General features: G+C 39.6%; 2 pseudogenes; both read left to right on the top strand.

Moving 5' to 3' along the window:
* Positions 1–15,161: 15,161 nt before the first annotated feature.
* On the top strand, positions 15,162–57,447 carry LOC149235366 (thiamine thiazole synthase, chloroplastic pseudogene; annotated as a pseudogene).
* A 105-nt stretch (positions 57,448–57,552) lies between these two features.
* On the top strand, positions 57,553–58,204 carry LOC149235365 (glucose-6-phosphate isomerase 1, chloroplastic pseudogene; annotated as a pseudogene).
* The last annotated feature ends 13,885 nt before the right edge of the window (positions 58,205–72,089 follow it).

Below are 72,089 nucleotides of genomic sequence, written 5' to 3'. Positions count from 1 at the left end.
CCCCTGGATAACTCAATCAAGAAAGATTGATTTAATGATTTTTTTTTCCATTAATTCCAGTTATAACCAAAAGTTGCTTTGTATCCCACGCTTGAGGTTCTTCAAGATATTAAAACATTTAAATCTAATCCTTGGACCATAATAATCCTTATTAAATAATTTGTAGAACGTCACAACTTATGACTACTTAACGTTGTTCTGTATTATATGAACTTTGCAACCTAGATTACCAATTCTTCGGTGGAGATGGTTGTACGAACTGCATATGCACACTTGAACTGTAATCAACGTATAGAAAATGGAAAAAGGTGCATACTATATATTTTAATTCGTTGTACTGACATGCGTTTACTATACGAACAACTCATATTTTTTTATGAATTCATACCAACGATGAAAAACTGTAGTGAATTTTTAAAGGTTCAGTGAAAAACTCGATAGTGCAACCTCGAACGATCGATTTGTAATGGAATTGCACATAAATTAGTGACGGAAACTTGTACGGACATCTTTGCAGAGCAGTGGCAACACTACGATGACGCTTGCAATGCATGTGTCGGTTGTGTCGGGTAATCTGTGGTAGTGTTGGGGTGCATAGACTGATCGGTAGCGGCAGCGACTTCATCTCGTTTGTGCGTTTAGGCGGCTGTGCCGACCCGGTATTTTTTTGTTTTTTTGAATTTGATTTTTAATTTTAATTTAATTGTAATTGTAATTTTTTTCTTTCTTGTATTTATGAATATATATTTTTTTCCTGATATATATACCCTTGCACTCGATAGAATTCACTCCCGAAGCACCTGTACCCAATGGGCTCATATACCATTGCTCTCTTTTGGAAAATGAGGGAATCAAGTGGTAGATCTAGGAGTTGGTACAAAAAGGACACATCCAACCAAGTTCCTAATCTTATGAGAGCCAAATTGTACTCATATAAAAGAAGGATGGGACGTGGAGACTCTGCATTGATTATCTAGCACTGAATAAGATCACTGTCAGGAACAAATATATGATCCTCTAGATTGATGACCTCCTGGACCAACTCAATGGGCCCAAGCACTTCAACAAGATTGTTCTGAAGTTTGGCCATCACTAAGTTCCAACAGAACCCAGAGATGTATGGAATATTTCCTTCAAATCTAAGGAGGGCCTCCTTGAGTGGTTGGTTATGCCTTGTATATTGACAAATGAACCTACAAATTTTATGAGGTTGATGTATGACTGTTAGGATATTCCGACACATAGGATATAGTTAAGTTCAACTTGGTCTAGTGTAGAGTTAGGTATAGAGTTAGGTAAAGTGTGTTTCTTTACCGTTGTACATTTTGTAACTTACAATCCGACGGTCACGATATGTAGTGATCCGACGGTTCATTCTCTCCTCGGTATTATCGACACTTGATCTGTGGCTTGACACCCGATTGGTCCATGAGTTCTATTTAAAGCGCATGGAGGGTCATTGTTCGGGTAATCCGTGCATGAGAGAAGCTTATGTAAATTTTCATTCTTTGATTAATAAATTGCCTGTAGTAGCCACGTTGGCGCAGGCCGTGGACTGTTTCCCTCTTTGAGGGTTTTAACCACGTCAAAAATACTGGTGTATTGATCTGTGATCTGGTTGTGAGCGGTGTCCTTTTGGTGTTCTTTCTGAGGAACTACCCTGTAAATTCCTACATGGTATCAGAGCTATTTGAGGGCCGCGTCCGTTGGTGATCCAAATCTGAAGCCGGTAGAACTGCATGCGGCTGTCGTTTCCTAGATCTGCTGTTTCTGACTGCTTTCGGGTCGAGAGGACTGCTTTGTTGCGTTCGGAGCCTCTGTTCCAGTGAGGAACCCCTTTCGTTTCACGCGAAAAGGTTTCCGGTAGCCCTAGCTGCGTCATTTTTCAGATCGGGAGGTATACAGTGTTTTTGCAGTTTACTGTTATTTTCTCTCTGCTTATTTCGGTTTCGGTTTATTTAGCGCTTTTTTTTTTAACTGGATTTATAACTTTCATCTCTGCGTATGCTCTTTGCCCTGCGACTCTGTGCGATCTGGGCAAATCAGAAACAGAAAGGAAGGATTTTTCTCATGCGTATGCTCTTTTCCCTGCACCTTAGTGTGATCTCGGAAAATTAGAAACATTGAGAAAAATATTTAGTTTTTCGGCTAAAGCTAAATTTGAGATTTTTTTTAAAAATATCTAGTTTTTTGGCTAAAGCTAACTTCGAGCCGCAAGGTTCGTTTTTCTTTGCATATTCGTGTTGGGTTTTGTGTTTTGTGTTTTGTAGGGAAAAAGAGCTTTCTCAAGGCAAGCACGCAAACCAAGGCCCCCCCCCTCTCTCTCTCAATTTTTTTATATAGATCAATTGGTTCAAAGCTATTTTAAGAGAGTAGAGGTTTTGGGTTCAAGTCTCCATTTTGTGGGGGCGGATTTTTTCATTCCCGCACATTCGCGCACTTCGCCGACAACTTCAACAATTTTTTTTTCAAAAAGCCATAACTTCTTCATCCGGAAGCCTTTTTCAGAGCCGTTTTTTTTTAAACAGCCTAATTTTTTGAGATCTATCCATTGGAACACTTGCTTTCAGCATCTTCAGCTTCAGTTTTTAAAAAAAATGGAAAGTCCATGCCAAGTCATTCTTGACAGCACTAACTACTTTCAATGGATAGCCTACATGGAAGATTTACTTAGAAGTAAAGGTCTCTACAGAATAGCCACAGACCAAGAGAAGAAACCAAAAGATGAAGACAAGGCTGCAAAATGGGAAAATAGACAAGATCAAGCACGTGGTTTGATAGGGATGTCTATTTCTCCTGATCTTAGATTCCATATTGCAGAACTTGAGACTCCTCATGAAGCATTGGAAAAACTCACTAAAGTTTTTGGGATTAAAAATGAAATTAGAGCCCATCAACTTGAAAATGAGTTGCTTACATTGGATCCTAATAATTTTTCTTGCATTGAAGATTTCTTGTCCAAATTCAAGACCCTTAGATATCTTTTGGAAGGTGTTAAGGTTAAGAAAGAAGATAGTAACCTTATTTATTCCATCCTTACTAAGTTGGGACCAGCCTACTCTGTATTTGTTTCCACCTTCCATTCTACAAGGGAAGCTTTCATTTGTCAAGGAAAAGACTACAAAGCCCCTTCCTTTGACTCTTTTTGTGATTCTTTAATAAGAGAACAAGAAAAACTCTTACACCTTGGTCTTCTTAATCTTGGAAACTCTCCCACGAAAGCGTTAGCCGCCCAGCAGCAACCAAATTCAAAGAATCCTAAGAAGTCATATCCTCAAAAGAATGGTCCTAAACCAACTCAGCCTCAAAATGAAAGATCATTTCAGCAAAATGATAGGACCAATAAAAACAAATGGAAGAAGACTGATAGACATTGTAACTTTTGTAATCGAGATGGCCACTTAGAATCTAAATGCTTTAAGAAGATGGAAGCCTTGGAAGCCGCAATGAAGAAACATAACATCCATGTGGAGCATTCTTCAACTTCAACTTCATCTTCAAGAATGACACTTTCTGCATGTCGTTGTCAATCATCTCAGTCTGGTTATGCATTAAATGTATCTTCTTCTTCTCATTCTCATGAGTGGCTCATTGATTCTGGAGCCTCTTATCACATGGCAAAAAACCAAGCCATGTTTTCTTCTTTAAATGATTGTAACACCAAAAATATATATGTTGGTGATGATAGATCTCTTAATGTTGTAGGGACTGGAACTGTTCATCTAGACAATGGTCAGTTTAATGATGTACTATGTGTTCCAACCTTATCCTGCAACCTTCTATCTGTATATCAGATAACTCATTCAGGTGAAGGTAAAATTGTTGAATTTTCACCTCATGATGTTGTAATCAAGGATCTAAAAGATCCTAAACAGATTCTAGCTACTGGTCTTGCTGATGATTCCACAAGGTTGTATAAGTTTCACAACTTTGGGTCATCAAATCTTCCCTCAGTATTTGTTGCTCATAATGATGAAGTGAGCAAACTTTGGCATGAGCGATTTGGTCACTTAAACTATCGCTCCCTTCAGCATCTATGTAAAGAAAATATGGTGACAGGTCTTCCTATGGTATCTTGCAGAGATGGTGTTTGTTCCGGATGTGTACTCGGAAAACATCATCGGGACAGTTTTGACAAACGTGCCTCTTGGCACACCTCAGCCCCTTTACAGCTTGTGCACAGTGATTTATGTGGTCCACTTCCTGTTGCTTCATTCTCTGGCTGCAAGTATTTCTTAACTTTCATTGATGATTTCTCCAGACGCACTTGGGTATACTTCTTAAAACTCAAGAGCGAAGTATTTAACACATTTTTGGCCTTCAAAGCCTTTGTTGAAAAACAATCTGGACATCAAATTCTTAAGCTAAGAACTGATAATGGTGGAGAATATGTTAAAAACACATTCATCAACTTTTGCACCGAAAATGGAATTCAAATGCAACATACTGTTCCATACACTCCACAACAAAATGGTGTAGCTGAAAGGAAAAATCGCACCTTAAAGGAAATGGCTAATTGTATGCTGCAATCTAAAGGACTCAGTCTTAGTTTTTGGGCCGAAGAAATTAATTGTGCAAATTATATAATCAATCGCACTCCTACTAAGGTTCTAGAGAATATCACTCCAGAAGAAGCTTGGAGTTCCATTAAACCAGATGTAAGTCACTTTCGTGTTTTTGGAAGTGAAGCATGGGCCCATATTCCAGATGAAAAACATAAAGCTTTAGAACCTAAGAGTGAGAAATGTACTTTTGTTGGATATTCTGAAGATGTAAAAGGTTATAGACTTATTCCATTTAAGTCCAAAAATGTTATCATTAGAAGAGATGTAAAATTTGATGAAAATAAATCGGCCTGCGAGCCTAGTCCGGCGGATGTGCCACCTCTTCCTATCTCTTCTACTTTTGAAAACATTTCTTCTTCAGATGATGAAAGTGAGGATGATAATCCTCCCCCACCTTCTCAGGATCCTCAACTTCCAAGATGGGTCCGTGCTACTCGGGATGCAGCAGGTGATCTTGCCGGTGATCCTACAGATCAGCGACGTACACGTTCTCAGTTTGAAAGAGCCTCTTCTTTACTGGCTCAAGCTCCAGTAAATCATGATCCTGACACTTTTGCAGAAGCTTCAGGCCATCCACATTGGGAAGCAGCTATGAATGAAGAATATCATTCATTGTTGGCAAATGATACATGGGATCTTGTTCCTCTACCAAAGGGACGCAAACTTGTTAGATGTAAATGGGTTTACAGAACCAAGTATGGACCAGATGGGAAAGTTGATAAACATAAAGCTCGTCTTGTTGCTAAGGGCTTTTCATAGGTTGAAGGCATTGACTACACTGAAACCTTCTCCCCTGTTGCCAAAATGAACTCTATCCGCCTTGTTCTTTCCCTTGCTGCCTCTTTAAAATGGGAAGTCCATCAGATGGATGTTAAATCTGCCTTCTTGCATGGGGACTTGCAGGAAGAAATCTATATGGAACAACCCATTGGCTTCATACAAACAGACTCCAGCCTTGTTTGTCGACTTAAGAAATCCCTTTATGGTCTCAAGCAAGCTCCTCGGGCTTGGTATGCCAAAATGGATAGCTTTCTTTTAGAATCTGGCTTTTCTAGGTGTTATTCTGACAATACTGTCTACACCAAGAAAGTGGGCAACTCTCTTATCATCCTTTTTCTTTATGTTGATGATCTTATTCTTACTGGTAGTGATCCCAACCTTATAAACCATGTGAAGTCCAGCCTTAAAAGGAAATTTGAAATGACAGACTTAGGACACTTACACTATTTTCTCGGTCTTCAAGTCTTGCAATCCAAGGAGGGTATTTTCCTTTCCCAGTCCAAGTATGCTTGTGATATTCTTCGTCATTTTCACATGGAAGACTGTAAGCCAGCCCCTTCTCCCTTTCAGTCTGGAGTCAAACTTTCAGTCTCTTGTACTTCTCCTGAAGTTGATGCTACCTTATACCGTCAACTTGTAGGAAAACTCTTGTATTTAACCCATACTCGTCCTGACCTTTCCTTTGCTGTTGGCCTTGTTGCTCGTTTTATGCAAAACCCCCGTGAAAGTCATTGGAAAGCAGCTAAAAGAATACTTCGTTATGTTCGAGGTACAGTACAGTTTGGGATTCATTACAGTGCCAAAGCAGCTCCTCTATTAGTTGGTTTCACTGATTCTGATTGGGCTGGTGACCCTGATGATCGGAAGTCTACTGCCGGTTATGTCTTCACTCTTGGTTCAGGACCTATTACATGGGCTTGTAAGAAACATGCTGCCATTTCTCTTTTGTCAGCAGAAGCAGAGTATCGTGGTGTCGTGGAAGCTAGTAAGGAAGCCTTGTGGCTTCGTCAGATCCTATCAGAGTTTGGCTTTGAGCAGCAGCATCCAACCACACTTTGGTGTGATAATCAAAGTGCCATTCAGCTATGCAAAGATCCAGTCCAGCATCAGTGCAACAAACACATTGAACTACACATGCACTTCATCAGAAAGCTCATTCATGACCATGTTCTTGAAGTGCAATATTGTCCAACAGATGATTAGGTTGCAGACATCTTCACAAAGGCTCTCACAGAGGCGAAGTTCACTAAACTTCGATATATGCTTGGAGTTCAGGAAGTTGTCACTAAGGGGGGATAGGCTCTAGTGCCTCCTTCCTTCTCCTATTCTGTCATATTTGTAAATCCTTCAATCCTATCCCAAGTTGTTCTTAAGGGGGGATGTTAGGATATTCCGACACATAGGATATAGTTAAGTTCAACTTGGTCTAGTGTAGAGTTAGGTATAGAGTTAGGTAAAGTGTGTTTCTTTACCATTGTACATTTTGTAACTTACAATCCGACGGTCATGATATGTAGTGATCCGACGGTTCATTCTCTCCTCGGTATTAACGACACTTGATCCGTGGCTTGACACCCGATTGGTCCATGAGTTCTATTTAAAGCGCATGGAGGGTCATTGTTCGGGTAATCCGTGCATGAGAGAAGCTTATGTAAATTTTCATTCTTTGATTAATAAATTGCCTGTAGTAGCCACGTTGGCGCAGGCCGTGGAATGTTTCCCTCTTTGAGGGTTTTAACCACGTCAAAAATACTGGTGTTTTGATCTGTGATCTGGTTGTGAGCGGTGTCCTTTTGGTGTTCTTTCTGAGGAACTTACCCTGTAAATTCCTACAATGACATCTTGCAACATATTTTGTAGGTCATGCAAACCTTGCAACAATGCAAAATATATGCCAAATTTGAGAAATGCTCCTTCGACATGAACTAGGTACAATATCTGGGCTATTTAATTAATGAGCAGGGCATGCATGTGGATCCCACTAATATCCAAGTCATTCTATATTGGTCAACACCAACAACTCTCATAGAGCTTCAAAACTTTTTGGGCCTTGCCAATTTTTATCAAAGGTTCATGTTGGGATTCTCTCATATCACTTGGCCTCTGAGTCAATTTACCAAGGGTGGAGCAAAAGAAAAGTTTTTTTATCCGAGCCACAACAGAAGGCATTTGTGGAATTGAAACATCGCCTTTTTTTTGCGCCAATACTCCCATTGTCAGAACTGCAAAAACCATTTGTAATTGAGATAGATGACTCTAACTATGCTATTGGTGCATTCACACCCAACAAGGGCATCTGGTGGCCTATCATAGTGAGATACTCTCTGATACTATTCATAAATACCCTACCTAAAATAAGATGTACTCCATCATGTAGACTTATTGGCAGTGGAAACATTACATTCTGGGGAAGGAGACCATCATCCACACATATCATTGAACTTTTTAGTTTATGCAGACACAAGGGAATTTGTAGAATGATCACCATCAGAGATGGTCCACATATCTGTAAAAATTCCATTTGAACATTAAATACAAGAAGGGAATCACCAATAACAATGTGGATTGCCCCAGTTGGCCTCCGGTTGTGGCATTGGCTTACTGTGCTCAATTCTTGTGGTCAAATGAATTTTGAATGGACACAACTATACACAAATAATCCAGAATTTTCCACCACATACCATATGTTTATGGATGGAAAGAAAGTACAAGACTTCCACTTCCAACATGCATTATTATGCTACCTAGGGCACCTTTGTGTTCCTTCAAGTGAGTGTGCCAAGATAATTTGGGAAGCACACTACAGTCAAGTCGCAGGACACTTTGGTTTGGAGAAAACCATGGTAGTACTACAGAAGTGTATCTATTGGTTAAAAATCTGACAGGATGTTGGAAAATATATCAAATCCCACACTACCTATGTCATTGCCAAGACAACCATTAAGAAGAAAGGAATGTACACTCCTATGCCTATTTATAGCCAACTTTGGGAATCCATCTTCATGAACTATATGTTTGGCCTTCCTTCTACCAAGCATGGTAACGACTCTATATTTGCAGTCATCGATAAATTTCCTAAGATGGCTATATTGACTACTTTCAAGAAGGGTATCACAGCAAAAGAGACTTCCAAACTCTTCTTCGAATGAGTGTGGGTAGATTTTGGGATTCCATAGACCATTATATCAGATCGGGATAATAGGTTCCTGAGCACATTATGGTCGAGCCTTTAGTCATTTTTGGACACTAAACTCACCAAGTCGACTACATTCCATCCGTAGAAAGTTGGCTAGATGGAGGTTGTCAACAAGATGATAATGCACATACTACACACGTATAACTCCAAGCATCCATGAATATGGGATGATATTTTTCCCTATGTGAAACACAATTATAACATAGCTCTTCGTATCTTGGTTGGCCACAACCCCTTCCAAGTGGGCCTGGGATTTCAACCATTGTGTCACATTGATGTTGTAATTCCTCTTGCCTCTACATAGGAAGAATTTTCACATGTTCAGTCTAAAGCTAACAAAGCCACCATGTTTATTGAATGCATCCATCACATCCTCCAGTAGGTTCCTAATATCCTGGAAAAAGCCAATTCCAAGTACAAAAAATGTCATGATCAACATCAGGTGCCACATAAGTTTCAAGTGAGCGGTAAAGTTTGGTTGCATTTGTAGATGGAACACCTTACTAGAGCCCATCGAAAGCTTCGACCACTTTGATATAGGCCTTACACCATCACCAAGGTTGTGGGTGACAATTCTCTCAAGCTAAATATTCCCCCATTCCTTGGCTTGCACCTAGTATTCAATGTGGACTACCTTTGGCCGTAGTTTAAACTATTGTTGGACACATCAGACATTGTTGAGCAACTGAAACAACCAGAGCTCAACCTAGATTGCATTGAATGGTCCACAAATGATCAGATCATGGATACAAAAATTAAGTATTCCCCAATTCCTTATCCTACACCCAATATTCAATGTGGATTGCCTTTGGCCATACTTCTACTATTGTTTTACACATCAAACATTGCTGAGCAGCTGACACAACTAGAGCTCAACCCAGATTACATTGAATGGTCCACAAATTATTGGATCATGGACATACAAATTAAGAACACTTGCCAATAGAGGATCAAACTATATTGGGTTGTCAAAGTCAGAAATCTCTTGCACCAATGCAAGTGGCTCACCAGGGACCAATTTCAATAGAAGTTTCCCCATCTCATGGAGGAAATCAACACAATCGAGACTATTGCTTCCTAGGGGTGAGGACTGATCCAAGTGGATATTAGTGGCCACTCACCTATTCCACTTGGACCCAAATACTGTTTCCTTTCATTTACCTATTTTCCAACATACTTTCTATTTTTAGAATTTTTTTGGGTCCTAAACTTTAAGAGTAGTTTTGAGGTCGTAAACAGGGTTTTTTTGGGAAACTACAAAATGGGGGCAAACAAATATTGTTTGTAGTAAATTGTTGTTGTCCTTGGATTAATATTTCTAACGAGGTATCGTGCGCGCCAAACAAATATTGTATCCCAAAGTTACGACCCTGCGAAGTTGACATTCCAACTAACCCCATTGGGACCCACAAACTTTTGGTGCTTCATCTCCTAGGGTTAGGTTTTTGGATGTTTAGGGTTTATCATTTTTTCTTCATGATAAAAGGCTTCAGAGCCTCATTGTAACTCAGTTCATAAAGCATGTAGTTATCACATTTGTTCTTAGAGATAAGCTACCATCACTCAAGCTAGTTTGTTTCTTTTTTGCACGTAAACAATTTTCAGTAGTTGTTATTTATTAATTGAAGTTATGTTTCTATGTATCTTTGTGTTTTTATTTAAACTATATTTCAATTTTTTCCTTGATAAATATGGATCAGTGGTATCAGAGTAGTCTGCTCTTTCTCTTTTTTCTTGTTCATGTCCCCAACGAGGTCGAGGTATAAAGAGCTGGGACTTGAACTAGTTGAACCCTTGCAAGACATGCCTCACTGACCTCAATGGCCTCCCATGGTGGAAGAAAATAAATATGAGGGAGAAATATATCCTTTCAAAATGTTTATCAAAGAGGCCTTGAATGACACGAGAACGAGAAGATGGATTTTTTTTCTAGATTCTTCAACAAGTATCAACGAGCAAAGCATCTTCATCTAATAGTCACTTCAGAGGCCCTGCCCCCTTTAAGGTACAAGTTAAATTTGAAATTCCTATATTTGAAGGATAGATAGATGCAAATGCCCTATATATATGGTTAAATATGCTAAAATGATATTTTTCGGTCCATAATTTTTTCGATAGGGAAAAGATTACTTTTTCACTCCTCAAAGTTGTCACCCATGTCAAGGACTAGTGGGAAAATTACTATGAGAAGAGGGACGAGGATGAACCCTCACTATTTTCAAATGCACTCCCTTGGAATTCTTTTAGAGATGTTGTCAAGGAAAAATATTACCCTATCAAGAGCTAAGAATAAGTACATAATGTGGACCAAAATACAACAGGAAAGGGACCAAGATATACCAGAGTTCATGAACATTCTCCATACCCTATTCACGAAGTTTGGTATCAAGGATTTTGAGCGGCATATGATACTCAAGTACCGTGGTCATCTGCACAAATACATCCAGGCATAAATGGAGTTCTAGGACATATCCTCACTTGGCATAGTATACCAATATGAAATTAGGATCGAGCAGAAATTTAAACAAAAGAAGCGAGACTTTGGATCTATGAATCTAAAGTAGGGAAAAGGAACCTCCAAACCCCAAAAACAAAGGATAGAGCCAAGGTGGAGCGACCCAAGACAACCCATCGACGCCACAAGAAAAGAATAACACCATGAGAAGAAGAAGGGCACCATGAAGATGAAGAATAACACTAGAAGACAAGTCAGATCCATGTTCTGAATCTGAGATTAAAAAAAAAAAAAAAAAAAAAAAAAAAAAACAAGGGCAAGAAAATTATTTATCTGGAACATAGTGCCACCATTGTCACCACCAGGATCCAAAAGATTGAGCCCAAATATCTAGAGGAGGGGGATAATCTCTTCCACTCACAAATGTGGGTGAAGGGTTCTCCACTACAGTTCATTGACAAAAGTGGGAACCAAAAGAACCTCATATCATCGGAGGTCTTTAAGCGGTTAAGGTTCCACACTCGTAGTCATACATCGTCAGGTGGATCCACCAAGGATGAGATCTTTGTTTCAGTCATTGGTTCTTCCTTCCCTACATCATTGAGCCCTTCATAGACAAGGTACTATGTAATGTTTCTCCTGTTGAATTTTGTGATGTTTTATTAGGCCAACTTTACCTGTGGAAGCGTCATGTTGTGTATAAGTCCAGACCTGGCATTGTTATTATTACTTTGGGAATAAAACTATATAGGATACAAGAGGTAGCCCCGCCTATAGCCCTTTCTTTGGTCTTTGTTAATCAATGTGGTATGATCATCTCCCAGACTAGGATTTTTTTTTCTTTTTGATTCGCTCAAAACATAAGGGGAAAATCATGGACACATCGATGCCACCTGTAAAGGATCCTACACATAGAAGTAAGATAAGGATATTAAGGAGTACATAGGAATCTTATCCTCACCCACATGGGTACCCTTGCACTGTTAGGTCAAGACTTCGATTGACCTAAATCCCAAAGCACCTCTACCCAATGGGCTAGTATACCACCACTCTCTTATGGAAAACAAGGAAATCAAGTAGCAGATCCAGGAGTTGCTATAAAAAGCGAACATCTAGCCAAGTTCAAGAGTGGGAGTCTTTGTCTATTGTTGGACCAAGTCAACAACAAAAGTGACGAGCAAACTTTAGGTACACATTGTAATTTTAATTTGTATTTATTCATTATTATGAAATTACATGTGTTTTGTAGGCAAAGGTAAGTTGAATGGTATTTTGTTTTGTTTTGTGATTGGTTTGGCAGGGAAAATTTTGCATGGAGGTAGAAAAAGATTCAAGTACAACTTCAAGCAAGAATTCAAGAGCAGAAGTATCAAATCAAAGGAAGCATTGCAATAGGACATCTTTTGAAGGCATGACAACCATCTGTATATTTTGAAGAAGTGTCAAGGCCAAGAGTCAACATTGTAAAGTTGTAAAAGTGTCATCATTGGAAGAGTCATTATTGTAAAAGAGTCAATCTCCCTAGAGTCGAAAATGCATTATTGGGAGGTATAGGAGTCTCTGTTGGGGTGATGTCATGGTTGGGTTGCAGGTCATAGTGTGATTGGGTGTTAGGTCAAAATCATTGTTAAGTCATATTGTATCGTGGATCATTGTCCCTAGTATGGGAATCCACACTCTTGTCTCATTCAGTCATTATAGGGTGGCAAGGAGGTGTTAGGCTGGTGCATGAAGTCGTCTACAAGTTGGAGCCTATGAACACTTCAGGGTGGTAGGTTGGTCTATGATGTTGGGGCATCTATTCAATTGACTATTGAAGAAATTAGGGCATTGGGGCATCCTTCTAGTGGGAGCTGGAGAATAATTATTTTCTAGAATTCTGGGAAGTTTTTGCTTTCATTTCAGTTGGAGCTGAAGATTAAAGAATTTATTAGAAAAGAATTCGGTGGTTTTTGACTTGGAGGGGCTTTTCCACCTAAAATTCTCATGTCTACTATTTTATTTTATTTATTGTTATTACTGCATAAACATTAATAATAATTGAAGATTAACTAATGATTCGAAAATATTTAAAAGTGCTAATTGCTAAGGAATATTGATTCACCCACCCTCTCAGTATTTCCAACAATTGGTATCAGATCTTGGTTCCTTCAGTAACAACTTAACCGTTGAAAGTCAGTTTTCAGAGCATAGAGATGGGAAAGTCAAAGAAGCAGGTTACAAGGATTTCAAAGGGAGGTACAGGTACAACAAAATCTAAATAAAGTGAGTATCGTGTACCAACCCCTTATTTTGATGTAGATAATTACTGGATATGGGAATCCAGGATGGAAGTACATTTGCAGGCACATGGAGTATAGGAATAAATCATTTCTCGAGATACATCTATCGACGAAGCTAAAAGGTACAATTCAAAGGCCATGAATGTAATGCCAAATTCCGTGAAAACAAAAGTTAGTCAATGTTCAATAGCTAAAGCTCTTTGGGAAAAGCTTCATAATATCTATTCAACAAAGCAATCAGGTCAAGATGTTATTGAAAATTCAGATTTATGATGAAGAAATAGGAGGAATGAGTAAAACAAAGTTTCAAAATCAAGTGATCAAGGTGATAAAGGAACTCAAAAGTCAAAAGGAAAAGACAAGACTTTTGGAAGCATAATTGAAGACAACAAAAGAACTCATCAAAGAAAATGAAGAGTCTGAGAAGATGATTAGTAGGCTTATAAATCAATTGGAAGAAATCAAGAATACAGCGACACGAGACCTCAAGGGAGAAGTCGAATAGAAGCAACAAGAACTCGACATAGTGTTTACAGAGATTAGCAAGATCACACAACAGATGCAGGAAGCAGAAATTGAAAGGAAGGAATCTGATTAAAGATACATATCCATTGTTGACCAAAAGCAAAAGGAATTAGAAACATCTTCAGTATAAATAAGTAGGCTCAAGGTTGAAAATGAGAAGCAGAAAGAACAAATATAGGTTCCCAATAGAGAAGTAGAGAAGACCACTCTTCTCAAGCTACAAGTTGAGGAGGCAGAAAAAAGAAGGAAGATCTTGAAAAGACGGTTTCAAGAAGATATTGCTCAAAAGTAAGAAGAACTTGATGCAACCCGTGATGAGATCAACAAACTCAAGGGATTGCAAAAAGAACACTTACAAGATAAGATAGATGAAGAAGCAAAAATAAAGGCAATTAAAGATGGTAAAGCCCCAGTTGATGAAGGTACAAGCTCCACATCTTCATAGGATGATTATAAGGAGGAAGTAGATCAAAGTGAAAAGCCAAAGAAGAATTTTTCAACTCCAAATAACAATACCAAAGCAATCAAGAACAAAGGACCACAACAAAATATAACACCGCCTCAAAAGAAGAATGAAAAATATTCCAAGTATGTTCGTCTATTTAATGGTTATTGCTTTTTATGTGCTAACTATGGACATATGGCTAGGAATTGTGAAGTTTTTCCCAGGAACAATCATTATTTGAAAAACCCTGGAAGCAAGTTTGTAGGATCATGAGATAGGTACCACTATGATTTTGTCAGAAGATAATACATGATAGATGGGCCAAACATTGAATGTTTCAAATTCCATAACTATGGTCATAGAACTCGCGGTTGCAGATATCAGATGGAACCACCTTGAATGCTTCAAGTGTCATAATTATGGGCACATGGCTCGATATTGTAGGAATAAGAAGGTCTGGAAAAGGAAACAGGTACAAGAAGACAAAGCAGATAACAAGGTTTCAACAATTATGCTTTCAGGATTTGTAAAAGCAAAAGGTCATGAGGAATTAACAATTTCTTCAGATAATGACTCAAGTCAAGATGGCCCATTAGGTGACTCACTATTTTTAACAATCTGGCTTTTCGACTCCTTAATGTTTGTAGAGGAGGAGCCTATGCAACAGTAAATGGCACAAGTCTACGATTGACAGGAAGGTAGTTTGAACAAGATGGAAATTTCATTACAGGTTAAGGGGAGCAAAACATTTGAAGGATTACAGGTTACCAAGAACAAGGCAATATTACTCTACAAAGGATATGCATAGGTTGAAGGAATCGATTTTGATGAAAAATTTCCTCCCGTTGCTAGAATGAAATCTATCAGGATGTTTCTCGCTTATGCTTTCTTGATAAAAATCAAGGTCTACCAAATGGATGTCAAGTTAGCTTTTCTAGATGGTGAATTGGAGGAAGAAGTTTACATTGAAAAACCTGAAGGTTTTCTTATCTCTAACAAAGAAGACTACATATGTAGATTAAAGAAGCCTCTATATGGTCTCAAGTAAGCTCCTAGGGCTTGGTATGCTTGTATTAGTGGATATCTACATCAATAAGGATTCAAGAAAGGAAGTGTTGAAAATAGTTTTTATGTGAAAGTGGATCGAGATAACTTAACAATTATCAAAGAATATGTGGATGATATAATATTTGGATGCAATGATGATAGATTAAGTAAAGAATTTGTCACAAGAATGAAAAGTGAGTTTGAAATTTCTATGATTAGCGAACTGACATACTTTTAGGGATTTAGATTTCTCAGTAGGATAAAGGAATATTCATATATCAAACCAAGTACATCACAGAAATTCTCAAAAAATTCCAGATGGAAGATTGCAAGCGAGTCCTTACTCCCGTGGTAACATGTTGCAAGTTAAGCTTAGAGAATTCATCAAACTATGTGGACCAAAGGTTGTATAGATCCATGATTGGTAGTCTCTTATATGTGACAGCCTGTCCTCTTGATGTGATGTAGGCAGTTGGACAAGTAGCAATATTCCAAGCGGCACCAAAAGAATCTCATATTATTCCCGTCAAAAAGAATTCTTCGGTATCTTAAGGGCACAATGAAATATGGTCTATGGTATCCCAAAGGAAATGATCTAATCATCCAAGCTTATGCATATGCAGATTGGGTAGGAAGTGTTGATGATCATAAGAGTACCAGTAGAGCATCATTCTATCTAGGTGGTTGTCTTGTTTCATGGTTAAGTAAAAAGTAGTCTTAAATATCGTTATCCACAGCAGAAGTAGAATATGTCGTGGCAGCAACTTGTTGTACTCAAGTTCTTTGGATGAAGCAAATTTTGCAAGATCTTCAAGTCAAGTTCGATGAACCTATTCCCATGTTTTGTGATAACACCAGTGCCATAAGTATCTCCAAGAATCCTGTGATGCATTCCAAATCGAAGCACATTCCGATTAAATATCATTTTGTTAGAGAGAAGGTTGCTAAAAAGAATATCAAGCTTGAATATGTTGGCACAAAGGGACAAATTTCTGACATCTTTACCAAACCATTACCTCGTGAAGCATTTGATTATCTTCGCCAAAAGCTTGGGATTCTCCCAAGTTTTCATTAGACTCTTTCTCTTATCTACTCGAGTAGAAAGGGGGAGTATAGGTGTGTACAAGTTTGTAGGATGGTTGTTTCTCAAGGGGAGTTACCCTTTGCCATTAAGGACAGAAGGGAAGAGAAGGAAGTAGGAAGTGGTGTCATGATCACAGGGGGAGTACTTGTGTTGCCATCAATTCCAAAGGGGGGGATTGTTGATCAGTGGTTGTCATTGATGTGAACCCAAGCAGCACTAGGGGCTACCCCAATCTTGCGTGGGAATTTTGACTTGAAAACTTACTCTATTCTGAGTCAATGGTCTTTTATATGGATTCTTCTCGTCAATATGTTTCCTTTGATATATGGCACACCAAGTAATTATTCACGGTTTGAAAGATATTCATGTTTGAAGTCAGTAACCCCAATTAGTAACAACTTATGGGGTTCTGGCATGGCACTCATAATTGGTTGTGGTCATTGAATAGTCAATAATTAATAAAAAAAATGCTCCTAAAATCCCTCCAATGTTCACTTGTTGAGGACCCTCTCAACTCAAGACATGCATATAAATAATGACCCTCGTATTCTCCTCTAGCAGGGATTTTGTGGCTTCAAACAGAACATCTTGGAATTTTCGCTATAATTTTTTTTTCGGTGAAGTTTCAGAAGATGACATGAAAACCCATTTGAGAGAAAATATTGATGAACCTAGTGACCTAATTTCAGTTCTTGTTTCACTAGATTTTCGATGATATGATATGAGGAAGTTAGGGTTTTTGAAGGCTCCCGAATTCCATGTCAAACAGGTAACGTTGGGAAAATTGTCATAACATTCTCTCTAAGCATCGGATTCAAATTTCATAAATATTCACAGAAAGAGGATAGACTATCATTTTTTGAGTAGTGTTTTTAGGGCTAAAGGTCACAACAGTGACACGTGGCACTTCATATAAGTTCCCTATATTGAACCAGTCTATAATCAGGTCATCGTGGGAGATTGGGCATAACTCTATCTTGACGAATCAAATCTTGATCAGACCTGTGGGGTTGGAAATAGGACTCCGAGTGCTACCACAAGACGAAATTTCAAACCTTGGAGATCTGGAATTACATATATACAACAGATTCAATATTGAGCTCCTAGAAGACAAGAAAAAGCATGAATTCAAGGATCACTGCAGTAAGGACCACACATCAACAATCAAGGGTAAGTCTCCTATAGAAAGGTATGTACGACTAGTGTTTACATTTGAAGTATGAATATCATCTCTGACATATGTTTTTGTAGGACAATGTAAGTAAATATAGGGTCTCGGTTATATCTCTATGTCTCTATATGTCACAGTTAGTTTTGATACCACATTTCAGATGTCTTATTCTTGATACTAAATATTCTTGATGCGACACCAAGTATATCAAATCTATATGATGTTGTAAGTTCATGTTACTTGTCTTGTCATAGTTGATAGAATGGTCTCTGTTGTTGTACTTAGATTTTGGTCCATGATAAGTCTAGGGTATGTCATTAGTTTTTATTGTATATATCTTTAGGTCAGTTTTGGATATAGTCTTGCACAGAGTCTAGGCCTATATCAAGAGTGGGAGTCTTTGTCTACTGCTGCAACAAGTCAATAACAAAAGTGACAAGCACACTTCAGGTACGCATTGTAATTTTAATTTGTATTTATTCATTATTATGCACTTACATGTGTTTTGCAGGAAGAGGTAAGTTGAAGGGTATTTTTTTTGTTTTGGGATTGGTTTTTCCAGGCAAAATTTGCATGCAAGTAGAAGAAGTTTCAAGTATAAATTCAAGCAAGAATTCAAGAGCAGAAGTATCAAATAAAAGGAATCATTGTAGTGGAACATCCTTTGAAGACATGACAAACATTTGTATATTGTGAAGAAGTGTCAAGGCCAAGATTCTTCATTATAAAGGTGTAAAAGAGTAATTTGTAAAAGTGTCATCATTGGAAGAGTCATTATTGTAAAAGAGCCAATCTGCCTAGAGTCGAAAAGGCATTATTGGGATGTATAGGAGTCTTTGTTGGGATGATGTCATGGTAGGGTTGCAGTTCATAGTGTGATTGGGTGTTCGGTCAAAATCATTGTAAATCATATTGTATCGTGGATCGTTGTCCCTGGTACGAGAATCCACACTCTTGTCTCATTTCAATCATTATAGGGTGGCATGGAGGTGTTAGTGTTGCACTAAAAATTGTCACCTTGACATTCTGCTATCTGTGTGAGTATATTACCACTCATACTTTCCTCCTTTGCAAGTCTAAAGCATCAGTTCCTCATATCAAGTCTGGAAAATAAGAGAAAAGCCTTCAAAAGTCTTTAAAACTCTGGTTCCGCACTTTATCTTTGTCTTACCGTGCACCTGACCGCATTGTCTCTGTGTTAAAGGTGCAGACCCCTGTAAAAGTTAAAAAGGCACGAGTACATTCTGAAAAACTCACTTTCAGTCATTTTTAAAGCTTTTGGAAGGAATATTGAGGTGGCAAGTTCGCTCTTTTAAGGTTCATGTATCCCATACCTTAAGGGGCTAACACCTTGATGTGAGGAGCTTATCCCTTTGAAGGAGGATTCTATCCCTTCATAGGTGGACCTGTAACCTCATCCTCTACACTATAAGAAGAAGCATTGGGATAGTTACTTGGTAGAGAAAAAGATGAATATTTTTGAGGTGAAATGCTGCTAGAACTTAGTCTTCTTTAGTTGAGTTTTTATGAGGAAATATTACATACCTCTAAGATCTCATTTGGAAGAGTGCAAGACTTGTCGAAGTAAAGGAAATTCCTGTTTTGGACCCCAGGAAGAGCTTTGTTCAACATCAAGGCTGAAAAGGTTGTAAGGTTCTTCTACTTCAAAGTTAATACAAATAAATTTGTTTTTCTCAATAAGCTGTTGATTCATGGTTTATTTTATGGATTCCTTGATCACCATAATATACATGATTTATAATATTTGCTATGCGGGTACTATTTAATGTTTTCTTGTTTGTGATTGTAGGTCTTCAAAGGTAACTCTTTCGAACGACTAGAGGATGACTACTACGAACAAGCATTGGATCTAAGGTAGGATCTTAACACCTTTGTAGTATTTATTTATAAATCACATATGTCTAGAGAAAGATAGGTTTGTTTGTCTGTTTGTTGCTAGACTATCTTCTGATACTAGGGAGATCGACCTTGTTTGCAAGACCGATTTATCCGGCCAACAAATAGGAATCATTGCTGTGGAACATCCTTTGAAGACATGATAGACATCTGTATATTGTGAATAAGTGTCAAGGCCAAGAGTCATCATTGAAAAGTTGTAAAAGAGTCATTTGTAAAAGTGTCATCATTGGGAGAGTCATTATTATAAAAGAGCCAATCTGCCTATAGTCGAAAAGACATTATTGGGAGGTATAGGAGTCTCTGTTGGCATGATGTCATGGTAGGGTTACAGTTCATAGTGTGATTGGGTGTTTGGTCAAAATCATTGTAAATCATATTGTATCGTGGATCGTTGTCCTTGGTATGAGAATCCACACTCTTTTCTCATTTCAATCATTATAGGGTGGCATGGAGATGTTAGGCTAGTGCATGAAGTCGCCTAGAGGGTAGAGCATGTGAACACTTCAGTGTGGTAGGTTGCTCTAGGATGTTGGGGCATCCATTTAGTTGACTACTGAAGAAACCAGGGCGTTGGGGCATCCTTCTAGTGGGAGCTGGAGAAGAATTCTTTTCTCTAATTATAGGAAGTTGTTGCTTTCATTTCAGTTGGGGCTGAAGATTAAAGAATTTATTAGAAAAGTGTTTAGTGGTTTTTGACTCGGAGGGGGTTTTCCACCTAAAATTCTTGTGTCCACTGTGTTCTTTTAACTAATGCTCTAAAAATATTTAAAAGCGCTAATTTATAAGGAATAATGATTCAGGTTAAGACCTCAATCGACCAAAATCTCAAAGCAACTCTACTCAATGGGCTAGTATATCGCCACTCTCTTTTGGAAAATGAGGAAATTAAGCAGCAGATCCAGGTGTTGCTACAAAATGCGAACATCTGACCAAGTTCATCACCTTGTGGGAACCCAATTGTACTCATACAAAAGAAGGGTGGGACGTGGAGACTTTGCATTGATTATTGAGCACCGAATAAGATCATTGTCAGGAACATATACCCAATCACATGGATTGATGATCTCCTAGACTAGCTTAAGGGGCCAAATACTTCAGCAAGAATGAACTTAAGTCTCGCTATCAACAAGTTCCAATAGAATCGACAGATGTATGGATGACCTCCTTCAAATCCTATGACGACCTCTCTGAGTGGTTGGTCATGTCCTTTGGGTTGAAAAATGGCCCTGAAACGTTTATGAGGCTGATGGATGGCATCTTGTGGCCTTTCACCAACTCGTTCACGATTGTATATATGAAATACATCCTCACCTTTAGCAAGAGTTGGGCATAACACTTATAACATATTCGACATGTCCCTCAAACCCTATGACAACACAAGCTATGTGCCAACTCAAATAAATTCTCCTTTGGCATAAGCCATGTCCAATATCTAGGCTACATAATTGATGAGAAATGTGTACATGTGGATCCAGCTAAGATCCAAGTCATTCAAGATTGGTGAGCCTAAAAAACTCCTACAGAGCTTTGTAGCGTTCTGGGCCTTGCCAATTTCTATCAAATATTCGTGTTGGTATTCTCTCATATAACTTGGCATTTGAGTCAAGTTACCAAGGGCAGAGTGAAAGCAAAGAGTTTTTTTTTCATGGCACAACAGAAGGTATTTGTGGAACTAAAACCTTGCCTTTTCTCCATGTCGGTACTCACATTTCCAAACCTGTGACGACCATCTGAAATTGACACATATCCCTCCGACTATGCTATTGGTGTAGTTCTCACCCAACAAGGGAATCTGGTGGCCTATCATAGTAAGACACTCTTTGATACTATTCATAAATATCCCATCTATGATAAGGATATGTACTTCATCGTATAGGATTTCTGCTAGTGGAAACATTACATTATGGGTAAGGAGACTATCATCCACACAGATCACCAACCTCTTCAGTTTATGCAAACATAAGGGAAGTTGCAGAATGACCGCCACTAGAAATGGTCCACATATTTTCAACAATTAAATTTTAACATTAAATGCAAGAAGGGAAACACCAATAACAATATGTATTTCCTCAATCGTCCTAGAGTTGTGGCACTGACTACTGTTCTCAACTCTTGTGGGCACGAGACTTATGGATGGCCGCACCTATACATAAATGGTCCAAAATTTTCCACCATATATCTGATGTTGATGGATGGCAAGCAAGTACCAGACTTCCACCTCCAGGATGCATTTTTATGGTACCTAGGGAACCTTTTTATTCCTTCAAGAAAGTGTGCCAAGCTGATTTGGGAAGCACACTATAGTCCTGTTGCATGACACTTTGGTTTAGAGAAAAATGTGGTAATACTACAAAATTATTTCTATTGGCAAAAAATCTGAAAGGATGTTGGAAAATATTCAAATCCTTCACTTCCGGTGCCATTGCTAAGACAACCATTAAGAAGCAAGGCATACACACTCCTCTATATACTCCTAGCTAGCCTTGGGAATCCATCTCCATGGAATATATGTTTGGCCTTCCTTCGATCAAGAATGGTAACAAATATGTATTTGCGTTCATTGATATATTTTCTAAGATTACTATATTGACTACTTGCCAGAAGGGTATCACAACAAAAGGCACTGCCAAACTCTTCTTCAAATGAGTGTGGGTAGATTTTGGGATTCCACGTACCATTTTATCATATCGAGATAGCAGGTTCCTGAATGCATTCTGTTCGAGCCTCTAGTCGTTATTGGACACTAAACTCTCCATGTCTATTGCATTCCATCCTCAGATGGATGGCTAGATAAAGGTTGTCAATAGGATGATAATGGACACACTACACGTGTACAACTCCAAGAATCCATGAAGATGGGATGAGAGTCTTCCCATTTCCAACAAAACTATAACAAAGATATCCATAGATCAAACGGCCATAATCCCTTTTAAATGGGCCTGGGACTTCAAATAATGTGTCACATTGATGTTGCAATTCCTCTTGTGCCTACATAGGCAAAATTTGCACATGTTTAGTCTGAAGCTAATAAAGCCGCCACGTTTATTGAACTCATCCATCACATCTAATAGCAAGTTCATGATATCTTGGATAATTCCAATTCCAAGTACAAACAACATCATGACCAGCATCAGGTGCCACACAATTTTCATGTGAGTGATAAAGTTTGGTTGCATTTACAGAAGGAATGCCTTACCAGATCCCATCAAAATCTTTGACCACTCTAATATGGGTATCACACCATCACCAAGGTTGTGGATGAAAATGATTTCGAGCTAAGTATTCCCCTATTAACTGGCCTGCACCCAGTATTTAATTTGTACCACCTTTGGCCATACTTTCCACCATTGTTGGACACATCATACATTGCTGAGCAGTTGACACCAATAGACCTCAACCTAGATTGCATTGAGCATGCCACGTCTGCTTGAATCATGGATAAAAAAAATTAAGGTCACTTGCCAACAAAGGATCCAACTATATTGGCTTGTCAAAGCCAGTTAACTCTTGCACCAAGGTAAGTCACTCACTAGGGACCAAGTTCAACAAAAGTTTCCCCATCTCATTGAGGAACTAAATGTAATGGGGACCATTGCTTCCTAAGATGGGAAGATTGATCCACGTGGATATTGGTGGCCACCCACCTATTCCCCTTGGACCCCCAACACTTTTTCATTTTGGTTTCCTATTTTCCAACATACTTTCTATTTTTAGCAGTTTTTTGGGTCCTAAACTTCTGGAGCTATTTTGAGGCCCTAAACAAAATTTTCTGGGGAAAGAGGAAACTATAAAAGATTAGGGTTTATTGATTTCATATACTTGACAATTTCATGCAAGTATAAAGAGGGACTTAATGAACCACCATGGTTTTTAGAGATGGTGATTCATTTTGGGAAAAAAACTATATCATCACAATCTACACAGATTGCACTAGAACATGGAATATTTTGGAGGAATTTTTGTAGGTTTTAACTGCGTACAGAAATTACCTACATACGAATTCTAAAACACAAAAAATGAACAATGCGAGAGCATAACACATAAAACACTTTTACAAAAATATTTTCGCCTGGATCCCAAAACTAGGACTACTAGCTTGATTTTTCATTATATTCCTTTCAATGTTACAATACATATTTATACATGCCAAAGCATCAAATACCATGGACCGAAAACCATCACGTCCAAAACCATGGACCTAAAACCATCACGTCCAAAGCCATGTACGAAAAACATGCACAAAACCATAGGTAGGTATGCCCAACCTAATATACGGTCCAATTTTTTCTTTCCCGGGGTGCTACCCCGGACGCTGTAGACTGGGGCGACCCGCCCCTCTCAAACCCCCTGGACAAGGGGGCTTTCTGCCCCCCCCGCTGCACAATCGACGCAATGAAGGGGGGGCTTCGCCCCCCTCTAACCCCCCGTTCACTACGTGGGCTAGTCATGGAAAGAATATAACACAACCCAACATTCTCCCACTTATTGTTTTTTTACCATAGGGGGCCACAAGAGAGCTTAGTCATTTATCGAACCCTACAATGCCCATTGTTTCTCTACACCAATAGAATTTCTCAGAGCTCACATATTTTGTCAATGCATCTGCAGTATTCTTCAAAGTGTTCAACTTTACCAACAACACCTTTTTGTCTTCTATCATATCCCTCACAAAGTGATACTGAACATCAATGTGTTTTGTCTTTGAATGATAAGCGGGGTTCTTGCCAAGAAAATTGCACTTTGGCTGTCACAGTCTATCCTTATAGCTCCATGTACTAACCCCATACTTGAACATAATCTCTGCAACTAAACTGCTTCCTTGCTTGCATGAGTGGCTTCCATGTATTCTGCCTCTGTAGTTGATAATGCCACTACAGATTGTTTTTTACTCATCCAGCTAACTACACCTCCAAATAGGTTAAACACATAACCACTTGTAGATCTTCTCTGACTGAGATCTCCAGCCCAGTCTGCATCAACAAAGCCACAAATATCCAAAACTCTGTCCAATCCTGTTCTTCCTTGGTATCACAAACCATAATCACTAGTGCCACGCAAATACCTGAAAACCTGCTTCACTGTTGTCTAATGCTCATTCCCTGGTTTTGACGTAAACCTGCTTAATACTCCCACCACATGTGCAACGTCTAGTCTAGTACAAACCATCACATACATCAGACTACCGATTGCACTTACATAAGGAACACGAGACATGTCCTCTTCCTATTCTTCTATCTTGGGACACTGCTCAACAGATAAATTCACATCTACAAGAATAGGAACCTTCACCGGTTTACTATCCTGCATATTAAACCTTTGTAGTATTGTCTCGACATACTTCCTCTGGTTTAACCAAAGCTTCCTTTTTACCCGATCTCTTTTAATTTCCATGCTCAAAATATAGTTTGCAGCACCAAGATCTTTCATGTCGAATTTGGAGGACAATTGGGTCTTCAAATCTTGGATTATCTCATTGTCATTTCCAACCAGCAACATATCATCCACATACAAGACTAGATAAATAGCACGGTCACCAATTAATTTAAAATACACACAGTGATCTGCTTTGCTTCTGGTGAAGCCAAGTCCTCGTATAAATGTATCAAATTTCTGATACCACATCCTTGGTGACTGTTTTAACCCATACATAGACTTCTTTAACTTGCATACCAATTCTTTCTTACCCTTCACCGCAAAACCTTTAGGTTGCTTCATGTAGATCTCTTCCTCCAAATCCCCATGGAGAAATGTTGTCTTCACATCCATCTGTTCTACCTCAAAATCAAAAGCAATAGCAACAGATAAAAGTAATCTAATAGAAGCTACCTTGGAAACAGGAGAAAAAATATCACCAAAATCAATTCCCTGTACTTGGGAATAACCTTTTGCTACCAACTGAGCTTTGTATTTCTGCACCTTTCCTTCTGCATTTGTCTTCTTCTTGAACACCCATTTGCTGCCAATGGGTTTCCTTCCAGCCAGCAACTCCACTAGATCTCAAGCCTCATTTTTTTGCAAAGATGCCATTTCATCAACCATGGCCTCTTTCCAAAGTTTTCCATCCTCTGAATCTACTTCTTCCTTCACAGTTCTGGGATCATCATCAGTAATAGATAAAGAAAAATTTGAACAGAAAGCAGATGGACTATACCTTTTCGGCTACCTTCTTTCTCGAACTAACCTTATCACACCCAAAGTATGTGGCTCTTCACCTTCTGATTCCTCCTTTGCTGTAGAGTCTGATTCTTCCTCCTTAAGCTCAAACTCTATCTTCTCAGGTTCCTTTGGTTGGACTTCATGTTTAATAACATCTTTCACCTCTCCGAACACCACATCTCGGTTATACACAACCTTCCTTGTTACTGGGTTCCAAAGCTTATAACCCTTTAAACCATCCTTACACACAATAAAGATGCACTTTTCATATTTACTATCCAACTTGGTTCTTTTCTCCTTTGGAACATGTACATATGCATCACATCCAAATACCCTCATATGTGAAAGAGAGGGTTTCTTACTAGTCCATACCTCTTATGGAGTCTTATCCTCCAATGCTAATGAAGGTGATATATTGACCAGGTAACATGTTGTCTCCACTGCCTCTGCCTAGAATTCCTGTCCTAACCCGACACCACTGAGCATGCTTCTTGCCCTTTACATCAGCATCTTGTTCATTCTTTTTGCAACTCCATTTTTCTCAAGTGTGTATGGAGTAGTCTTCTGCCGTGCTATACCACACTTCTTACAAAATTCTTCAAAATACTTACTGCAAAAATCTCCACCATTATCTGTCCTCAACACCTTTATCTTCTTCTCTGTTTGGTTTTTCACCAGGGCCTTAAATTCTTTAAACTAGTCAAAGACTTCAAATTTCTTCTTAAGGAAATATATCCATGTATTCCTTGAGAATTCATCTATAAATGATACATAGTACACAGACTTACCCATTGATGGAACCTTCACAGGTCCAAACACATCAATGTGTACAAGCTCTAATATATGTTTCACCCTCTTACCACCAGAGGGGAAACTCACCCAATTCTGCTTCCCATATACACAATTTTCACAGAAATCAAAATCCAGAGAGTTATTACTCATACCTTCTACCATACCTTTGCCATGAAGTATTCGAAGGCCCTTCTCTCTAATATGTCCAAGCCTTTGATGCCACAACAATGTCTTCTCTCCATAGACCACTAGATTTCTGCTCCACTTTTAGGAACCACAAAACTGTTGCACCCATCAACAACAATGCTACCTTATAGCTTGTATAGAGTTCCAATCCGAACTCCTTGCATCAATACCAGTGCTCCCCAAACCATCTTGTAGGTATCCTTCTCGAACATTGTTTTTATACCTGCATCATCCAACTTGTTTACAGAAATCAGATTTCTGGCCAATGCAGGAATATGCAGAACACCCGGAAGTGTTCTAACCCTTCCACCTTGCAAATTCAACTTTACTTTTCCGCGAACAATGATTCCAGCATTCCTATCATCCCATAAGAGGACATCACCACCATCGTATTTCTCATACTCATAGAACCACTCTCTATGGGGAGTGAAGTGAAAGGATGCACCTGAGTTAATCATCCATGCCTCATGACCTACATGTGTAGTTAAAGAAGCCAAGTACACATGCCCACCTTCATCTGAGGTGGTTTTTGCCTCTGTAGAAGGAGAATCATCAAATACCTTTCCTTTATCAAGAGATTTAGATTTACAGTCCCTTTTGTAGTGCCCTTCCTTTCCACATTTCCAGCACACCACCTTTACAGGTTTTCCTGTAGATTTAGATCTCCCTCTAGATTTAGATCTCCCACTCGATGACTTATTTTTGTTTCTTTTCTAGGACCTTCCTCGTACATACAAGGCATCACCATAATGGTTCTCCATATTTTTCCGTCTCATCTCCTCCGTCAGCAAGGATGAGACTATTTCATCAAACTGCAAGGCAGTTGCGTTGCTACCTATTGCAATAACTAGACTATCCCACGAATCTGGTAGAGAACACAACAAACTGATGCAATTATCTTCATCTCAAATTTTAATATCAATAGATAATAACTTACTTAGCACAGTATTAAATGCATTCAGATGCTTTGTCACCGAGTCTTCATCTTTCATCGTCAGGTTATACAACTTTTTCTGCAGGAACATTTTATTTACTAGAAACTTAGATTGGTACAAAGTCTCTAACTTGTCCCACAAAGCCTTAGTTGTAGCTTCCCCTGATTCATTCAACAATACTGAATCTGACACACAATTGTATTGTGCTCTTTGCCTTTTGATCCAACTTCTTCCATTCTTCATCGGACACTCCCGTTGGTTTAGTACCCGGATCTACCGTGATCCGCTGATCTTTATCCACCAACAGATCCTCCATCTTAAGTTTCCACAACTCAAAACTCTGACCATTAAATTTCTCAATCTCTATATTTCCACTACTCACCATCTTCTTTCACCACTAGAATTGATCCCGGAGATCTCCCACTGAACCGGTCTACCACAGGCCCGAGAGAAACCCTTCAGCAACAAAGGCGTCCCCTTGAAGCCAAAACAACTCTGATACCAAATGTAGGTTTTAACCGCGTACATAAATTACCTGCATACGAATTCTAAAGCACAGAAAATAAACAATGCGAGAGCATAACACATAAAACACATATACACAGAGATTTTCCCTTAGATCCCAAAACTAGGACTACCAGCTTGATTTTTCATTATATTCCTTTCAATGTTTCAATACACATTTAGACATGTTGAAGCATCCAATACCCTAGACCGAAAACCATCACGTCCAAACCATGGACCGAAAGCCATCGCGTTCAAAACCATGTGCAAAAACCATGCAAAAAACCATAGGTAGGTACGCCCAACCTAATATAGGCCCCAAATTTTTTTTTTTTCCAGGGGAGCTGCTCCAGACCCTGTAGAGGGGGGCTACCCGCCCCCCTCAAACTCCCCGGACAAGGGGGGCTGCTGCCCCCCCTGTGACCCCCCTGCTGCGCAATCGGCACAACGAAGGGGTGGCTCCACCCCCCCTCTAACTCCCTGGTTCACTGCATGGGCTAGTCATGGAAATAATATAACACAACCCAACAATTTTCAGATTCAATAACTATCTTTTATCATTTAATGAAATAGGGTAGGACAAAAAAATTAGCATAAAATTAATAACAAATATCAATTCTTCATGAAAATGAATAAATATTATATCATTAGCACCTAGATTCAGAGTTGAATCTAGTGGTATCAAACACAACATCTAACTATTAAATTTTACAGGGATTTGGATTCTCTAAAGTTGTCACTTCTGGAAAATTGCAGATTTTTTCCTAATTTTTGTTGACCATAAACTCTTGGCCTAGAAAAACTCTCGGATGAGAGATGAAAAAAATATTTCTTGGCCAGGAAATTTGAAACTCTCATACAATAATTTTTTACAACTCTGGTTTGTGTTAACCATAGTGGTTTTTCCTTGATAAAACTCTTAGCTGAGATAATTACAAACTCTCGATCGAGAGATTTTGCTGAGATTTTTAATTGAAACCTAGATTCTCAGCCAAGACTTTTAAATGGAATCTAAACTCTTGGTCAAGAGTTTTAAATATAATATAAAGTCTCATACGAGAGTTTTAAATAGAATCTAAACTCTCATATGAGAATATAAACTCTCATACAAGAATTTTAAGTGGAATCTAAACTCTCATACGACAGTTTTAAATAGAATCTAAACTCTGATACGAAAGTTTTAAATAGAATCTAAACTCTGATACGAAAGTTTTAAATAGAATCTAAACTCATATGAGAGTTTTAAATCGAGTCTAAACTCTCATACAACAATATATACTCTCATACAATAATTTTAAATGGAATCTAAACTCTCAATCAAAAGTTTTAAATATAATCTAAACTCTCGGTCAAGAATTTGTGTTCGAGAATTTATTTTACCAAAATTCTCGGTCAAAAACTTGTCATACTCTCGTTTGAGAGTTTTTAACCTTGCCCCATTAACTTGACCAAAATTGGATGAAACATTGTAAAACTATAGTTCGAGAAAATTTTCAACTCACAAACCAAAAAAATTGTTAACTTTTTTTTCTTGGACAAGAAACTCATAAACTGTTGGGCAGCGAATCCCCCCATAGCATGGTTTTGGGGCTTGAAGCTCGAATTTTGGTTAAGTGTAATGTAAAGACCCCACGAAATGTGAGCATAGAGCGCAAGAGTCTAGGGTTGTCCACCCTAAGATAATGTAATTTAATGTAAAGTGTGTCGGCCTACCCATGGTCCGTAGACCATGGGATTGTATAAATAGAGTGAAGCTCTAAGTGTAAAAGGGAGTCTTAATTTTGGAGAAGTAATAGAGAGATGCGAGGGCATGATTAGAAGTTAGAAGTGGATCTAAAGGTATTGGGTCATAGTGATAGGAAGAGGCTCCGCAGCTGAGTGTGCGGAGGCCTAGTAGAGTCTGCCGCTGTGTGCGCGGACCCCTGCAACTGAGTGCGGAGGGCAAAGTTGGGTCTGTAACTGAACTTGAGTATTAATAAAGATAAGTTTGATTTGGAATATTGTGCTTCTGTTTGTAGATCTGTATTTCTATGTTCTAGTTATCTTTATTCATTCATATTGTTTTCAAATATGCGCGCTTATCTGAAAGTTGAATGAGTTAATAAGAACATTGGGCCCGCACAAACTAAGTTAAACAATAATATAATAGCACAGTAAGGATCAGATCGGAGTAACACAGTATTCACAAAGGACGCACGGGTTGCAAAGAATAGAAAAGCTGCACGGAATAGCGCAGTGCGCAGATTAGGATCGCGAATCTTCAGAACCCTCATCAAGACATCCCTAGGGTGCAAAAACCTGGTTCCAATACCCTCCCATACTACTTCGGGTGAGACCTCAGTGCGCACTCCACGGACTGTTGCTGAAAGGGCCAGTAGTACAGGAATTTGCTTGGCTAAACTCAATACTAAACCTGGGTTAGGCCCCACGTAGCCAACAAATGGTTCTGTTGCCAGGATCGGGATCTGCCCAAGGGATGTCTGATGTCATGCCACTGGAACCCAACAAAGAAGGAAATTGAAGAGTGGTTGGACAAGAAGATTCACGAGTTCGTGACACAGGAAAACAGAACTCTGCAGGTATTCGAGAAAAGGTGGTTGGATTACTACGTGTATACAGAAATCCATGAGATCTTCTTCACATCCTTTCCTTCTGAACTGTATGAGTGGATCGCAAGGCTAGCCAACAACCAAGGAAGGTGTAAACTCGACCAACCGATAGTGTGGACTCCAGAATTAGTGTGCAGACTAGAGGCATCAGAAGATAAGATTGCGCGAGTTGTGGACCATTGGCTTGACTAGATAATAGGGGGATTTATCACTGAGTTTGCGATAGACACGACCGTAAGCTACAGCGAAGCAGAATGACGTTTTCTCAAGGGACCATGAGGTAAGTACATTAAATCTCTGAATACCTGGATTAAGATGTTGTTATGTGAAAAGCGAGTTATGCGAATACATTAATGTTTGGAATGACGTGGAGTGGAAAGATCTACAAAGGTAGTGGGGAATTAGGAAATAGTCCCTTAATTTCACCTTCGCGAGAGAGCGAGGAGGAGCTCGCTTGGGTCTCTCCGAGAAGTGTGGTCAGTTTGATAAGATAGCGCATTCCACAGTTACCACCTCCACCCATGCCACCACCCACTTCACCTCCTTCACCTCCATCTCCACCCACTCCACCTCCACCAACCCCGTAGTTCAGCATGGCGAGCACGATCAAGCTACCCGTATTCAGAGGAGTAGGGAATGAGGATCCGGACCAGTTCTGGTTCGTGGTAAGAGCAGTGTGGGAAGTGCAAGGAGTCACGGACGAAAACATTAAGAAGGCTACATTGGTGAGAGCGTTGCAAGATTGTGCGTTGACATGGTATATCAAGCACTCTAATGACCACCCAAATGCAGGGATAGCAGAGATCCAGAATGCATTGAACAAAGAATTTAGCTAGCCGAAATCAGAGACACAATCCATCATTAGGTTTAAAGAGATTGTGATGCTTCCAAGCGAGACCCCTTGGGATCTGGATCAACGACTGAAAAGTACGATCTGCGAGGCTAATATGATGCTCACAGATGAAAAACATCGCACATGGTTTGTTGCATCTCTGACACCACACCTGAGGACGGCGCTATCATAACAGAAACTTTCTACCCAGGCCGAAGCGTTGGAAATGGCGATGAGATTTCATGAGACACTGATACAAGATCTGGGGCTGGGTGTTCAACAAATCCACACACAACTATAGAATCTCTGCCTGGAGATGTAGAGCTTGAAGCAAGATAAGGCACCATGGTTAGAGGCACGTGAGGAAGTATGGTGTGTAAAATGCAAAGTCCAGGGCCCTGACAAAGACCACTGTCCAGTATTTGTGAACTACTTGGCAGGAGGGGGGCCAATGTCGTTGAGACTGGAGGCACAGGCAGGGCCAAGTACGACACCCACGTTATGGTGTGCGATATGTCAGTTAGGAAGAAAACACACGACATATAATTGTCATTTGTTGCAAAAGTATACACAGATTCCACAATAGTTGTTTTGTAATTTATGCAGGTCAGTAGGCCACGACTAGTGCACTTGTCACAGCTACAAGTTAATGATGGATTGGACCCCAGCCTATAGAATACAGACAGAAACACGAGGCCTCGACCCAACTGTAGGGATAGGGCGCGCTAGATTTCAGGCGCAAGGTCGAGGATGAGGAGGAATGGGACCAGGAAGGGGCCGCAGATAGTTAATTTGTTACAATTGCAGAGGACCAGGGTACTACGCCTGTGATTGTACCAACCCAACAAGGACATCTTGTTCGTATTGTGCTTAGTTTGATCATGAAAAGGTAGATTGTCCTACATTGGTCGCACAGATGCGCGAGAAAGGGGTACTCCAGCCTCCTCCGACTCAGAATATCCAAATGATGAGGTCTGAACTGTGTGAGGAAGACCCAAATGTGAAAATGATGCTTAGAAGTAGTGTGACCATAGGGGAGGATAAGGGGAAGCAGCCTGAGGAAGATACATGGATTCGCAAGGCTCATACAAAGGAACCTGAGTTTGACCTAGAATGCATAAAGGAGACGTTCATGGAAGCTAAGAAGAGCTTCGCGGAGGTGTCTGCTTCAGGTAGTAAGGATCAACCAGAGCCAGGGATGGATCCTTCTATGCTTACTACCTTTTTGGAGACATGCATGAAACTGCTGCATGACAATAAGGCAGTTAAGGGACTACAGGAGTTGATCACCAGGTGCACATGGTCAGGGGAACCACACGTAGTCCGAAAACTGGGAAAGCATGCATTACGCATCGGGAGGGAAATGAGATTGATGACGCAGATTGGCGAATATGAAATGGATCAGGTAATCCTAGACCTGGGTTCAGATGCGAATGTATTACTGAAGTAGACATGGGAACGTATGGATAGGCCTGTGTTATAGTGGTCCCCTATTCAATTACGAATGGAAAACCAACAGAAGATTTTGCCCATGGGGAGGTTGCAAGGGGTAACAGTCGATATCGAAGGTGCGAACACACAGAAGAATTTTGAAGTAATAGAGATTGTCGATGACAACAAACCCTATCCCGCGTTGCTAGGAATAGACTGGGCCACTAATATGAATGGAGTTATCAACCTGAAGAAGCGGAAGATGATCTTTGAGAAAAAGTCCCTATGCGTAGTAGTCCCGCTAGACCCAGCCGAAGGGGCGTGCTACACTGAACCTGTACGCGATGATGGAAGCGACGATGAGCTAAATTTTATTTACAAGATAACTGCGTGAGATCAGGATTGGGTGAATCCTACTGTAGATGGAAGGATCTCGTGGGATCGTGCAAGCTCCTGCACCACGGACTTAGATCAAGAAAGACGAATTTTGGTACAATCGATTGAACGAAGTGACAACGCTGAATTGCAACATGATGATTAGATCACTGCGTTGCGTAACCACCCAGGTCCGAGATTTGCCAACATATGATGGATTGACAGAGGTGGATGAATTCTTGAACAAGTTTGAAAGCGTAGTACCGGAAAAATAGTGGTTCGATGCGTTGAAGTGGGTGCTACACACAACACCTGCACGCTCGTGGGGAACACATCAAGGAAATTTTTAGAACTAGCGTGGATGTAGAAGGATGATGCACCTACGATTTGGGAAACTGCAACTACGGATAGAAGATAAATACAATGGATGAGATGACCCACGCACGCACCTCGCGAAATGGACCAAGGCCTATGGGGAAGAACCACAGCTTGAATGGGTACATTTATTCTACCATACCCTGGATACCATACCCATGAATTGGTATACTGAGACGGAACTCCGATATGGTACAGGCGAATGGGATGCCTTGAGTGAGGGATTTTTGTTAACATTCACATTTTAAGACCGATGGTTGGATACTGTTGACAATGCGCTATAGGCAGTAAAAGTCGCCATCTTCAAAATACCATTGGAACCACGACAAGTACTTCAACTAGCATGGGTAACCTAGTTGAGCGGTGCCCTAGAATGTTATAATGTGCAAGTAGACGAGGATGATGACGACCCCTGAAATATTAATATTCCAAAAACTGAAGGTTGTCGCGAAGTTCGAGGACCATCAATTGAGGACCCTAACATCACTGTGCCGCTAAAAACAAAGCAAGTAAACATTGGCACAGACACAGAGCCGAAGTATGCGACACTTGGGGACTATTGGGATGATGCTACGGTAGATAAGGTAGCTGAGTTACTTCGCGAATATCAAGATTTGTTCTCGACCAAAATCATGGACTTAAAGGGGATCATTGGCGACTTAGGGATGATGAAGATCACTTTGAAACCGGACGCGAAGCCAATTAAGCAGCGACCTTACCATTTGAATCCAAAGTATAAAGAAAAGGTTCGCGATGAATTAGACAAAATGCTCACAGCCAGAATTATTGAACTAGTGGAAGAATCTGATTAGGTGAGTCCTATGGTAGTGCAGGATAAAAAACAAAAGGGAAAAATTAGAATATGCGTGGACCTTAGGAAGCTTAACGATGCCTGTGTTCATGATCCATTCCCAACACCATTCACAGATGAAGTATTGGATAATGTTGGCGGTCAGGAAGCTTACTCATTCACGGATGGCTTCTCCGGGTACCATCAGATCAAGATCATGCCAGAAGATAGGAGAAAGACAACCTTCGCAACCGAATGGGGCTGTTTTCAATACACCATTATGCCCTTTGGACTGAAGAATGCGCCAACGATATTTTTGCGCATAGTGGTGGCCGCGTTCAAGGAATACATCCACAAGTTCTTGGAGGTCTATCTGGACAATTGGACTGTGTTTGGGTTAGTTAAACACCATATAACGAGCTTATGTTTAATGCTGGATACTTGCCGACAACACCAGATTACGCTGAATCTTAAGAAGTGCACCTTCCTCGTCCCCTTTGGAAACTTGCTCGGCCATGTGGTCTGCAAACAAGGCTTGATGGTGGACCCTGTGAATATTGTTGTTATTCTCAATCTGGAAGTGCCGCGAAGTGTCAAACAACTACGTGCTACTTTGGGGCACACTGGCTACTATCGCAATTTTATGAAGAGATATGCACAAATAACAGCGCCAATGGAAAAACTATTGAAAAAGGACGCTACATATTGTTGGAATGACGATTGTAGGAAAAGTTTGGATGTTCTCAAGGAGAAAATGGCATTCGCTCCCATCCTGGTCTTCCCAAAATGGGACATAGAAATTCATGTACATGTTGATGCATCGCGTATTGCACTGGGAGATGTACTTACACAGGAAGGCATTGAAGGCGTGGATCACCTGATCACGTTCACAAGTTGGCGGCTATCCAAAGCATAAAAGAATTACTCTACTACTGAGCGCGAAGGGTTGGCAATGGTATACTCGCTCCAGAAATACCGACACTATTTACTTGGCGGACACTTCAAGATGTATACCGATCATTCCGCGTTGAAATACCTAGTGAACAAGCCTGTGTTGGGGGGGTGCATATGCCGATGGCTATTACTATTTGAAGAATATGAATTTGAGTTCATCGTAAAGCCGAGACACCTAAATGTAGGACCAGATCACTTATCACAAATTGAGACCGGGGACGAGCCAACAAATTTGGAAGAAGGAGCACTTGATGCACATCTCTTTGCAGTGTGTGTCGCAGATGACCACTTCATAGATATAATCCATTGTTTAACCACAGGGACTGAGCCGAAGGAATATCCAGTCCAGGAAAAGAAGGAATTGGTGGTGCGCGTGGTGGACTTTTCTGCAATCGTAGGGCACCTCTACAAAATGGGAAACAATGAGATATTACGAAGATATGTACCTGAATTTGAACGAGGACAGATCCTCACGGAAGAACATGGGGGGGCTGCAGGAGGACACAATGCAGGATGTGCGATGGCATAGAATATTCTCTACATAGGGCTATGGTGGCCAACCCTACATCAAGATTCGAAAGCACACTGTCGGGCCTGCGACATATATCAAAGAACTGGGAAACCATCACGAAGGAATGAGATGCTACTCAGTCCACAGATGACGCTGTAGCCATTCAAATGGGAAACCATCATGAAGGAATGAGATTCCACTCAGTCCACAGATGACGTTGCAGCCATTCGAAAAATGGGCAATCGACTTTAGGGGACCAATCAAACCTCAGGGAAAGATGGGTGTGTGCTACATCATCACCATGACAGAGTACCTAACTCCATGGCCAGAAGCCCAACCGGTTAACGACTGTACAACTGCTACAACTACGAAATTTTTGTTCGACAACGTGTTGACACGGTTTGGTTGCCCAAAATTTTTAATGAGTGACTGCAGAAGGCATTTCCTAAATGAAACCATCGGGGCACTCACCGAAGAATTCTAGGTGTATCATTAGCAAAGTACACTGTACCATCTGCAAGTTAATGGGACAGTAGAAGCATTCAACAAAATTCTGGAGACTACACTGACCAAAGTATGTAACGCATAGTGCAATGACTGAGACCTGCGCATACCTGCCGCAATATGGGCATTCAAAACCACGTGCAAAAAATTGACGGGTCAAACAAATTTCAGGCTAGTCTATGGCACGAGAGCAGCCATGCCAATGGAATACATCGTACCCAGTCTGCGGATAGCAGCACTTACAGGCATGTCGGACCGTGAAGCCTTGGAAGAGAGGCTCACACAATTGGATGAACTCGAAGAATAACCGTTTCTGGCAGGATTCCATCAGCAGGTGCAGAAACAGCGCGAGAAAGCCTGGCATGATCGCCATATCAAGTTGCGCACATTCAAGGTAAACGATTTAGTTTTGCTATAGACAAGTTCAAAAAATTTCCTGGAAAATTTAGAATGCATTGGTTGGGACCATATGTGGTAAAAGAGGTCACAGACAGAGGCGCGGTCCAGCTAGTCAAACTTAATGGAGAATCCTTCCCAGGAAGAGTAAATGGCAGTCGCTTGAAGCCCTACACAGGGGGGCCATCTGTTTAACTAACTGACCAAAGCACAGTCTTTGCAACCCGAAAAGCTGGACAAAGGTGCGAGACTATAAACATAGGTACTAGAAGCCGACATCAAAGTAGAGAATCAAGTCAAACACAGATGATTCAGAAGCAGAAATGGAGCAGATCTAGCAGACAACAGAGCAGTGCGCTGCGAACCTTCGCGCAACCCAGACACAGTTGGAAGAACTTCGTGCAAATATCACTGCACCAGCTGAGTGACTTGGGATGAGTCACGATGATTGTGTTGGGGGCCTGTTGGGCAGCGGATCCCCCCATAGCATGTTTTTGGGGCTTGAAGCCCGAATTTTGGTCAAGTGTAATGTAAAGACCCCGCGAAATGCGGGCGTGAAGCGCAAGAGTCTAGGGTTGTCTACCCTAAGATAATGTAATTTAATGTAAAGTGTGTCAGCCTACCCATGGTCCACGGACCATGGGATTGTATAAATAGAGCGAGGCTCTAAGTGTAAAAGGAGTCTTAGTTTTGGAGAAGTAATAGAGAGATGTGAAGGCATGATTAGAAGTTAGAAGTGGATCTGAAGGTATTGGGTCATAGTGATATGCAGAGGCTCTGCAACTGAGTGTGCAGGGTAGATTCAGGTCTGCAACTGAACTTAAGTATTAATAAAGATAAGTTTGATTTAGAATATTGTGCTTTTGTTTGTAGATCTGTATTTCTATGTTCTGGTTATCTTTATGCATTCATATTGTTTTCAAATAGGCGCACATATGTGAAAGTTGAATGAGTTAATAAGAAAATTGAGCCCACACAAACTAAGTTAAACAATAATATAATAGCGCAGTAAGGATCAGATCGGAGTAACGCGGTATTCACAAATGACGCACGGGTTGCGAAGAATAGAAAAGCTACGCGGAACATCGTAGCGCGCAGATTAGGATCGCGAATCTTCAGAACCCTCATCAAGACATCCCTAGGGTGCGGAAACCTGGTTCCAACACCCTCCCATACTACTTCGGTTCAGACCTCAGTCCACGCTCCGTGGATTGTTGCCGAAAGGGCCAGTAGTACCAAGATTTGCTTGGCTAAACTCATTGTTGAACCTGGGTTAGGCCCCATGTAGCCAACATAAACACAACACGATTTATTTCACCACACCAAAAATTGTTTCCCATTTTCATGTTTTCACCCCCACACAACCAATGAAACTTGGCATAGTGGAGCAACGATTACAAGAGCTACTTGAGTTGGAGGAAAATCACACGGTAGTAAGACTTCGCTAAGAAGTGCAGAAATCCCGAGAGAAGGTGTGGCATGACAGAATAATCGAAGGAAAAGACATTTCAGCTTGGATATTTGGTGTTGATGTATGAAAACAATTTTTTACATCACCTAGGAAAATTTCAGATGCATTGGTTGGGGTCATACATTATCCAACATGTGATGGATGTGGGATAAATAAAAGATAAGAAATTGGATTTTACCCTTCGATAAGTGTTATAGAAATTTTTGGGCCCTACAACCCCAAGCATGAAATGTCCATAAACCAAGGGCTCCTAAGTCCCTAAAAGTGTTGTTCTAACCCCTAAAGGAACAAGGTCAACAGATTACAGCTTCTCCCAGAAGTTTTCCATGAGAAAATGCTCAGAATTGGTCAAAACAGGATCATTTCAGCTGCTCCACTGGCTAGGTGCGTTGCATTGCACCTAAATACACTGTGAGGGTGCGTTGCATTTCAAAAGCCCCTTCTGTGGGGTGTGATGGGCGAGAAATGACAAATGGCAGTGTCATTCCGCGAGGTGGAGTGACGATGGAAGCTTCCAGAATCTTCTCCTGTGACACTTGCCTCACTGAATTCGACCAAGGATGAGTAAGAGGCCTTCAGTCTCCAAGTGGAAGCAAGAACTATCAGAGAGAAGACACTAATCAAATCACAAGATGACTCATCCCCCTTACAGATATCTATATATGGATCCCTCATCCCAGAGATCCAGAGGCTGGAATTTTGCATATTGTAAGGAATTGCTGTTGGTTTTTTGAGACAAACATTAGATTGTTGGGTGATCTATTCTTTGTTTGAGGTGAAGAGGGGCTTCTTTGCTGGGAGGTTGATGCTGGGTCGGAACAACTGGTTGTAACTCCTCCTGGATCTTTTCTTGTTTATCAATAAAAGCTATTTGAGTTTTCCTCCATGCTTTTTTATCATTGATGCTTGTTACATTTGTATGGTCAATTTACATCTGATCCTAGATTGTTTATGAATATAGATCCATGTATTTGTATAGTGCTATGCTTCTGTGATCTTACAGGTACTTTGTGAAGCTGGGCGTGCAAGGGAATAGGTAGCTGAGAACTATCAAAGAAGAGAGGGATCGAATCGAAGGATTAGTGCAAGACAGAGGTTGGTCTTTCTGTTCCTCTCTATCTATAATTCATAAAGGAAAGACAAAAGTAGTTTTTCTCTGTTTGTTTCTAAGGCAGCTGTCACACCTTAGTGGGATAGAGCAGTTCTATATAGACACTTTTCCCTGTAACAAAATGGCGACTCCGCTGGGGAAGCTAATTAGTTTGTTTGTTTATCATTCTTTGTTTGTTTGTTTCATAAACTTATAAGTAGCATTCGAACTGCATTTGCCATAACAAATGAAAAGTAGACAACTGCTTCTTCAATCCATTCACTGGATCTGTTTATGATTTAAACAACTGATTCAAAAACTATCTGATTGCTCTTGTGATAGCTCTTAGATCCTCCTTAGATCTACCCCTGATTGTTGAATTACTGATTACTTTTTACTCGGCCAAAAACCAAGAACTGAACTACAAACTGTGACCCGGAACCCGAACAGAGACTCGTTTCTGGCCCAGCGCAGGTACTGTTCAGAGATTTTGAATTTCAGTGCACTTCCCAAGTGGACAACCTACACTGCATTTCAGATTCTCTGTGTTATAGGTGCGCTGATCAGACTAGCTCTGTGCAGTTGTGGCTTCTGTGGTTCATTCTTTCCAGTTCTATTCCTGAATTTTGCTGCCTGTGATCAATATATGTCTGTTTGAAACCCGTTTTCCTTACTGTTATTCCGCCTCCTTTGTACAAAATAACTGCAGATGTTTTTGTGTGTTTGTTGAGTCATTTACAGTTCTCCTTAGCAAAAGTAGCATAATTGTACTATCGTCCTTTGATTTGAATCTGTCGCAAGTGTCGTTTTCAATTGTAGGAAAGAGTTTGATTGCTGTTGATGGTTGATTATCCTGTTACTATTGCTTTTGGTCTGAATTTGTAATTTTCTAGTGTCAAAAACAAGTATTCATTTCAAAATTGTAAGTTGTCGTAATCATCTCTATTTTTGATTTCGAAAAGAAGCTTGTTTATATTTGTTGCTTGAAAAGAAATTCAGATTTGTGCATCAACTTTCTTTTTAGCATCCATATACTAAGAAAGTCAAAAACAAATACATGCATGTGCATTTGCATATAGACAGTCTATTTGGCTTGATTTAGGAAAGTGCATTTACAGTGTGCTCTTTGCTATTTGTGAAAAAATTCTGTCTTTCTTTTCCCTAGTAGCTAGGATTTTCATTGCATAAAAGAGATAAAAAGTTTGTTTATCATCTTAGATTGCATTTTAGGAATTACATCTACATCTCGTGGTGAACCCGAAAGGAAAACTTCATAAACAAGATCAACTTAAAATAAATTCAATGAATCTAACAACGCTTTGGAACTTAACACACAACATTTAGAGGTCTAGGCTAGAGACGTATTCCGGCGTCGTAAAGCCTGGTAACTGTTGTTTTCACTGATGGTTGGGTGATTCCTCTACTTTGAGACGATAAGTGCCAGTACGGACTTGTGCTCCCACGTACCATCGAGTATATTTTGGGAGACCCCAATAGGCTTAAATCCTTTATCCATAGGAAGCCGTGTCTGCCGCCCTACTGATCGCAATGCACTGAACACAGCATTCGGGAAGATTGACTGCCGTACCGTAAAAAGTATTCTGCAGTTTTGCGATTGGTTTGGTACTCCCTCTACCTAGACTTCCAGAGCAGTCCATTTCGTTCCTTTTCAGACTCCTTAACGGAAAAGGTCCATCTGAGCACTTGTCACTTCAGGCTCATTAAAAATCGAAGGAGACTAGAGCCATCTTTTGTTTTTTCTCGACTCTTAAAAACTGAAAAAACAAGTTGTGTCAAAGCGTCTAAAATCTATTTTAAATGGAATATTCATTACCCCTTTCCTACGTTGATCTTGGGTTGAGAAAATGGAGTCCATCAACCAAGGAATTCCCCTTGGAGGAAATCCTAGTCCCTTCTCCTCTTGGGGAGATGTTGGTGCACCCCATATGGCCACATTGTCGCTTCCAGGACTGACAATTGGTTTGCCTGTATGGCTCCTCTCAACCTCTGTCGTTCAGAACACCACTATTCCTGAACAATCGAATCAGCAATTAGACGAGTCCAGAGTTACCCACCAACCTTCTATTTCCTCTAATTCTTCCTCTCCTCCTTCCTCTTCGCTTGATGGGGCTGGTAAAGCCAAAAGTAAAGTACCTAAGGAGAAGAAGGAAAAGAAGAAGAAAGAAAAGAAGAAGAAGGAGCCAAAAGCGAATGGGGGCAAATGAGTGTCGTCTAACGAAAATCCACACACTGCACCGACCAGGCCTAAATCACCATGTGTCATTTCCAAGGGAGACCACTATCACAGAGATTGTCCTTGCATCCCTCGGATCTTAAGGGACTGGTCTCCCCGTTTGCACAACCCAGTGTCGTCAACCTCTGATGATCATGTTGAAAACACACCGTCAACTAGTGAAAGTGAAGCCCCAGTACAAAAAGGAAAATATAGATTTCCTTGTAAACTATGCGAAGGCGATCATGCCGTCCACCGTTGTCCCTTCTTAGACGAGGCTAAAAGAGTTTTGGACGATCGTTCGGTTTCACCGTCACGACTTCCTCCTAGATATAAAAAACTCTTGCCGAGTCCATCACCAGTTGAAAATCCGGCTGGCCCGCTTAGGTGGTTGGCTGAAGCATCTATCATTGAAGATAAACCATCTGAATCCATACTAGACGAAAGTCAAAAGGTCGAGGCGGCAGTTGACCCGGTCTTGCCTTTAGAGGTTCCATCTTCAGATGATACATTCATTGAAGAGAACAAGGATGAAACCGTACAAATTATTTTCATAAGCACAGACTCCAACGAACATGGGGGCAATTTACCCGTTCCTTTACCGCAGGAAGGAAGTTTGTCAGAGTCGTACCCGGCCGTCTATTCGGTCCCACCTCCAAGCAACCTAGTTGTCTCCTTCGACTAGAATCAACTAGGCAGACCCCGTTTACCGGCTAGTATACCATTCCGAATTATTGTTCAAATATATAGAATGGTTATGGCTGGTACCATCATAGATGAGGGAGCTTCTGTGAGTATCCTTTCCTCAATTGCTTGGAAAGCGCTTGGTTCGCCATCGCTTTTGCCTGAGATGAGAAACCTGACAGGCTTTGATAAAGGAACCAGTCGACCGTTAGGGATCCTTCCCAATGTGGCCATAACATTGAGAGGGAAAACCGTTCACATGAACGTGATGGTAGTTCAAGGACCCCTGGATTACAATCTACTCCTTGGACAAGACTATATTTATTGCATGAGAGCCATTGTCTCATCACTCTTTAGAGTGATGTGTTTTCCGCACGAAGGAAGAGTGGTCAAGCTCGTAGACCAGCTTTCATTTCCCGGATCACGCATAGAAAATAGTCATATACCATCCCTAAATGGTCTTTTCACGCAAGAAATGTCTCAATCCCCAGTCCATCCACCCGATGAGCGCGAGTGATTCAGGGGGACATGACTGAAACCCAGGGGGCATGCACCCTGTTCTGTTTCGGCAGGAAAACTTCGGTTATAGGGTAGGTTTCCGCGAGAGAATATGACCTCCGTACTCCCGTCCATGATCGGAAGAGGGAGTTGGACTGGAACAAGATTCTCTTGTCAAAGTTATGTGAGTTGGCGGGCATCGCTGCTCACCTTTGTTTATTTCGATAGACATCGCCGAAGAAGTGTTTTGTTTGCGCTGTGAATAGAGCAATCTTTGGGTAGCCTGAAAGAGGTAGGCCTCTCTTGGTAAAACAAATGTTTTAACGGACTAAAGAAGGGGTAACCTTGAAACTCTGTTTTATACCTGGGGGCATGCAAGCGAAGAGCGACTATTTTTTTTTTTTTATTTGTAGGTCCTCTAACCCTTTAAACTCGTAGGATTGGTCGTTTCCTAACTTGCATAAAGGAAGGATGTGGGGCAAAACTCTAAAAGTTGCCGTTTTATATGAGACATTCTTATCACACGACTGGATTAATCGAGCAGTTTTAGCACATAGTTCAAGCTCGTTAAAAAATAAACATAAGACATGAGAAAATGTTTCCACCCACGTTTAAGCTCGTTAAAAAATGAACTATTCCCCGGTAAATAACCATCGTGAATGTAGTACTTCAGCCATTAAAGCCTTGGTCCTGTTTGCACTGTCACCTCCACTTTTTCATTGGCCGATCATTCACCTCCATTTGATTGTTTACCCATTTTGAGGAATAGCTGCAAAGAGTGATCTCACTAGCCATCCTTATGACACTGCCGTGATTGGAAAATTCCAAACCTTACCTGGAATCAGCGTCTACCCATGTTATCACTCGTTCCTCAAAAGACGAGTCTCCTTTAAGCTCTTTTCAATTGACTCGTAAAATATGAAAAGATTGGCGAGCCATTGGCCTTTCCAGCTTGTTAAAGGGGTAGGAAGTGCTATCCCTCCTCTAGATTTTAATCTTTTTGGACCTGAGGGATTATTACACAAAAAGATCGAGCGCTTGTTTTGTTCGGCTCGTTAAAAGTATCGAAAATTCATCCCTTCTGTATTGTTTTATACTTTTTCGGACTTAAGGGATTAGATGACGAAAAAGGAATTTTGGAGTTACCTTTACGTTCCTTTCCAGACTCTCTAAAATTGAAAAGGACCGAGTTATCTTTGTCGTTAAACTCGTTAAAAAGATTAATAGCGACAAACTTGTCTATAGACAAGAACGAGTTTCACTATCGCTAGGCTCGTTAAAACATAGCGATGGGTTTGCCCGAAGGGAAAATTATAGAACAAGCATATGTTATCCTCCTCAAGCTTGACAAAAATAAATAGGTACTGGTCAACAATGATTGGGGAAAATTGGGAAGAAAACTCAAAGAAACTTTATTGGTAGCAAGTCGCTCTTGAACATGACACTTCCACTCCGTGTCTGAGTCGGGTTGGGTTGTTTCATTCACCGGTCACATCACCATGGTCACGCCATACCATCCACATTTGGGGTTAATGCTACCAATCCATCACATCAGTGTCGTCGATATGTTCAAGAGAAGTCATTCAGAGAATTCACCTATGTCTCACCCACTACCATATGTTATACTCCATTCTTTCATGACCACCACCCTGAACCTTATATCACCAGATCGTTTTCACCTCCATTAAAATCATTTGCTCCATTCCGTGTCATTGATGTGGGATTCATTAAGGCCCTCCTGTGATGGATCACTTCTTGTCGACATCAACTCATTATCCAAGAAGTTGATCTAGGAACACCCCATTCAGTACTTTGAAGCTTGCATGCCTCAATGGCAAGTTTCTCACTTCCGGCGACAGGTTTACATCAATGGCCTTCGACCGAAAGATTTTGCGTGGTGTTCGACGCCAAGTCCTTTATTCACAGCACGTGAAATGTACTGCAGTACCTTGAGGGTCATTATCATTATCGGTGATTCCTCTCGTGCTTGTTAACAGTTTACATCATTGACTGGTAATCAAGCGATGTCTTTCCATGTTCAACTTCAGAACATTTCTCACATGGATCGACTTGTACTCCGAGTGAAGATCAGACGAGATTGAAGACCTCGGATCTAGTTTCATCCATCCGGGCTGCGATATATATTCAGGGAAATAAAGGCATTAAATGTACATCATTGCTGCACAGATAATCATCCACTCAAAAGGATGATGGCTCTATCAGAATCATCAGTCTACACTCAGACGGTTGTCTGTCCTATGTACATGAAAATGAATTTATAAAGCTGAGCATGGGAATGCCCGCCTCAGCTAGATCATGAAAATAGTATGAAGATAATGTATTGTATTGTATCTTATTACAGGTCTCCTCCCAGCATTGAAAGAACTTCGGATCCTCATAATAAAGCATTTCACCCGACACCAAAAGGTTAACTGCCTCATACTTTAGCGGGCAACTGTTATAGACATTTTTGGGCCCTACAACCCCAAGCATGAAATGTCCATAAAACAAGGGCTCCTAAGTCCCTAAAAGTGTTGTTCTAACCCCTAAAGGAACAAGGTCAACAAATTACAGCTTCTCCCAGAAGTTTTCCATGAGAAAATGCTCAAAATTGGTCAAAACAGGATCATTTCAGCTGCTCCACTGGCTAGGTGCGTTGCATTGCACCTAAATACACTGTGAGGGTGTGTTGCATTTCAAAAGTCCCTTATGTGGGGTGAGATGGGCGAGAAATGACAAATGGCAGTGTCATTCCGCGAGGTGGAGAGACGATGGAAGCTTCCAGAATCTTCTCCTGTGACATTTGCCTCACTGAATTCGACCAAGGATGAGTAAGAGGCCTTCAGTCTCCAAGTGGAAGCAAGAACTATCATAGAGAAGACACTAATCAAATCACAAGCTGACTCATCCCCCTTACAGATATCTATATATGGATCCCTCATCCCAGAGATCCAGAGGCTGGAATTTTGCATATTGTAAGGAATTGTTGTTGGTTTTTTGAGACAAACATCAGATTGTTGGGTGATCTATGCTTTGTTTGAGGTGAAGAGGGGCTTCTTTGCTAGGAGGTTGATGCTGGGTCGGAACAACTGGTTGTAACTCCTCCTGGATCTTTTCTTGTTTATCAATAAAAGCTATTTGAGTTTTCCTCCATGCTTTTGTATCATTGATGCTTGTTACATTTGTATGGTCAATTTACATCTGATCCTAGATTGTTTATGAATATAGATCCATGTCTTTGTATAGTGCTATGCTTCTGTGATCTTACAAGTACTTTGTGAAGCTGGGTGTGCAAGGGAGCAGGTAGCTGAGGACTATCAAAGAAGAGAGGGATTGAATCGAAGGATTAGCGCAAGACAGAGGTTGGTCTTTCTGTTCCTCTCTATCTATAATTCATAAAGGAAAGACAAAAGTAGTTTTTCTCTGTTTGTTTCTAAGGCAGCTGTCACACCTTAGTGGGATAGAGCAGTTCTATATAAACACTTTTCCCTGTAACAATAAGGTATCATTTATGGGAGATAGTTGAAGTTGTATAGGGACAATCAAGCTCTTGTGCAACAGGTGTAGGGAGAAAAAAGAAATTCTACCCTTTGTACATAAATAAAGTATGTTGGTTGAGATTTAAAATTAGATTTGTGTTGGTTTTTTTAGAGTCAATAAATATTGGTTATTCTCTATTTTCGAGAGTAGAAGTCGTTAGAATCTTGCAAGATAAGGTACACTATGTGAAAATGTGGAACACAACACATTGAAGGGAGTTCTACACAATATTAGTGTTAGAATAGATTGAACGCAATGTTGGGAGTGTCTTAATTAAAGAAATCTTATGCATAGAAGTTAGGTGACTGTATGGAAATATCAAACATGGAAGGTTATTTTAATATGTGATGCAACCTACAATAGAAGTACTTCAGCCGAAGGCTAAAGCTAGGATCATGATGATGGTAGACAATGTGAAGTAAGTCGCATGTGAAGATAGAAGAATGATCACCTCTATTATACGGAGTCAGAGTTCGAGGTCAAATGGACTATCTGACCACCTTTGCAAACTAATATACTAGGAAAATAAGTTTAACCTCATCATTTTTTTTCCAAACCCATGGAGATAGGAGAAGGACTGAGTGGCTCAAGACGAGCCATGGTTTTGTGTTAGCAGCTTGTTAGAGGCAAAAAAAATGATTTTTTTTTTGGTATTAGTGTAGGTGACCACACAAATTAGAGTGGCACATAAGAAGAGCATCAAAAGTGCAGTAGAGAGGTTAGCGCAGGAAACAAACACATGGCATATGGAGGCATCACATGAGGAAGATTGAAATTTCAAGTAGGTGAGGATCCGTGTGAGTAAATCTTGGTAGTTGGGATTTTGGGATGATTGAAAAAGGAGAAGATGGTCATTGTGGCAGAGGAATCTGAAGATATTTATAGATGGAAATATTTCGGTAGAGTAATGAGTTGGTAATAAATATTTTCAGCAGGCACTATTAGGTGGTTGAATAGGATGGGCCGACATGGAGGGAAGCCAACAGGGAGGAGAAGTAGGTCGAGGAGTACTGAGAAGCCTAATGACCATTAAGAAGGCTCGTTCATCTTAATTCAGGGGTGAATAAGATTAGTGATGAATTTTTGATGTTGTGTTTTTGGTTATGTTGTTGTTAATTAGTCAAGCATAGTTGGTTTGTGTGTTTGTAGTTGTTGTGTAGCATATTTGAGATGAAACACTCTATGTTAGAGTCAATAATATCTTTACATTGTAATTGCTGATGTAATGTGCTACGGGTGGATATAGTAAGGCTAGTGAGCCAAATTTCAAGTGACTTCTATTATAGCGTGCTACGCATGTTCCCTTATTTTGAAGTAATGTTAGTGGATTGCCCCAAATATGCTGATGTATGAATATGTTGTGTTATTATTATTGCTTCTTGGTTATTGGTTGTTTAAATTTACAATGTCGAGTAAATGTTTATTAATATCTTTCATAGCATGGAGAGTTGATAACATTGTTATATTCTTATCATAATACTCATATGCTTGTTGAATGGTGAGCTATGTTAATATGGTTGAAAGTGTTGTTGTGAGGAATGAGATACTTTGTCATAATAATGTTGTGGGTATTAAAGAATGAGCTAATTAGTTAGTTTAAGAACCCGTGAAGTCCCGCAAAACACATAATCTCATAATGGCTATGAGTCTTTCCGTTAGGTGATTTGACGCTCGTGCAGTAAGTTAAAATTATAATGTCACAAAACTGTAGTAATCCCATTTTACTATGGAAAACCGGTTCCAGTAGTCCCCCATAACACCTTGGGTGAGACATCATTCACTTTATGGTTGATGTTGAAAGGGTCAGTTCTTAGCGGGTTTGTTAGCTAAACTACACACCAAATCCTAGGTTTATCAGATCCTGGTGTACTAGTAGACACCAAGCCCACCAAATCAACGCCTTCCACCCCCAAACTAAGGGCCATATAGAAATAATCAATAGGATGATTGTGAAAATTTTGTGCATGTACAACTCCAAGAATCCATGAACATGGGATGAGAGTCTCCCCTATGTTCAACACAACTAAAACATAGCTCTCCATAGCTCCATTGGCCACAACCCCTTTCAGGTGCGCTTGAGATTTCAAGCATTGGGTCTCATTGATGTCGCACTACCCTTTGCAACTACATAGGATGTTAGCATCCAGGTGTTGGCATTGATGTCAACTATAAGTCAGCCTTGTGCTGGAATTAATGTCATAGCTAGATGAGCTTGTGCATAGTCATGATGTATTCTATTTCTTAGCATGCAACTCAGAGGTGTTGAAGATGATGTGATGTAGGTGGTTGTAGTTCTAGGTTGACATTTTAGTTTTCCCTAATTTAAGATACAAACACATTTTAAAATAGAGAAATCTATGTTTGTAGATATGCTAACCCAAATTTCTTGTTGTCAATAAGCATTTGTAACCGAGATTTTGCATGGATTACTAGTGTTCGTGGACCTGCATGTGGACAACAAATATCTACTGGATTTACCAACAATTTTCCCATGATTTTGGTTGAGTCCAAAGGTAGTTCAAAGGAATTTTATTTGTTTTCATTGATTTTGTCCTTCAGGACATTGTGGAGCATATTAAATGTGCTTTAATTGGTCCAAATTGGTTTTGGGAAAATCAGTTTAATATCCTCAGTTGTGGTTTGACAAAAAGGTTAGATATGTGCGCTTTGATCTAGTCACAGTTGAATTGGTCCGTAATACTCACAATTGTTCTATTCCAAGTGGAATGCGATTAATTGGTGGAGTGCATGGAATTGAATATATTTAATGTCATTTTGGTTTGAATCAACATAGGGGTAAATTAGTTTTTTTAATGGTTATATTGTGGATCCATTTTCTAACTAGACACAAGGTTGATTCATTTTGTAGATGGTGTGAGATTATTGGTCAATTTGATTAATGCAAATATAATTAATGTGAAGTCTAATTAGATCCAAATGAAGAGACCTTGAGTGAGATCATTGGCAGACTGTGTGAGGATGGGGAAATCAAATTTAATATGTCATGTCATAGCTTGAATTAAGATTTATCCTTGTGTGTTCTGATGGGAAAATTCATTTCCACCGTGGAGTAATGTAAACAAATATCTATGACACTTGAGTATGTAGAATGCTAATCTAATTGCATGTGATTTGTGTGGTGCAAGCTATAGTGCTTGGAAATAAAGTTTTATTGGGCATACCTATGTGGCATCCTTGAGTTATTAGTGAATGCAAGATTGGATCAATTTGAAAAGAAGAAGAAACTTGTGTGTGTGGTGTACTTATAGTTGGTATGTGTGAGTTGAACATAGCATGCAATGTGGTATGGACAGAGTGATTCAGTGTGAGTTTCTTGTCTTTAATGAATGATTGTGTGATCTAGTTGATGCAATTGACAAAATACTAGACCGAGCTAACAAGTGTCTGTCTACGTGCCTGTAAGAATATTTGGATCTTAGTTTTCTTTCATAATGTGTGACTACCTCATATGGAAAGAAGAAATGGATCTAGGTACCTATATAAATGACAAAGCAAGGGTATAATCCGTGTGATAATTTGTTGATAATGGATATGTTTGTTTTTGGGTTGTTGAATTGACTGAGTTTTATGTTGCTTGGTATTATTTTTTATGATGTTGGGTGTTAATGGCAACTTGTTGAGATTATTTCAAAGAGTGTATGACTATATGAGCCTTTTTTGAGTTAGTCTTGTCATGTATGGCATAGTATAGGTCGGAGTATTGGAGTATATATGCTTGAAGAGGTATGGCTATGTGAGTGTTGTATGGTTGGGGGTAGATTATGTTATTGTTGATTAATTATGGGAAAAGAGTGACAATGCTTACTTGTTGTTTGTCTTAGTGGAGTATGTTGAAGAGCTAGGGCTTGATGCATGTGTTGAGTAGAGTATGTATTGTAGAGATAGTTAATGTGCTAGGGGTTGTATTGTTGAGAGGCTTGTTGTTTTGATGCATTGTTATTGAGTAGAGATTCATGGGCCTAGTTTAAAAATGTATGAAAGGTGGTACACAATGGTTTAAAGGTTAGGGCATTCAGGGAAAGTGGTGGATTGTTGATAAGGGAGTAGTGCCTTCCTTCAGGTGGTGGCCTGAGAAAATATTTTGGAGTTGGAGCCTCCAACAAATCAGTATCTACAGAGTTGGTTGGGAGTGGGTGCTTTCAAGAGGGTTGTTTCCTATGGCTTATTGGGGGTTGGTGCCTCTAGCAGATGAGTGTCTGTAAGTAGTTGCAAAAGTTTTGGGTTCCATTAGGTAGTGGCATCGAGTGGGTGATTGTTTGCATACATTGCAAGTCATATCTTTCACATTGGTGGTGTCCAATGAATGATATAAAAGAAGATTTTAAATAATAAGAAGAAGAATACAAAGAGTATGGTGGTTTTTCTCCCGGAATGATTTCCATCCAATATATGGTGTACATATAGTTAATGATTTTTGTATTGATGTTTCATGTTCTACTCATATGTTTTGTTGATCTTATGCCCTGATCATGCATGTATTATATGTTCTTAATGTATATTGTGTTAGTGCTCATTGATTATTCAGTTAAGTGTTGAAAGAAAAGGTAAAAAGTTGTAAAATATGATCCATATGGTACAATATTGATACACCCACCCCACCCCCTCTTAGTATTATCAAGCACCCAACAATTGGTATCATAATGGGTGATTTCAGGTGCAACTTGACTATTGGAAGGCATATATGAGTAAAAACAATTCTGATGGATCATCAAAGTGTGGCTCTGCTCAATGCTACAAACTATCAAGTATGGAGTGAAAAAGTTAAATTTGAATTGTTGGATTGTGGATCTGATGTTTGGAAGCTAGTGTGTGAAGACTATGTCAAATACCTCCTTTAAAACAAGTGCAACTGAAGAATGCTCAAGATAAGTGTGTGATCTACATCAATCTTCACGATGCAAATATGGAGAAGGTAATGGATCTCAAATCAACAAAGGATATATGGGGCATACTACAAGTTTTGTATGGAGGAGATACCAATAGAAACAATGGAGAGTTGGAGAAGAAGAAAATAAAGAAGAAGAAGAAGAATTGATCTCATTAGAGATATTATTAGCCTAGTGAGATCCATCCCCATAGTGTGAATGGAGCAGTAAATCATTAAGAGGATAAATAAGAAAATAAAATTGAAAGAGAATCAGATGTGTTGCAACAAGGTAGATCTAAAGGTAAAAATTATGATGAGTTATTTCTTAGTTATGCATTAGATAGTTTAGATGGTAGCCACTTAGAGCTTAATAGTCAAGATGATGATTGTGACAAAATGCTAGCTCTTGAAGTTGAACATGATTTAGCCATGGTTGTAATAGAGAAGTTTACTATTGAAATAAAAAGATTAACATCTAAAAAACTATGATCAGAAGAGATTTATGCAAATATTTGGTGAGAATGAGAATGAGATCAAGGAGGAAGTCATTAGCTTGAAAAACTAGTTGGAGGAAGCTAAAAGAGTTCAAGATTTGATGGGTAGCCAACTAAAAGAGAGAGATAATCAATGTGAAAAGCTTGAGGCTAAAATTGTCTCAATGAGGTAGAAGTTAGAACAAAAATACAATGATTTGAATTTGGATAAGAGCATCAAGGTCTTGGACAACATTCTTAGAAGCCAAATATCTCCCTTGGTCAAATTGGGTCTTGGATTTCATAAAGGAGAATCCAATTCAGTAGTAGGTGAAAACAAGAATGAAGAACCTATAAATCCTATAACCATAAATGGTAGAAACAAGAGAAGAAAGAGAAGAAACAAGAAACAAAACCAACATTCGAGGAGAGAACCAAGAAGAGCCCCTATATTAGGAATACCATTCGCTCCAAGAGAAGAATATGGAAGATTCAAAAGGAGAAATAACAACTCATTTCTCCTTTGATGAATGAGGTTGAATGATACATATGTCATAGTTTTGCACAAGTTGCAACTAGTTGTAGAACCATATTATTCATATCTTATCAACAAATTATGCAACAGTTTGGGAAACAAAGGAGATCAACAAACGTTAGGTATACTAGTGCATTTTCTAGTTATTGTTTTTTATGTAACCTATTTGGCCACAAGGGAGTTGATTGTATATCTCATGCATGGAGTAGAGGTGTGACCAATGCAAGGCAGATATCTAGTGTGAACAACAAAAAACTGTTGGAATCACGATTATTGTTACACCAAAACCCACAGGTGTTGGTAAATGGATGCATCGCTAGAGTTAATGGATCTACAAGGGGTCGTTAATGACATGTCATGAAACACACGAGGTATGTTAGTTATCTAATGTCCAACAATATCCCCCTGCTGCCATGATCTGAGTGTGATTCGAAATCGAGACCTTTGGCTCTGATACAACTTGTTGGAATCACGATTTCCGTTACACCGAAATCCGCAGGTGTTAGTAAATGGACGCATCTCTAGAGTTAATGGATCCATGAGAGGCAGTTAAGCACATGTCGCGAAACACATGGGGAGTGTTGGTTTATCCAATGTCCAATAAAGATAAGATCCTTTTGCCTTATATCTTAGTCATGTGAGATGCTACACTTGTGAAAATGTTGGTCACATGACTAGAGATTGTAAGTTGTTTGTGTTTTCATGCTAAAATAGGAAAAAGGACAAGCTAATCCAGAGTACACCTAGTAGAAAACCAAAGGAAAATGCACATACCAACAAGCAGCCTACCAAAGTGTGGAAGAAGAAATAGGAACAACAAGTGAAGTGCAGTATAACTCTATTAAGATTTGAAGAAGATGACCAATGGTGCATAGACAATGGATGTTCCCATCATAGTTAGGGCACAAGAGAATATTCATCTTCCTAAAGAAAACTAAAGCTGGCCATGTTATTATTGGAGATAATGCTCCAACTAAAGTGTTGGTTAAGTTAAGGCCAACCTTGGTGATGAGAAAACAAATGTAGTTGATGTGTTGTTAGTTGAAGGCTTGAAGCATGAGATCTTGAGTATTAGGCATATGGTAGATGGAGGAAAAGAAGTCATATTAAACTCCAAAGGTTGCAACATTCAGAAAGAAGGTTCATAGAGGTTGATATCCAAAGGAATCAAGACTCTAGACAATGTGTACGTGTTGAAGGGAAGAGTAGGCAAAAGTAAGAGATTGAAGATAATATCTTTCACTTCATATTCATAGTAGGAGAAGCTAACCCCACTACAATCTATTATTCTTATATTTATTCACAAGAGGATTGTGGAATAGTAATGTATGGCCTACATGTTCTTATGGGGAACATATGGAAACATCATGGATTGCATGAAGACAAGATGAAGACAAGTTGCGGCAGAAGCATGGCATGATGAAGTGCCTAAAGGCATAGTTAGGATTGTAGGATCAATGAGAAGTTTGGATAAGCAAGAAGGTACATGAGCTCAGGGGGAGATGTAAATGGAATTAGGGTTTCAAGGGTTGCATACTATTTTTCATATTGCTTTCACTCACTTTTGTAGTAGATCCATATGGTTTTAGTCATGAGTCAAAAGTTGTAAATCAGCCTTGTATGTACTTATTCATGATTATAATTTGTCAAGTTGGTTAAGTAGCCCTTGTGTTAGGCATGCATAGAAGGAAGACATTTTGTTACAACCATGTATGCACCTTTGAGTGCAAGATTTAGCTATGTACTTCCAATTATATAGCCATGTACTTGCATTGTATATCATTGTTATCATTTGTAATTGTTAGTTGTGGAGTCATTGGTCTAGTTGATGTAGTCTCTTGCATGTGGCAAGGAGGTATAGATAGCAACAAAATTTATTAGACAACAACATGAAAAGTTGATTGCAACACTAGCACATGTTGCAACAACAAAATTTATTAGACAACAACATGAAAATTTGATTGCAACACTAGCACATGTTCAAGGGAAGCATGTTCATCATGATTGTTGGCCATATTGTCATTGACGCCACATTCTATGTAGGAGCCACAAGTATGAGCAGTCACATTGTTTGATTTCTAATGCCTATTTTGTAGAATGTGTTGAAGTTGATTATGCCATCAGAAAATAATTGATACCAACATAGTACAATTGGTGTCACCATGGTGTTCCAAGCGAGGTGTGGTCACCCTTTGCCATTAATGTCAAAGGGGGCGAGTGAGATAAACCACTATTGGAGAATGAGATCAGTCAGCTAGAAGAGAATAAAAGCCAATAAAGAAGATCAATTAGTGATTTGTTTGTGGTGTTTCCGTCAATGCCAAAGAGAGAGATTGTTGGCAGCCTGGTGTTGGCATTGATGTCAAATATGGAGTCAGCGTTATATTGGCATTGATGTCAACAACTAGATAATATTTTGCATGTTGTTGATGTATTATATTACTTAACATGGTGCTTAGGGGTGTTGAAGATGATGTGATGTGGGTAATTATAGTTTTGGGTTAAGAGATTTTGATTTTCCCTAATTTATGTTATCAATGTAGTTTAAAATAGAGAAGATGGATTTACAAATATGGCAACCCAAATTTTAAGTTGTCAAGAAGTTTTTGTAACCCATATTTTGCATGGATTTCTAGCGTCCATGGACCCGTGCATGGAGAAGGAAAATCCTCAAGCTTTACTAGCGATTTGACGATGGTTTGGCTGGACCTGTGCATCGAGAAGGAAAATCCTCGAGCTTTACTAGCGATTTGACCATGGTTTGGTTGAGTTTGAAGGCACTTCGAAGGAATTTGATTTGGTCCTTCACGACATTATGGATCATATTGAATGCGCTTGATTTGGTCCAAATATGTGTTGGAAAAATCACCTTAATATGCTTGGTTGTGGTTCAACCAAAAGGTTAGATGTGTGTGCTTTGATCTAGTCACGGTTGAATTGGTCCATAATTCTCACACTTGTTCCGGTCCAAATGGAATTTGATTGTTTGGTGGAGTGTATGGAAATGGATACAATAATCTAAATAGAAAGTCACATTCACCCATGTTATTTACTTATCATAATTGCTTATGATAGTTACGTATGGTATTTCCTTATAATATTTGCTCATGGTAATTACTCATGATAATTACCCATGATAATTATGTATAGTCTATGGTATGTGCTCATAGTAATTACCCATGGTATCCACCTATGATAGTTACCCATGACATCTAGCCATGATATTGTAAGTCATAAAATTATAAATTTGAGCCTCACTTTGTAAAAAAGACAAATTGGTCTACCACAATGTAATCATTTTAATAAATATCTATTTATGTGTTTCTTCTCTATCATTGTTTCAATTTATTAGATCTTGTGTGTCCCAAGAAATGGACCAATGATATTAGAGCGGGGATACCTGCCCAGTTGATATTTTTTTAAGTGAGACCGGAGTTTGATCAGATTTGGGATGTTTTGGTTTTGGGTCTGGTAATTCTTTTTTTAGTAGATTTTCCATTCTTGTTGTGAATCGATAAGATTTGAAGTTTCTCGCTACGGATCAAGATATATCAGTTATCTGGATTAGTATAGATTACTATGGTCGAGATATCCCTTCCATCCACTTGGTATCTACAAGACCAAAATGTTAATGTTGAAGACCCAACAATGTTGGATAGATCTGACATATGTATATATGTATATATATATATATATATATATATATATATATATATATATATATATATATCTACATATATATATATATATATATACATATATATATATATATATATATATCTTTACGCCTTGAGCGGCGAGAATAGTGTTCAGAAAAAAATCAACAAAAGATTTAGGCTCTCTCTCTGTCCCAAGTTATTTTCATGAAATTAGGTTGGGTTATTCTGTCATGCAAACCTCAGCGGCCTATAAACCAAACCGGTGAGGAGGAATTTTAGTGGATCTAGGAAGCCGAAGAAGCACCTATAAGCAGTTTCTCTTAGACTTTTGTATCCTCTTCTCCTCCTCCAAAGTCGATTGTGTTTTTCAGATAGACAGATCGAGGTTATATTCTCAGGATCCCTATATTCTGATCAAAAAAATTATGGGTTGGAGACATATTGGTACTCAGATTTGCACGCTGAGTTCTTAATATCGTGCTTGTGAACATAAGTTCAAACTTTTAGTTGTGCTTAAATTTCTGGTATTGTTATAATCCACATTTTTGCATCAGATCGCCTTACTGTCCGAGACATGGTTCATTTGCTTCAACTTGGTTTCTCCAGGTTCATCCATTATATTATGTCGTTCTTCAATGCTCACTTCTGCATATTTCCTCTTAGTCCATACCATAAATGGAAGATGTCATCAAAACGCAATAGTTTAACAGGGTTATTTTAAGTGTAATTTTGAGGTATTACAACAAATGAAATTTATTGAGAAGGACCCACTTGGATAAAAAAATATTGGCAAGTCACTTAATGGCTACTTTTTCTATGAGCCCTTAACTAGAACTTGGCATTCATTTGAGTCTGCAATGAAATGACTCGGTGAAGAAGCCTTTGACAACTGAAGATGCTCGAGAATTCTCATATGCAGCTCAATATGGAGATATCACTGAAGAAGGGAAAAAGAATGGAATCCCTTACATCATCCTTGGCCTTTGCTCGTAGCCTGGTGTGAAAAAGAGAAGTCGATGAACGCCAAGGGTAGGGCATGGCTCAGAGGCCAGCTATTCTCTGCCATGGTGGCGAGGAAGCCTGCACATCTCTTCCTAGATGAGATCATTGTCCCCTATGAAGAAGTGGAGGAATACAGGGTCATCGAGCACACGACGTTGTTCACCTCAATTAACATGAACAAAGTGTTGGTCAGGCCCAACGCGAAGCTATTCAATGTTATGGCCGCTATGAGTCTCATCATAAAGGAGGGATGAGTGTCTAGTGACGTGACCGACTCAACTTTGGTATCTGTTAACCACGATACGCAATGATGTATGGACCCTAATGTTATGGATTCCAAGGTCGTGGTCAGATCCTGTGGCCATGATGGACCCTTCAGATCCACTAGTGTCAAGAGTTTCAAGAGAATTAGCATGACCGACGAGGTACCCAACATGAAGACCCTCATTCTTCGACTCACCAGGGAGATTGTGCTCAACATAATCGTGACTGATATGGAGGTCATCGAGATCGATGGCTCCCCTAGAATGGGGTCAAGTTTTGGAGCAATGTAAGAGTTTGAGGCCAACCCCATTGCTAATCTGGACGAGGGACACACAGTCAGTCATTATTAGGTCAAGTATTCGAAGCGTATGCGGAATCCTTTTCTAAAACAGTAGATTGATAATCCACTCGACACCTTCTGCAAATTTGAGGAGAATATTATCAGTGGAACAATCAAGCCACCATCCTCCCCATTATGTCATGTTACTCAAGGGCTATCAGTTTTAATTAAAGGGTCTCCTCCTCTGAAGATAATATTTAATCATAACAAAGATCCTGCAAAAATTGATCACCAAATTTCAGAGCTTGGGCCAGAACTTGCTTGCTTCAGCCCTGGTGATTGTTACCTCAAAGAGTGGAGGAACTCCAACAACGAGAAGAAGATTTTTAGAGGTGCAGAAAGCCTCCTGAAAGAGTGGAGGAATGCCAACAACGAGAAGAAGATTGTTAGAGGTGCAGAAAGCCTACTCAAAGAGTGGAGGAACGCCAACAACGAGAAGAAGATTGTTAGAGGTGCAGAAAGCCTTCAGTGAAACAGGCCTTGATTTTTCCAAGCAAGTTGTGGCCATTAATCAGGAGAATTCATTATTAGACAACACTACGGGGATAGAAGGATGGATGGCGGGATTTCCAATGTTTAATTGGGTTGGAGGCCGAACATCTGAAATGTCAATTGTCGCACTGCTTCTAGCAACGCTTCAAGGTACTGATATCATGGAAATAATCAGTGTGTCTTCCGGATTAATCACATGTCATAGAATTGGTTGACGTTTCGAACCAACTAATGTGGTTCATCCTCATCCTCACCATTTGTCCTGATGATGAACCACATTAGTTGGTTCAAAACGTCGACTAATTCTATAACATGTGATTAATCCTGAAGACAATCTGATTATCGATATGGATCACAAAAATCTGAGATCTAACATCATGGAAATACTTACTAGTGCACTATGTTAGTGTTGGGCCTCTAATGGTAAAGAGCCCAAGGATAGGTTTGTTCTTCCTTATAAAGATATCATTCCTTTATTTAGTTGTTATTTGTAAAAACATGTCATCAAATCTCTTAGAAAATAGTTTGATTTAGACAGGAATTGGGTCAAGCAAGGCCTAACAATATATGGAAACAAAGGAAGCACATATCAACATGTCTATATTTAATAACTAAGAGGAGTTCACAACTTCTTTGTAATCTTCATTGAGATGCTTTGTAGTGGACCACCAGGCCATGACTAGGAACTTGAACTTGGTTTTACTTGTGGGAACTACCTTTTTGGTATGCTACAGGGGATAAGATGTATGCTTCACACAAACAATTGGGAGTCTTTAACAATGATAGTGCACGAAATAACTTCTCGATCAGTGGGGGCCATGACTACTCTATATGAGCATGTTGTAGGTCTCTATGCTAGCTCCATGAATGTCAATGCTTATCGTCAACTTGGTGTGGAAGTAAGAATAAAGGAAGTTGAAGAAGTATTGACACTTCAAAAGAAGGCCCTTTTTGTTTTGAATGAGGTCAATTGCAAAGAATCCATTGAGCCTTTGACATCATCCCCAATAGAGGAATGATGTCATTCTGTAGAACCAATAGAGATGATATTATGATAGAATACCCCTCTCAATGCCATGGTAATGTCATGGTGGGACTATGAAGTCACAAAAATGGGAGTCAAAATTGTCAAACTTCAGTACTTGGAGGAAGCTTTTACAACATCTCATTAGATAATGAAAATCTAAAAAGATATGCCACCTATCTCAAGGTCCATTATAGGGTATCTCTATCCTCATAACCTCGTTCATCATGGTTATGGTTCAACCACGCAACACCCTTGCCAACAAAGTCCATTTGTTAGGCCACACACTATCAACGTCATAGTTGGCCCACAAGCATTACTAGGTATCTCTATCCTCGTATATTCATTCATCATGGTTATGGGTCAACCACAATAAAACCCTTATCATCTAAGCCCATTTTCTAGGCCACACACTGTCAGAATCACAATCGGCTCATAAGCATTACAGGGTGTCTCTATCCTTGGATCTTCATGTGTCATGGTTATGGGTCATCCACAAACCATCAAATAGGGGTTAACCACACAAAACCCTTTCCTTAGAAAACATTTGGTTTTGGGTCATCCATAGCTCATCTTCAACAAAAGCTTCTCCAAAGGGAACTTCATTCAATGGGGACTTGTTGACAGTGTTGGATACCGCCAACATACAGGGGGTCTCCTCAATGTGAAGCCCCGATTAGACCTCACACCATTTGCAGTAGGAACCCCATGTGGAGTATCAACTCGACCACCATAACTGTAAGATTTCCCTTGGTTTTAGTGAATAGCATAAGAGATCATATACATAACCCTTGAACAAGCAAGTAAGTTGACATTGTGAAACACCAATTTTAATTTGTAAAAGGATACTTTCACGTGGGGGGACACAAAAGTGAGCCTCGAGAAGGAAGTAATTATACTAACCTAAGAGAGACACATGAGCAAAGAAAATATTTGTTAGTTATCTAGTGAAATAGTTCACATGGACACAATGATCATTAAACCACATACATCACACCTTCAACCATATAACTACCCAGGCCACCGAAATAATTAAATTTCCTTAGTACATATGAATGAAACATATATATAGAAAAAATCTAAAGAATATTCCTAAGACATTCACAATACATGCATGAAATGTGTTGGCTCATCGAGCTTCATTATTAGGAGAAAGATCCAAGTACACAGTTACAATAATGAGGCACTAGTTCCAGTAGTGGAACATTAAGTCACTTCTTGCTTCTCCAAAGAATAGTTTTCTCTCCGCTGTCAAGTAGAGAAGCCAAGACTAGCTCTCCAAAGCTTAAGCCTCCAAAATCCTTTTTCTCAAGTTATGACGTTGCTTTTGTAACAAGAGGAATGACCTTTTATATCCTCATGACTCTTAGACTACCCTCGTGACTCTTGAACTTCTTAATATTTCATTTGGACTTCTAAACAACTCTTGAACTTCTAAATGACCTTTGGACTTCTCTATGTGAATTTTGAACATATATGACTGTGAATCTTCATGTTCCACATATGACTCTCGGACTTCCACACATTACATTTTGTCTTTTTCTTGAGAATACATCAATGAATTCCACATGATGATGTGACATGATACATGGACACACATCAATTATTATGATGACAGTAGTACAAATTACAACTTGACAATGATGACATGAACTTCATGATGAGGTGGAAATGCAAAGTTGTCTTCCTTGTTTCTTGATCTTGCATTCTCGATGATAGATATGATCTATGCTTCATCTTCGTGAAAGGTCCACTTTGTTGCTTGTTTTCACCCTCCAAAGGGTCTTTGATAAATATGAGAATCCTTTGATTCATCACGCAATATCTTCTTTCTGTCTTGGTCCATGATCTGCTTCATGTCTTCATGATTTTTCTTTTTTGTTCTTCTTCTATGCAGGTGTTTATGCTTTTTCCTTACTATCTGCTTGAGTATCTCCTTGTCATGCTGATATAGTACTCCTACGAATGAAGACCATTCATGGAAAGGAAAAACAAGACTTATAACATCTATTATATCACTACTTAGCTCATCTAATGATCATCTCATCATAGGCCTATGAGAGGATTAAAAGAAGAAATCTTGATTAGGAGGGCGCAGTCAAATGCATCAAGGTTCACAAGAAGCCTTCAAGGTGCACTTGTGCACTCAAGCAAGAAAATTGAGATCTCAAGGGTGCATGGGTGAACTTTGACGAGATGAAGGAGTGAGGATTCAAGCCTTCAAGCCTTCAAGGTGTGCTCATGCACTCAAAGAGACTAAGAAGGTGCAAGAGAACACTCCAAAGAGATGAAGGAGTGAGGCTTCGAGCCTTCAGGCCTTCAAGGTGTGTTCATGTGCTCAAAGAGACTAAGAAGGCGCAGGGGCGCACTCTGAAGAGATGAAGGAGTGGGTCTTTAGGCCTTTAGGCCTTCAAAGTGCACTCATGTGCTCATGAGGACAAGGAGGATGCAAGGGCACATGTCGAAGAGATGAAGGAGAAACACTCAAACCTTCAAGGTGTGCTCATGCACTCAAAGATGGTGCAATTCTTCATGCCAAAGGATTGTGCTCAAATGGAGGCTTCGTGCTTCATCATTGCGCCATGCACTCTAATTGAAGGATGAAGCTTCCTGCTTTGTTATTGTGCCATGTGCTCTAAGGCTCTATGCTTCGTGAGTGCACCATTTGCTTGAGGAGAAAACAATTCTTCGACTCGAAGGAGTGCGCTCATAGTCCCGAAGTGTGCTTGTTGTTATAAAGTGTGCTCAAGATTTGAGAGTGTGCTATTGAAGGCATGAATGTCCTTGTTTGTCTAGAGTTTTCTTTTTATGGGAGAGAAGGTCTTTGTTCTTCTGAAGTGTGCTTTTTCACTGAGCATCTAAACTACACTTCGTTGTTTTCAAGTGCGCTTTGTTGTCTCAAAATGCACTTCGTTGTTTCAAAGTGTGCTTCATTTTTTTGCAATGTGCTTCAACTTTGGAGGGCATAGTCATTATCCAACCGTGACTACTTTTTCATCTGGAATGTGCTTTTCACTGAGGGAGGCAGCACAAGGCTAGGTGACTTATCCTTAGGAAGTACTAATGCACTGTGAGAGGGAGGAGACCTTAGAAAAGACTTAGTGCACAAGTATGGGAGGAAATATATGTCAATGAGGCTCATGAATAAGTTGCGCTTATCACCTAGTAAGAGGATTAATGCCTTTAGAACTTGCGCTGGGCTAAAGGACCAAGAAGAGCTCTCACAATGGCTAAGTGTGGGACCAACAGAGTAGGAGAAAGAAATGCATCATAACACAACTCAAACATGAATCACACACATAAATTCCATCAATATAATCCAATGGAATGCACAAGACTCATGAAAAATAGTCACACCTTAAAAAAACAACAAAGAAACATCTATTTCTAAGTGTGACAATTGAAGTGACACATTACAACACTTAGAATACAAGTTATGATGAAGGTGACAACTATGGTAAAAAAGCGCACCAAGCTGCAGGAATGTGTCTAGTGCATATTTTAATGATATTTAATACCATCTAATGTAGGAGAGTGTGCCATAACTAACTTTGGTGATATGAAAATGTGTGACACATGTAGGAGTGAAAACATAAAAGCGAACCCTGCACCAGGAGGAAAACATGAAGATGGAACTTGGAAAATGCGAACGACCTTAAAAGTGACACATGCCAGAGTGAGGATAACATGAAAATGACACTTATTAAAGTAAAATAAAGTCAAAATTACAATCGCGAATGTGAAAGAGACACTTGTGAAGCGGAAATGCGCAAAATACGACAGTTGAGAAAACACACAAAAATAGAAATACAAACACAACAAAGTGAGGGGATCCGTCAATAAAAGTGCGCACTAACTATCAACATGAATTAAACATCACATAAGAATCATCTTTATGGATGGAACTATGTTTTTCCAAGCTTACATAAAGGAAGTGTGTTCATGAACCCATTAGAGACTAAGCATGTGTGTGCAAGTGACTTGACAGTTTGAAACGAGGAAGAAGACTTAACACTTTTCAAAACATCACACAACCATGAAGTAAAAATAGAGCGATAGATCGTAAGATCCTTAGTAGGCTCCAAAATTTAAGTGTGAGAAAATTTTTGGAGGGTGTTGATCGCAATGAAAACATGACCATTACATCTTAAAAGGGGGGAGGGGAATGATATGAACAGAAAGTCGCATCCAACCATGGTAGTTACCCATGGTATCTGCCCATTGCATCCAACCATGATAGTTACCCATGGTAATTACCCATTGTATTGTAACTCATAATATTACAAATTTGGGTCTCACTTTGTAAAAATGATAGATTGGTCTGACACAATGTAGTTGTAGCTATTTCATTATTTTAATAAACAATTCTTTATGTGTTTCTTCTTTATCAATGTTTTAGTTTCTCATATTTGTGCATCCCAAGATATAGATCATACAATTATTTTCATTTTGGTTTGATTCATAACAGTGGTAAAATAGTTTTTTATTGGTTATATGTGGATCCCTTTTCTAGTTAGACACATGGTCGATTGATTACATAGATGGTGTGAGATCATTGGTAGTTCTAAGTAACAACAACATAATTAATGTGAAGTCTAATTAAAACCAAATGAAGACACTGCGAGTGAGATCCTTAGCAGTTTATGTGGTTGGGGCAATCAAATTTAATATTTCATGTCGTATCTTGAATTGAGATTAATCCCTATGAATTTTGTTGGGTGAATGTATTTCCCCCATGGAGTAATGTAAATAAATATCTATGATTACTTGAGTATGTAAAACACTAATATAAATTCATGTGATTTGTGTGATGTGTAGTGTGAGTTATTGTGATGGAGGAAGAGGTTGATTGGGCAGGCGTGTATGGCATCCTTGAGCTATTAGTGGTTGTAGAATTGTATTAATTTGAAAAGAAGAAATTTGTGTGTGTGGTGTACGCATAGTTGGAATATGTGAGCTTAACATAACATGCATTATGATATGGACAGAATGATTCAGTGAGTGAGATTCTTTTCTTTAATGAATGATGGTGTGATCTATTTTATGCAACTGGGAAAACACTAGATCAAGTTAACAGGTGACTGCCTACAGTTCTGTAAGAATATTTGGACCTTGGTTTCCTTACAGAATGTGTGGCTACTTCGTATAGAAAGAAGAAATAGATCTAGGTACCTATGCAAATTATAGAGCAAGGGTATAATCTATGTGATAGTATGTTGTTGATGGCTATGTCTGCTACCAGGTTGTTGAATTGACTAAGATTTATATTGCTTGGAATTATTATTTATGATATTGAGTATTATGGCAACTTGTTGAGTTTATGTTAGAGAGTGAACAGTTGTATGAGCCATTTTTTAGTCAATCTTATCATGCATGGTTGAGTATAGGTCAAAGTATTAGAGTCTATGTGCTTATTGAAGTTATGATATGTCAGTGTTGTATGGTTGGGGGTAGATTATGCCATTTTTGACTGATTATGGGTAGAGAGTGATAGTGATTGCTTGTTGTATGGTTAACTGGAGTATTTTGTAGAGATATGGTTTGATGCATATGTTGAGCAGAGTATGTATTACAAAGTAGGTTGATGTTTCAGGGGTTTTGTTGTTGAGAGTCTTGTTGTTTTGATTCATTAATTTTTAGTAGAGATTCATGGGCCTAGTCTAAAAATGTACGAAAGGTTTTCAACAAGAGTTTTAAGGTTGGGGCCTTCAGGGAAAGTGGTGGCTTGATGATTAGGGATTAGTGGCATCCTTTAGGTGGTGGCCCGAGAAACTATATGGGGATCCAGAGACTTCAACAGATCAATATCTATAGAGCTAGTTGGGAGTGGGTGCTTGAAAATTATTCAAGGTTGGTGCCTCCATCAAATGAGTGTTTGTAAGTTGTTGCAAAATTGGTGGATTCCATAAAGTAGTGGCATAGAGCAGGTGTTTTCTTGCATACACTGCAAGTCGGAGTTTGCACATTGGTGGTGGCCAGTGAATCATGTAAAATATTAAGAAGAATAAGACAAAGAGTACGATGGTTTTTCTCTTAGAAGGGTTTCCACCTAATATTTTGTGTTCATATGGTTGATGATGTTTGTCTTGATGTTTCATGTTCTCCTCATATGTGTTTTTGATCTTATTTCTTGATTATGCATGCATTATCCATTGTTAATGTATGTTGTGTTGGTTCTCATTGATGATTCAGTTAAGTGTTGAAAGAAAAAATAAAAGGTTGTAAAAGATGATCCATATGGTACAATACTAATTCACCCCCCTCCCCCTCTTAGTATTTTCAAGCTCCCAACACAAGAAAAATCTTCACATGTTCAATATGAAGCTGAAAAAGCTACCAAGTTTACTGCTGATATCTTGCAAAAATAAAATACTAAGTACAATCAATGCCATGACCAACACTAGGTGCCACACAAGTTTCATGTGGGTAATCTGGATTGGATCATTATATTGTTTGTCTTCCATCTCGATGCATTTGGAGAGGAAAAAATGGAGGAATCATCTCACGAGACTGTTTTTACCAACGAGACCAAGTTTGGTGAAACGGGGTCTAAAACCTTCCGGAGTCAATAAAATAGCAGGCAAGAAACACATCAATTGGAGTCCATACACAAAATTTATTCCACTAAGAAGTTGACCTTCCAATTTTCACACCTATAGTTCAAGAGGATTCCATGTCAACACCCATTATTAATGGAAAATGGGTTAGCCATGTGTTTGTGATGTAAAAGACTCTAGAAGAGTCTATTTTGTAACTCTAGTTAAGATTTGATGTAGTCAAACTTAACCACTAGTAGGCTATTGTGCCGTGTTGTAACTGTGCCATTAGGAGGAAGAGGAATTCCACTTTTTCAAGAGAATTTTGTTCCATAGCTGAGAAAAGATAGCCATGAGAGATAGGACTTAGAGCACACACAGAGGATCTATGCATTGTAGCATCCCACATGCATTACTTCTTTGTACCTACAGCCATATTTCCAGACAGAGAAAGAGAGAGGAGCAGCCTCACCTTCCAGCTAGGTTTTCTTCCGAAATGGTTTCCTGGAGAGAATATCTTGTGTCTTATGTGTGTGTGTGTGCTCATTTTTCATTCTCTAGTTTTCTGCATAATTTCTATTTGCATGCATGCACTAATTACAGTTAAATCCACAGGCCTTAAAATTTAATAAACTGTAATAGTGTATAATTTTCATCGTCTAATATAATATTATTACATTTGTTGTGACGAACTATCCAATGGAATATCCACGACATTTTACAGATCAGTGGGTGATATGGGCGGATCTTCAGACACCATGGCATAAATGCTTGAAAATCAAAGTGTTTGGAGTGATGTCGACATAGGACCAGAGCATAGATCTCCTCTTCCTGATCGCGGAGGTGTGAATGGTTCGTCAATCTGAGTCCGGACGATGAAGTTATTGCGAAAAGAGTTGCCTTGGTTCTTTTGAAAAATGGAGGTTTTACTCATAAAAATGGGCTTTAAGCCTTTATAAGGCAAATCGCATCAGGAATTGTGCCAAGGGCGGACTTAAGGCGGGCCTTTGGAACCCTCGATCAGCGATCTCTGATTAATTGGGATTGGGGGCAGGCAATCGGAAATGTCAGAGAGTTAAGTTATGTGATCGGTGGTCAAATTAGCGATATCGGCCTTGTAAATTGGTGATTTCGGCATCGGCGGATAGGGTCAGCAAAGACTGAGGAATAGGACCCCTGGATATCAGAAAATGTGATTAGCAATCGCCGATATTGGTGATCGGCGTTGGAATATGCCAACATATCGGTGAAGGACCCCGGGTCGTAGCGATTGCGATATGTGATGCGATCTCAGCCGTCGGATCGAAAACTAATCAATGGCCATGATTAAATTAGCGATCGGGACGATCGGCGTTGGTGATTAGCGATCGTTTATTCCGACTTGTGATATAATGCGGACCCGATTTGATAAAATTTGAGATATAGGAATTGAGACTTTTCAGTGTATTCCCGTATATTTTTGGGTTCGGCCAAATCTGTTATGCGATTGCGATAAGCGTCTAAAGACGGACCCGATAAGGTTTGTAGGGCTGATTCAAACTATTTTGAAGTCTGGCTTTAAAGGGATTTTTTTCGGATTTATCAGTTTTTAGAGTATTGTCTGTTCAAACAAAGAAAAGGCTATTATTGTAGTTTTGTTGTGTTGGTCAAACCTTCAATTCAAACGACCCCGATTTTTATGCGGCCATGTCCCAAACGTGTTATAAAGCATGATGGATGCAAAGAGCTGAGGGGAGGAGGCTAAAGGCTATGTGCCATAGGAAGAAAAGGCCAGAGAGAGCCTGTGCAACAGAGAGCTTGCGTACCAGAGGGAGAGAGAGCCCGAGAGCCTGTGCTGAGTGCCAAAATCACCTCAATGAGGAAGCTGCGCCTGATGGAGAGCCGCAGCATGAGAGGACCAGATAGCCAGAGGTAGCTAGACAGTGCCGCGTTCACTCAGAGAAGTTGGAAAGCTTGCCAGCTAGAGCGCCGCAGAGCCTGAGTACCACAGAGCATGATTGAGGCAGCACGAGAAGGTAGCCAAAGAACCAGAAGGTCAGAGTTGCAATAATGTAGCCAGAGCATTGCAAAACACCAGATAGCCTGAGAGCTACATTGCAGAGAAGTCCAGAACAATCTTCCTTTTGAGCGGTGCTGTGAGATCAATGGTTCAGCATTGTGACAGTTTCTGTTTCAGATGCCCCGCTTCTTCATATGGCTATTCGTAGTGAGGCCATGACAGATTGGTAGCGAGCTGTGCCTACGCATTGATAATGTGAACAACGTATTCACTGTGGAATGTTTTATGAACATATACTTCTTCAGATGGCCCGTGGTGTGAGGTATATGATTATTGTTCATGTACTACTTCTTTTACATTATGTTGCATGGATCCTTGATTGATATTGATGCAGGATCTTTGAACATATACTTCTTCAGATGGCCCGTGGTGTGAGGTATATGATTATTGTTCATGTACTACTTCTTTTACATTATGTTGCATGGATCCTTGATTGATATTGATGCAGGATCTTGTTTATTTTAAGTATTAGGGGTTTACGCAGTGCATTATATTAGATATCGTTTTTGGGATTCAACTGCGTTAAGTAAGTCATTAACGTATGACCATTTCCATGAGAGCTAGTCGTAACTGACTAATTTCTCATGATTTTTGAATTGTTCACTTAGCACTCATTGCATCGGGTGATGCTCACAGGGGTGAAGAAGTGGGATTGAAACTAGTGAAATGAATCACATAGCATCAATCGTCACTTCCGGGGCTTGCACCCGGTAACCAAGACTTCCCGGGAGGTCACCCATCCCAGATCTCCTCTGGCTCAAGCGCGCTTAACTGTGGAGTTTTCCCCACAATCAAGCCCACTTAGCTTGCTACCCCATTTGCAAAACCTTAGCAAGTATTGTGCCTCATGAACCATTCAAGTAGAGATCCCTTCACTCTTTTTCAAGGGATCTTGTTTATTGTCTGCTGTCATGATTCCTTGCTTGATTTGATGTGGAATCTTCTATATGATGTAATTGCTATCATAACTCTTCATGTTATGCTTTAAGATCCCTTGTTGTATGTTGTTGGGATACTCTTGTTGTCGTCATGCATGTGTTTTGCTTTGACATCCCTTTTGTGCCATGTTGGCGGGATGTGCACCATGCTTGTTTTTGTGTCATACTGATAAGAGTCTTTTGAATGAGAGTTCTAGTTGTGGAACATCTCTTAGAGCCACTCCTATGTGAGGGAATTCTTCCTTGTATGATCGAGACGTCATCTTTGTGTACATCATCTTTATTGACAACATTTAATGCAGTGGCCTACACCATCTTGACACCGGGGCCCAGAGATGTAGTTCCCCCTGGACGAACTCCGTTATCAACGCTTATGTTTTCATTTGTTGATGATTGTTATGTTCCTCTTCTTTACAGTCTGCAGCTGTATTTGGTAATGTTCTTTTAAAATGCAATTTTAACACATCACAAAAGTAAAAGGTCTTGGAAAGGTCCTTCTTCACACCCGGACTTGGATCAAGTGGTATCCGAGTAGGTCTTTGCGTTGATGTGAATTGCAGTGTGAACAATGGAATGTGCAATGACAGAGGATGAAAGAGCAATGTACGAGACCATGCTTAACATTTCCAAGAAAGTGGAAATTATGTATGAAACTCTACAGAAAGAAATAGAGGAAAAGGAGTGGTTACAGCTTCAGTTGAAAGCCACAGAAGAGGCCATGGAAGAATTGAAGCAAAACAAACATAATCTTCAAATAAAGAATGATGAATTGAAGATGCATCTACATGAAGAGAAGGAGGAGAAGCAGAGTTTGCTACTACAACTGCAAGCAAAGGAATAGGCATTGGAAAAGCTGCAGCATAACCCATGTGAGGTAAAAAGTAGTTCTCCATCTTCATGTATGTTTCTTGATGATGATTTCACTGTGTTTGAAAATCATACCACGGGAATTGGCTCCAAACTATTGAAGAGAATGGGGTATGAAGGAAAAGGCTTGGGCATTAATGGCCAAGGCATTGTCAATCCCATCCAAGTAGAGGAATTACCTTTTCGAGCAGGACTTGGGTATGTCAAGAAAGAAGTTGGGGAATGCGCTGAGATAGTTAGCGAAACATCAATGACAGATGATGAGCAACCCTCATCGGTTCTTTCCAAATCGAAAGAGAATGTAAAAGATGCTGATTTCCTTTCGATTTCATCTTCTCATAGTATGATGTTTGCTGGATATTTGGAGATCCCGATTACAGGGACAAATATGAGGCTCCTTACAAAGACAAGGCACGAGGAGAAAGAGCTTGGTGCTAATAATCAAGGCATACCTCAACCTTTGGAGGTTGTGCATGAGCATCGATTTACAGGATCGCGATACACTAGAGGAGAGTGCTCAAAGGTGTTAGATTTTTCTAAGACATCGTCGAGGAAAGAGAATGACGAGAAAACATCCCCATCATCCCATGGCAGTTTCCATTGCAGGGAGAGAGCTGAGGCTAGCTCTCATCGCCATGCTGACATCAGAGATAGCGAAGGAAGGTATAATCACTTTCGATCTTCGAATTTTCATGTCGATCATGTTGTTAATAATGAATGAAGATTAAGGCATCGGAAAACATGCACCTTTTGTGGTTTACCTAACCATACCTTTTCCAAGTGTTGGAAAAGAATGGCAGCACTCATGAGGCATGAAAAACCCTCTCAACAGCATGAAAAGAAACAGGTTAAGCAGGTATGGAGGAAGAAAGCCTATTGCAGTCATTATGATAGAAATGGCCATCAAAGAGCCACTTGCTGGAAGATCCATCCAGTGCAACGCCTTAAAGACAAAGCGTCGGTGCGTGAACTAGGAAGAGCAGTTGTTCGACAAGCAAAACCACCTCAAGGAGGTGACCATTGACAAAGATAAGTGAGAAATGGTTTCTAGACATGTTTTCGTTTCATGGTCATTCTTTTGTAAATCACTTGTTGCATTTTAAAATGTAAACATGACGATGTGTTTCCATCACGTAGTCGGCAACAATGATGTCTGGTCATGTTTTGAGTCGTATTTTGAGTTGCATGTTCAAACTCTAAAAGATATGTTATGTTTCCCTCATGTGACGAAACAATAGTGTCTGGTATTATGAATGTAAATCATGTGTTGTAGTGAGGATGTGTTTTCCATCACTTTTTGAAGCAACCATGATAGGTTGGAATTGTTTTCATAGCTGGCATATTATGTCCATCTTATTGTAAACTTGACCACTGAGTATGAGTTATAAACTTGTGGAAAGTATGGGAAGTTTTGGGTCTTTGGTTGGTCTTGTCAGCATGTAATTTTCAAAATAATGTACTACAGGTTGCAGAGGTAGCAAGTGTCAGCTCATCACTTAAGGCTTTGAAGAACAAAGGTGAAGGAGATGGAAGCAAGACCCTTTTAGGATATTTGTGATGTAGACAGGGTACAGAGAAAGATGCAGATTACTTTCTGGAGGACCAAAAGCCCCTCAGTGAGGAGGATTGATCCAGGTGGATCTTCAGACATCATGGCATAAATGCTCAGAAATAAAAGTGTTTGGAATGATGTCGACATAACACCAGAGCATAGATCTTGTCTTCCTGATTGCAGAGGTGCGAACGGTTCGTCAATCCGAGTCTGGATGATGAAGTTATCGCGAAAAGAGTTGCCTTGGTTCCTTTGAAGAAAGGAGGTTTTACTCATAAAAATGGGTTTTAAGCCTTTATAAGGAAAATCACATCGGGAATTGTGCTAAGGGTGGACTTAAGGTGGGCCTTTGGAACCCCCGATCAGTGATCTCCAGTTAATTAGGATCGGGGGCAAGCAATCAGTGATGGCGGAGAGTTAAGTTATGTGATCGGCGGTCAATTCAACAATATTAGCGCTTGTAAATCGGCGATGTCAGCATCGGCAGACTGGGTTGGCAAAGGCCGAGGACCAGGACCCATGGATATCAATGAATGTGATTAGCAATCAGCGTTCGGCATCGGCATATGCCAATGTATCGGTGAAGGACCCCGGGTCGTAGCGATTGCGATATGTGATGTGATCTCAGTCGTCGATTCAGAAACCAATCAACGACCATGATTAAATTGGCGATTGAGACAATCAGAGTCGGTGATCAGTGATCATCTATTCCAACTTGTGATATAATGTGGACCCGATGGAATAATAGATCCGATTTGATAAAATTTGAGATCCGGGAATTTAAACTTTTCAGTGTATTCTCGTATATTTTTGATTTCGGCCAAATCCGTTATGCTATTGCGATAAGCATCTAAAGGTGAACTCGATAAGGTTTGTAGGGCCGATTTAAACTGTTTTTAAGTCTGGCTTTAAAGGGACTTTGTCGGATTTATCAGTTTTTAGAGTATTGTATGTTCAAACAAAGAAAAGGCTACTATTGTAATTTTTTTGCGCCGGTCGAACCTTCGGTTCAAACGACTTCTATTCCTAAATAAAGCGATCCCAATTTTTATGCGTCCATGTCCCAAACATGTTATAAAACACGATGGACACAGAGAGTCAAGGGGAGGAGGCTAAAGGCTACG

This window comes from Pinus tabuliformis, chromosome 8, assembly GCF_031772625.1.
Source record: "Pinus tabuliformis cultivar Carrire ecotype Pingquan chromosome 8, CPIR1, whole genome shotgun sequence".
Classification (NCBI taxonomy): domain Eukaryota; kingdom Viridiplantae; phylum Streptophyta; class Pinopsida; order Pinales; family Pinaceae; genus Pinus; species Pinus tabuliformis.
Note: the sequence above shows the minus strand (reverse complement) of the source record. Positions and strands in the feature narration are given on the sequence as shown.